Source organism: Amblyomma mixtum, chromosome 2, assembly GCF_055824585.1.
Source record: "Amblyomma mixtum isolate Tamu chromosome 2, ASM5582458v1, whole genome shotgun sequence".
Lineage (NCBI taxonomy): Eukaryota > Metazoa > Arthropoda > Arachnida > Ixodida > Ixodidae > Amblyomma > Amblyomma mixtum.
Genome location: NC_143013.1, coordinates 223252412 through 223311537, shown reverse-complemented (window position 1 = coordinate 223311537; position 59126 = coordinate 223252412). Strand labels below are relative to the sequence as shown.

Below are 59126 nucleotides of genomic sequence, written 5' to 3'. Positions count from 1 at the left end.
CCAAACTCGTGTCGTTGTGACCGAAAAGGACTCTGTGATTCCTGTTCGTAAGTGAATTCTGGTGCAGCCTACACTCACGGATCCGTGCGCAAGAAAAATGCAATTACGCACTCCAGCTCTCGTCCAAAAAACGACCGATAGTGTCGACACTTCTATTTCATTTGTCTACTCTTTCTACCATGTAGAAGCTCCGTTTTTATGATAAGTAGCGTCTATGTTGTTAGAATGCGGTAATCTATAGATACCGACCAACTTAAGTCTGTACTCGCAGTCCCTTCAACAGTCGTCTATTGAAGAAGCGAATAGCGCCACAGTAAGTAGTAATGATGACCACATTCTGTACTAATGGTCGTGTTACTGAAGTTCACAGACGATGGAACGCGGACTGGAGACATTGGTTAAAGAGCTGAAATATCCCCCCCCCCCCCCCTCAAGTTCTAAAGAAGACTTTATTCGGCGGTATAATCTGCACATCGATGAATATACAGAAGGAGGTCCCAGAGCAAGAAAGTTCTATCAGGACCTTTAAATATACAGTTAAATATTCTGTTTAGCTCGGGCTGGTTCTTGTTATCGGATGAGCACAAAGATGCCTCTACGAAGTGGTGGAGAAGTTATATCACACCGCTTCTACAAATGCCAAGTTCCAAAAACAGAAGTATTTCTTTTTTTTAATCCCCAACGCCATGTAACCTTCGTGGAGCGAGCAGCGAAAAACACGCACCTTAATTAAAGAATCTCAGCGATTCGCTGGACACTTTGTGATTCTCTCCGACCGTTCTTAGATTGCTTTTTCGCGCTTCTGTGACACTAAAATCTTTTCCGGTATGTATTAGGTTAGAAGAGAGAAATTAGAGCTCATAAGTGCAAACAGTGCCAAGGAAGCCCCAAAGCGTGTCCTAAAAGCTGCAACCACCAGCCGCAAATCCCGCAGGTTCATTTTCGACAATGATTGAGCCTTCAGTCAAGGCTGTTATGAAGGGCATCACTGCGGGCACGGAAAAATGTGTATTTTCCATCAGGAGTATTCCTATTTAGGCACGGCACTCAAACAAATGGCTACAACATGCTGGCAGCCCACAGGTTTCCTGACGTCAGAGTACAGACCGTGCTGTGAGCAATCAAAGAATGATGAGCGTTTTTTTTTTTTTTGCACCCGGTATGAAAGGCTCTAGACTTAAGGAAGCGAGTCATGTCATTGCTGTTGCCACGCGCTTTAGTCTACATTTTTATCTTACACGGTTTCGCTCTTCAGTCTCCAGTCCCAATTCCCGAGTGCGCTACTGCGAGCCTGCCTCTATTAGCAAATGCACTGGGCACTAAAACCACCCAGGCATAAATTCTAGAGGGCGATGCAATGCAAAAATCTACAACGCTGTCTTCAATTACGCAGTGCGCCCACCACAAACCGCAGATAGATGGCGACACGCACCGAACTTAGTACTGTATAAGAGTGCCAACATACACCCCAAATTTGATACTTCTCGCCTGAACCAGCGCGTCAGAAACTATGCATCTGCCCTACCGGTATGCGGCGCTGAACGTAGAGAAATGTTCGTCGGTAGAAGTAAATCGTGAACTCGAGACCATTTTTACCCGCGATACTAAAACGAAGCACTTGATAGAATTTTATCGCTGCTTCTGCGATACCTGCTTGACAACAGCATGTTTCCGAGCCGTATTGAACATCTCCATCTAGAAAATGCTAAACCCTCTTGGGTGCACCGGCCATGGAATCGAAACTGGCGGTTTGAGCCGACGCGCTCTTTAGCGCGCAGATATTTGATGGGCGTTGCAGATGCCCCCGCCTTCCCATCGGAAACAGAAATTTAAGCGGACGCTGTTCTACGCCATTTTTTCCCTTAGACAAGGGCCGAGGTGCAAATGACGTGGGAGCCACGTATTCAAGAACTCGCGGTGCAGACGACAGCGTTCGCGGGCCGTTTCGAGCGGCAGAAAGGCAGCACTACTTACCCTGGCCGGCGAGGCCCGGGCGGCGCGGATGGAATCGTCACGCTCGCGATCGAGGCCATAGGTGCCGTCGTCATGGTGACGCGTCGCTTGGAACACGACGCTCTCGCCCGAGCGCCGCCACTCGGCATCGATTCATGTAGGCACTAGCTTTAAATAACAAACTTCAATCGCGAGCAGTTGGTGCGTGTAATTGTTGCTTGCTTTCTCGTCTAGATTAAAGAGATGAGAATAATTTCCCGCTTTTAATTAATCGTAGCAGAGCTGCTAGCAGCATATAGGCGGAAAGTCTATATACGAAGTGCAGACGTAGAGCAGACAAAGAAAAAGAAGTACTAGCCGGCTTATGCATATGCATGTTGTTGCCATTATCTAGAGGAAAACAACAACAACAACAACAACAGCATGCGATGGTCTTCCTGAGGACATCATAATCATCATGTTCTTCCATTGATTGGTTGGTTGGTTTTATGGGGTTTAACGTCCCAAAACGACTAAGGCTATGAGAGACGCCGTAGTGGAGGGTCGACCACCTGGGGTTCTTTAACGTGCACTGACATCGCACAGTACACGGGCCTCTGTAATTTCTTCTCCAAAGAAATTCAACCGCAGCGGCCGGGATCGAACCCACGTCTTTCGGGTCAGCAGCCGAGCACCATAACCACTGAGCCACATGGAGGTGATATTATAATACATGTTTGGCATTAGCAGCAAGCTTCTGTACATAGTACGCGAAATCTATTTGTTATACAGAACATTCTGACGCCCAGAATTACCAAAACCAAAAAGAGAACACATTGATTAATTTGCTATTCATATTTTAATAAAATATCTTCCAGCGCTATTGCTACCATCTGACCTCCAAATCCCTGTTTTGGCAGCGCACTGAAGCTCAAGCTCAAAGAGCGTTTTTGTAGGTAGCTTGGAACCACAAATATGGTCTGATGTGTCAACCAACGTGGCGAGCAAGGCAACGCCGGATGCCCCGTTTCGCCACGGAGCTACACGGAAACGAACACCAGTGAGAGTAATAATTACCGTTAAGCACCAGAAATTGAGCTAAACCGACTCGGAAAGAGTGGAGTTAAAATTTTTAACCTCCTTAGTTAGCCAGAATTACTAAAACGCTTCATATGAGTCAGCCCACAATTCAGTAAACTGCCTTACAAGGGTAGGCTTCCAGGACTTGTTCCTACTGTTTTTCTTCCAAAATCTCCAGCTTTCGCAGTTACGCGAATGCACCCCTCAACATTGCCTCTACTTCCTCTGTGCATACGCTACTTCTGAACATTTTAACCGTACCCTGGGAAGAAGTCTGCAACTCCAAGAAAAGAAAATTGGAGGAGCTACTTAAGCTCCGCCTTGAGGGCATGACGCGATAGCCTGGTGGCTTAACTCTCATATATGCAGACGGTTATTCTCTACTTTCAATTCACAGATCCCTGGAAGTCCTCGTACTCCTCCTAGTGCCGTGGTACATCTGTCAGGGCACGTGCTCCCAGCGGTGGGCCTTCTGCGGTCCAGGTTGCTCCTCCAGAGTGACCAATCATTAATTCACCTGACGCCTGCCACGGTGGGCAGTTTTCACGGGCAGCGGCGGCAGCCAGTAGCGTCCCGGAATAGGGACTGCCACTCAGGTCAACGACCATCCACACCTCCCTTTACCAATTCAATACAGTGCTACAATAAATGTTTTCTCCTCCTCCTCACTACCAGTGGGCAGGTTAGGACGGCGCCGCAAGGTCGCGCGACTCAGGTGGCCCACCTGCCTCCCATGTTGCTCTCTGGGCACCAGCTGCCAAAGGCATGCTCGTGATTTTTCGCTCATAACGCCGACACCGAATTCACTGCACAGCGGGACCTTCAACGTTATCCCATTAAAAGAGCCATGCCCAGCCAGCACTGGAGGCCGATCCACAGAACTACGCCACTCCTGCCACCTCCTCCAACCCACCACAACACCCGCCTCGAAGCAACCTACCAGAGCTCCTTCTTTCTCTGTGCCTTCTCCAACCGCCTGCATATTAATGGTCCGACGCATCTCTATTCGCAGGTGGGCGGCGCCTAGCCTAACAATGCGCGTATTGATCGCACATATTCGCCCTACACAGGCTCTTTCTGTTACTGCACTTCTTTCCCCGAATCCACAGAGAACACCACGCCTCCTGTTCCTTGGAAAGCTGAACAGCATCACCTACACCCGCACTTGATGGCCCACATAATCTGTTTATTGTATTTCATTCATTTGTTTCTTCCAGTGGAAGCAATAGCCGCAGGAAAAAAAGTCTAAACCATTTACAATGTGTCTCGCCTGTTACTCAGTTTAGCAAACATCTCAGGCTTTAGGCGGCTGCAATTTGATGCCTTCTTTGCTAGTGTTCAGCGTTCAGGAACTAAACAAATGGTCTTCGCCATCGAATTTATGATTGCCATGAATGTTATAGGTGTAAGTTGCCGAAAGTTTGTATGCAAATTATCGTATAAAGCGTTCCTGGGAGAAATCATAGAAAATCTTAAAGCCATCTACAGAATAAGCGATTCGATGGTTAAGATATGCATGCAGGAACACCAACAAATTACTGTCGTCAAAATGGACGGCACCAAAGAACAGGGCTGGAGTGACTTGCGGGATTTAAAAAGTGCTTTGGGTTTTTTAACGCTCTCGCGGCCCGAAGCAATCATCACATTTTTCCATAAGAATGAGAAATTATCCCCGAAACCGCTGCCATAACATAACGCCTGCGTTCACATTGTCGCGCATTTTAAGTGATTTTTTGCACTAAAACAATTTCCTTTTAGCAACGGAAAACTGCGTTGCAACGCCATCTACAGGCGGCATCTGGGATTGAGACAGCCAATGCGTGACCTTTATTATCAGCAGGCATGTCGCTTGGCTGGTTTCAATGTTTCATGCTTTAGCCCGCCAAAGTGCTGCAGTTTTCCGTAGCTCCGGCTCCCGCCGCTTGGAGTATACCCCTTTTGTCCCCAACAGTATGTTGATACTGCCCATTCCAACTGGAACCAAGTACTCCCTTTCGTCACGTCCGCATCTAAGACAGCTACGAATACAACGATGGAGTTTTCTCCTTTCTTTCGTTTATATGGCCGGGAGCCTACATCCATCATGGACACCATTCTTCCCTTTCGCCCTCAACATTCCTGTGCTCAGACGGACAACAGGACAGCAGCACGATTGCGCCAGTGATCAAAAGCAGGAGGCCCTCGAGAAGCATTGCCTCGGCTTGTGAGTGCTTCCCGCGTACGCTTCAAGTTATGATATTATCGTACGCATTTCATGCCTGCAACGCAAACATAGACGTGTTTTTTTTTGTTGTTGTTGTTGTTTTCACGTTTGGTCGCCGCTGTCTCAATTCAACCCTTTCCCTTTACTTTCCTCCTGGAGCACAGCTTCAAGGCAAGCGGCACATGTCAATCAGGCGCAAGGTTTACTTTCCGCTTGATTTGCGCTGTTCAGTAAAATGCCTCCTCTTTCCTCGCTGTTTCGAATCCATTGAGTTCTGCTTATATGTCGTCGCTAATTTTCGTTTATTCCTCCTCTTCCTTTCTTTGCTGCAGGATGACCAAGCATATTTTCAAATTAACCACCTCTCCTTGATCTTTACATTTCCTCTCTCCTGCCTCCAGGCCCCCAATAACTAAGTGCCCCATCTGCCTCTCACAACAGTTTTCAACTACATGTCCCTAGTGAAAACGAGAAAATCGTACACTATCTAGGTTCTTTTCTTTTCATTCAAGGCGAGTTTAAATTGAAGCACAACTTCCCTTAGCTATATGTCGGTGTTTGGACGGGGCAGCCTACAAGTCTAGTGCTGAAAAAAATGGATTCAATAATAATCTCGCCACTCGATTGAAATTCGGGTCGTGAAGAACGAAAAGGACTCCGTGATTACCGTTTAGAAGTGAGTGGCGGTATAGCACATCGTCACGGATCCGCAGATTAAAACCTGCTACATGTCACTGTTTGTTAATGAAAGCCATCTGTTGTGGCGGCATCTGTACATCACTTTATGAATCTATTCTACATTACTGGAACTCCATTTTCATTGAAATAAGCTTCTCTTTTGATCTCAAGGCGACAATATGTCGTTGCAGGTCAACTTCAATAAAGTTCTCAGCGTCCCTTTATGGGCACGCCGCAAATTAAACTCAGTAAATAATCACTGATTCGCATAATACATGGCGTAAGCAATATTTTATTTTCTGGGTGCGTTCCATTTCACGTTTCAACAGGTCTAGCTGTAGCGAGAGTTTTCGACAACTTTTTCCGGCCATGTAGCGACACGAACGAGGAAGCGGAAACTAGCAGATTGCCTGGCCTGAAGCATCTGCTCAGCCACGACGTACAGTCTTTGTCAAAAGTAACCAGGCTGCACGGTTTACTTCTCAGTAGTATAGTAAAGCTATTATGCAAGCCCTCGAGCTCTAAATCTCTCTATGGTAAGGGGAACCCCTGTCCTTACTTTCAAAGAAGTTCTTGGTCTTTAGGGAAGACGCGAGGGGTCTTTTATTCGAATGAGAAGCAAACCATGCAGCCTGGTTACTTTTGACAAAGACTGTACATTAGTCATTCCTGGCTCAGAACCTTCACGATGCATTGTTGCTTGCCCGGAAACTGTGAACTTTCCTGTGTGGATAATGATGTAATGGTATATGGCATGTGGCATTTAAAATCCCAAAGCCGCACATGCGCTGCGAGGAAGGCTGTAGTGGAAGGCTCCGTATCTATTTAGACAACCTGGTGTTCTTGACCATGAACTCACATTGCACACCACAAAAGAAGTTCTGTATTTCGCCTCCATCGACATACGGACGGCGCGCCCTGGATCGAATCCTCAACCTTGGTATCAGCAGGCGAGCGCTGAAGCTACTGTACCACCGTGGCAGGGCGACGAGAGGTAGATTGTCAAGGCATATCAAATCTCGTATTGAAGAGGAAACCCTCAATAAAATTTACGGAGGGCACTTAAGACTGCTTATGTGATTTGAATGCGAAAGCACCGTGTCATCGTGAGCTCTGTTGCGAGGTTCATTAAAGATTAATTCCTTTCTAATGACACACCTACTCATTAGCATGCACTCGTAAGGAAACGCATGCACTATAGGTTCACCTTTATTAGAAAAAGGGCATTTTTTTGCCACCTGTCAACTGCCGCCTCTATTATGTTCCTGAAACAATTGGTCATTGCTACACCAATTGTAAGGACTCAATTCTTTTCTAGGATGTCTTGCAACGGAGATTGAAAAAGCGAATTTTTTTTACTTCTCATAGCATTGGATACTCCATCGAAGTGCAATAAGTTGATGAACTTTTTCAAATGTTTTTTTTTCTGAATGAAAAACACAGCTAATTGAAAACTAAAGTGGTGGACCAGCACTGTGAATCAGTTTTTCAACAAAATCTCATTTCTGCCAAATTATTGTTGGACTAAGGGAAGTGTATGGACAGCCCAACTTCAAACCGGAGTGGCACCCTCACTTGGTGATGTGAAGCCTTACCTCCCTTGTAGTTCTCTGTTGCTCCTTCTGTTTGAGATGTTTTTCCTGGCGTTTCCTAAAACCTTTATACATCGTTCATGCAAATAGAATGTGTTTGCAGTGCAATAAATAATATTATGTTTTAAACAATGCGGTTTCGTGGCCTATTGGTTGCGTGCTCGCCTCGTAATCTCAACGTCCTTGGTTACACTGCCCACGTCATCGGAAGAAATTAAATTTTTCGTCACTATCTTATGGCCTACTTCTGGTGCCATGCGAGACATGTGATTCACCGAGTAATTTCGTGTTATGGGCGGCGACAGACGCCAATCGGGGGCTTTTGTGCAAATGGGACATACAATACTTTCGCATTAATAAGGAGTTACTTCACTGTATTAAAAACAGGCAGCATCACGAAGGCGCCGCGCAGAAGAGGAAGCGTCGTCAAAGAGGACGGACACTTTGGCTTTCATGGAAGGAAACCTTCACAGAATCATGTGTGATGTGATTGCTGACGCGACCACTTCAAAATGTTGAGTGTGGAGACTCAAAAAGAAGATGAAATGCACTCGTACTCTTGCAACTGCACCGAAAATTAGAAGGCAGAGGCTTTCAACGTCGGCTTGAGCTAATAAACGGGATCTGGAGGCTGTTTTGGACCTTTGAAGCAAACTTTTACCAAAATTCCACCTCAATGTTGGTAACTTCCATTACTGAACCGATCTGTAAGTACCGAGTCGGAACACCACTACCAGTTGTCATTTGCCGTCTGGCGCGGAATGGGATCTTTGATGTAAGAATACCTGAACACGTATTTTCTATTAACCATACACTCCCAGCGCTTAGGTGCTTGAATGACATCTGGCGACGTTGAGTCAAACGTTTTCGTTGCAATACCCTTCTTGCGCTCCTACAGACCGCCGGCTTTCGCATAATGGGATCCTGGCTCTTAGCAGCAGACCAGTGTAGCTTGTTTTGATGGAGCCCTGAAGGACCAATGGGTCAAGCGGCATAGAAAGCAGCAGGATAAACTGCAAGGCCACCTGATTTTAGTCCCTTGAACTTTTGTAGGGTGGCGTGATGGACCAAGTACACCACATAACCACGTTCCCGTCAAAAGCCAGCGCGGAATTGTGGCTCTAGGCAGCGATATACCTGTTAGCGGCAACAGAAAGGCTGCAGCGAACGTACAGAAAAGGTGCCATGGCTGGATTGTCACAAGTGTAGACTTGTTCGAGCACAGCATTAAGGCTAAGATCACTGTGAATTAAAAATTACGTCGAACTCTTCCCTGTCAAAGACACCTGTGAAGGGCTCTTTCAAGACGCGAACAAGGCCGTTGACCACGAACAAATTGCTGCCCACAACAGCATCGAGAAGCGATTAAACATCGTTCCAGCGTTTCAGTGAGTATTACTGCTGCGCGTTACTGTCACGCGAAGGCAATAACGCTGGCTGTGTTCGAAACGGTCACCTGCCAGCGCAATGTTGCACTGCTTAACCAAGGGGCCACTGCGCCTGTAGCGGTGTGAGGTTTCCTTGCGATCGATGAATGTGATGTGCGATTGTGCGTAGTTGCGTATTCAGAATTAGAACACATTGCGCAGTGAAATATTGTAAGCTCGAAAATTGGAAAGGAATCCGAACTGAAGTAGATTGGCCAGTGAAAGAAGAATATTATCGCAATTCTTCAGTACCGATCCAATTGATCGGCCCTGCTTTTTTCTAAAGGGATACTGAAGCAAGATTTTAAAATTGAACAAAAACCTGAAAATATATTCTCGGAATGTGATTACACCGAAATCTAGTCGTCACTTCGCATATTTTTTGGCGCATGGTTTTATTTTCGATGTTTTATGAGCGCGCGCCAAGCCCTCCCGGTCGGCGCGAGGTGAAGAGCGTGACGTCATGACACCCTCGTCCGACAGGCAACAGGTCGCGTCCCTCGAAGTGTGATGCCGCACTGCAGTTTGGGTAGAGGCTCCCAATCTCCGACGCTGCAACGCAAAGCTGGCAAAACCCGCCGGTAGCGATGGCAATCGTGCTCCTGCGGGGCGACCGGGCGACCGGAACGGTGGGCGACCGGTTGTTATGACGTCTAGTCACAGCTTCCACAGGCCGCCGCCAGGTGCAACGATACGACAATAAATCGCGAAAAAAAAACGTGCTATCCACCTTTTTCGCTAAAATGCGTATCGCATTTATCAATTTTAGCAGTCAAGCTCTGTTTACCTGTAAAAGAGCAGCTCCAAAAGTTTTATTTGGTATCCCTAGAACGTCGCTGCAGCAAACTCCGTACAAAAAACTTTTTTCAATGTTAAAAAGCGCCGCCACCACTGTCGTACCCGGCCGTAGCCAGAATCCTGGTTTCCTTCACTTTACGTAACAATATTTCTCCGGTGGGCCCACAGGCTATCAAGGTGTTCTTGCCTAGACAATGGTCACACTTGAGATCCCGCTATGTGCGCACGATCATGCGATCTAGGTGGAGCAGCGTCATTCGAGCAGAGTGCTTCTTTGAAGTAGGAGCTCTCAACAGCCTAACATTGGTGACCTGGCTAACGAGCCGCTTCTTCATTTCGGCGGACAGAAGTAAAAAGTTTGGAGCTCTCTTTTTTGCAGTATTTAGAGTGGAATAGCGATGCTGGAGGGGTCAAGGCAAAACGTTCACTGAAGTTTGTCGATGCACCTTCTAAAGCGGCTATACTGCCTCTCGTAAAGCACGACTAGAGTCGACGAGAATATATATCAGGGATGCCCGCCATATACATTCTGCTGCTGCCCTAGATTTAGCAGCAACTCTCGAACACATGTTTCCTCACCTTGACTCTCTGCGCCCAACTGTGTCGGCCCCAGCTCTCCACCTGCCCCACTTCCGCCTAAGGTCGGCGCGCATTTGCCACCACAGAAAACTGCTGCAGTATAATGGCTGCTTCTTCATTTGCTTCCATTTCGGCTCTTGAGGCATGCTGGCTTAATAACTGTGAGAAAATGTAGGAACGAAGCCGCCATTATATATCCTTTTTTTTTGTTTTTAGCCAGTACGAGACTGTGATGTGACTGTCATAGTTTGGCTTTTCAAACCAAAACTGAAACTGCAAGAGTGATAATTTTCAGCAATAAAATGTTTATGGGTAGTAGGTGAATAACCCGCAGTGACTCATGTATGCTAGTGCCATGCATAATCATGTATACCCATGTGTACTTCGTAGACCCATGCATACTAGTGTCGTTCGCACCACTGCAAATTAAAAATATGAACCGGATGTTTGATGTATGCACTACTTTAAGCTCTATGTCGGTTAAGTGTTATCGCCCACATGGCTAGTGGAAGCAAACACGAACAGAGGATGAGCTAGCGGTGGCACAGTAGGCGTTTTATAGTTCACGTGACCTCGGTTCGTGTTTTTTTTTTTTTGCATTCTGTGGTTCTTAAAAAACCCGTCTTGCCTCTTGTGAGGTGTACTGTGTTGGCTATCTTATCAAACAAGGCGGAACCTAAAATAGCGGCGGGCTTTTTGGCACAAAAGAAAAGGCTACCAAGCAAAGGAACGCAAAAACAGAGGACTTGTGCTGAATATGAACTGAGTTTTTTTTTCGCATTTGCAGGCGTCTTCATAATGATATTTAGGCCCGTGTACTGCACGATGTGAGCGCACGTTAAAAAACTCCAGATGGTCGAAATTTCCGGAGTCCTTCACTACAGCGTCTCTCATAGCCTGAGTCGCTTTAGGAAGTTAAACCCCATAAACCAAACCGTAGTGCCGGATGGCCATGTGGGATTTAATGCAAGGTGCAAAGCAAGCACCCGCTCTATGTAATGTAATATAACCACAACTGCGGCACCACAACTTATTGCGGGGGAGTTGTACAGCAGAGAAAATTACGTCTTGCGGTCGAGAAACGTAACAAAAGGACATGCATTGCAAGTGTTAGAAATAATTTGCATTTTGCATTTTTATTTGGATAGAAAAGCGTGTGTACATCACAGGTAATAATTGCTTGATCACCTTCCCATGAGGTTGAGAGTTTGAAGGAATCTCGTCTGGCCGCCAGGGTACATGAAGAAACAAGAGACACCGACCAGCAAAAAGATTGTTGTTGACGTCCCGGCTTCCAGCACGTTAGCCGTGTACACAATAGATTGTGAACACGGCTTCTGTGCTGGAAGCCGAAACTTCAACAACAATCTTTTCGCTGGTCGGCGTCGCCTTTGTTTCCAAATTAGCTTCCCATCAGAAAAAGCCTCCCGAAGAGGTGCCGTTGCGCCCCTTGCTCGAACATCTGGTCTTTCAAACGCAGATAGCCAAACCTTGAACGCTGACATGATCGTGTAGTGTGGTATGTCGTGCTTAGCGTGTCAAAACTGCGCATGGCTATGAAAGATGCAGTAGTGTAACATTCAGAATGAATTAAGACGACTTGAGGTTCTTTAAGGTGCATTGTATGAACTGGGTCCAGCGCGCCCGTGATTGGATCCCGCGTGCTTGGGCCTGGCAGCGAAATTCCATCTAATACGAAGAGTAGTTTCGGGAACAAGAAGCAGCAGGATGTTCTGAGCCAACTGCGTCGGTCTAGAGCTCGCTCTAGAAAAACATAGATGATTTTTTATTTTTTCTTTGCTCACAAAACACAAAGCATACTTTCATGGATGTGCATGAAAAGTCGTGGTCGCCATTTTTCTACTCATAACTGAGTTCACACAGCTCAGACGCAATGCAGTGCACTATAAATAACTATAGCTATGCACGCTCTGTCGCAAAGTAAAGTATGGGTAACAATGGTTTAACGCCTGTGCGGCTCAGTGGACACCAAGGTTTAGCGCAAGCGCCTAAGAGTATATCATAATCATCATCAGCAGCCTGACTATGCCCGCTGCAGGACAAAGGCCTCTCCCATAGCTCGCAAATTAGGCCTGTCCTGCATGTGCCAGGCGCGACCACCTTTTCCCCCCCACGCTTATCAGTCTCATCCGCCCTCTCTTACGCTTGCCTTCTCTTGGAATCCAGTACGTAACCCTTAGCGACCAGCGGTTTTCTTGCCTTCGCATTACATGCCCTGCCCAAGCCCATTTCTTTCTCTTGATTTCGACTAGGATGTCATTGACCCGCGTTTGTTTCCTGACCCACTTTGCTCCTTTCCTGTATGTTAACGTTAAGCCTATCATATTTGTCCTCATAGCTCACTGCGCTGTCCTCAATTTAAGCTGAACCCTTTCCGTTAGCCTCAACGTTTCTGCCCCGTATCCTTGACAAATAGTTCCATGCCATGCGCTGTACTCCAAACAAGTTTAATTACGGCCGTGCCGAATGAACGCAATCCAAACTGCTGCGCCTCACAGCTGTGAGCCACAGTTGTGACGCTGATCGCAGCTGGCCTTGCAGCGAGACTTTGCCGCTGTATCAGCAAGTGCAGATATAGGCTCAGATATTTTGTGTTTTACTTTTCGCTTCCTGACAACGAGCGTTGAATAAACGGAGTGCCTGAACTGTTGCCAGGGCACGGTGCTGTTCCTCTTCCTTGATTCCCTTTCGGTGGGCCACATAGAATAATCAAAAAAGGTAGATGGTGTCTCACGGAATGGGAGCCTTCGTTGTTAATGATGATGATGATGATGTCCTCAGGCTTAATGGCACATACGCCCGGCGGGGGATTGGCCAGAGTGTATAGTCGGAGCTTTCAGCTTCATTTTCACTCACACTGTGCTGTATAGCCTCTTAAGGAATTCTTTTCAAAGTGTGCTATCGATGTTGTTATCGATGTTCATCACACCGAAACCTACCGGTCATGTGTCCTCCTCTAAGGGTCGCGCACGGCGGTCGCACATAAACAGAAGCTTTTTCAAAGCAACACTAAGCCGTTCTAATAACGTCGTCTATCATAATATACATCTCTATAACTGCACACTTCGGTTCACGCTGTGGAGGTCCAGCTATATCTCTTCTTACCAAACATAATGCTGTTTTGTCTAAGTTGGCGCTTTCATTAAAGGTGAAATACTTTTAGCTCGCATTGTCGGCCAACTTGAGCGAACATCGTCCCGAAAACACAGCGAATCCAAAAATTAAACTCAAATTTTCGAATCGTAACCTACCGACGTAGACTCCATTGATTGTAATACATTTCATTCGCCGGAAAGAGTTTGGTAAGAGGTCGCGTTAAGTGGTCGAGAGTACGCAGCCCTCGACGACTTTGTCAGCCCACTCCACCGCCAAAACTTGCGTTCTGGGGTTAGAGCTAGCCAGCACGGTCTCCGTCTCGGCGCCCGGAGTGAGGTTCGAACAAGCGCCGAAACAAATAGAGCAGTTAGAAGGCTAGTGGACTTAGTTAGTTGGTCCATAGTTGATGGTGGTTGCAGCAGAATTGGTAGAACGAGGTCAAAGAAAGGAGCGAACAAACAGACGAGGACGAAGCTGCACTGTCAGGCCAATGCCCCCATGTGGTTATATGTCATGTTTTAAGAGGAAGAAGAAGAAGAAGAAGCTCCATTTTTAGTGCTAGATCACTTTCCGCTATGCACCCTGGCCAATGCCCCGCCGTGGGTGTGTGCCATTAAGCCTGAGGACATCATCATCATCATCACTAATCAGGCGGTTCAGAGCCCAACAAAACTGTCTAGTGTGCGACTGTGCAGCAGGCTCGCATAGCGCGAGCGTTCCGTCCCGCGGCACTGTCCGCTCATCGTCCTCTTCTACGTAGCCCAAATCCATGCTTTCGCACTGATTCGAGTGTAGTGAACATCCACTGTATTTTTTTATTGAAAATTCCGCTCTTTTTATTTCTTCAACAATATCTCTTCCTTTTATCTTGCTAGGGTTTTTCGCTTTTTTGGTTCTCGTGTTGCGCGAAACCTGAGAAAGATAAAAGAAAGACATTTTGGCGGCGAATTGAAAAGCCTGGGATTTTCAATAAAAAATTCAATTTACAGTCCGTTTGTTCGTTCCCTTATTTGGCCTCGTTTCAAAAATTCTGCTGCAACCACCGCGAAGTCAAATAGAGCAACTTCGATTTCCGACTCCTCCAGGCGGTCTGCTATCACTGCAGCCTGTTGCGCTGTGTTGTAATTAGTATAGAGCACCCGCTAGCAACCAGACTGCCGCCGTCATCACGTTCCGTCCGTTCGTTCTGGCTTTCCAAATACGGCCGTGCAATGCAGCCTGATTTGTCATGAGATAGACACTCTCCTGCGTCCCCAACGCATGCTTAATGCAACCGCATACGTTGGTGAAAAGGTGGATAAGGCGTCCGAACACGTCGCTAAGGCCGAACTTGAGCAGTCGAGAGCAACGACGAATCGACCAACGGAAGCAGAAGGGGCGCTAAACACGCTGCCCGGCACGAACAAGTCAGCGGCTGACGCTGTGACCCGTAAAGCACCAAACATGGCGGTGGACGCTGATCTGCCGAGCACGGTGTCCATCTGGAAGTGAAACGGCTGATAACGGCGGATCCTCAGACCGCGAATGTTATCAGTGACCGTGGGGGCAGCTAAAACTGAAGAACGGTGGGCAACGGGCCTGGCCTTATGGACCTGACGGTTGCCGCACCCGAGTGCGGCTACCGTCGTCATCTATGAGCGGTCCTATATGATGTGCCATGCTTTTACTGTAATTCATATTACACCCACTGAGAGTGGGTGCTTACACCCACTCTGAATGACGGCATAGACTGAAAATATCTGATCGAAATTGTTTGCTCAGTTTCGGGCTCGACGAGATTCATCGCCTTATCCCGACTCGTTCATTCCTCCTACTATCATTGAACAGAAGTTTGCCACCGGATGTCGCTACTTACACAGACATAGAAAAAATTCGAAGAACTCATTCGCTGTGGTGGAAATGTGTTGTGATTATTTTAATTTTCTGTTTTCTTTCCTTTGTTTTCGGACTTGTGCTCTAATTATTGTTTTTGTCATTTCTCTCGTTCTTCTTAAAATGTAACACGTTAACAAAAATTGTATCGTACATGCGCAGACGGTAATGATGCCATCAAATTGGATTGATGCGTAGGAAATGTGCTAGCATGCTTCTTTTACTCGCCAGTTTCATTTCTCATTGCCTTTCAGTCCCAAGCTTAATCCAGTTTTAATTCTATTCCAATTCCGACTACTCAACTTCGCAACAATACAAAATGTGTCACATCCATAGATTGCAGCGAGTCCTCATACCCCTACCGGCCTCATACCCCTACATACCCCTACCGGCAGCGGTTGAGCGATGCGCCACTGCACTGGCAGGTGGCTGTTACAAACGCAGCCGCCGGTGTGGATCGTGAGACCAAGGTTACTCTTCCCGAGCAATGTGATAAGGAATACCTCCCGCAAGTCTTTTTTTCCCACCGACAGTTCATCGGAAGCCAGTATGTTTTGCATGTATGGTGCTGTTTTTAGTCACTGCTTTCTAGACATTTCAATTTTTTTAATCATTTTTTGTCTGGCGTCTCCCTTCTCTCACCTACCACCGGAAAAGGGAAGGGAGAGAAGGGGGGTGTTTACAGGTGGCAGGTGGGCAAAGGCAAATTACCCTAAGCGCCGCCGAGCAGGTGGAGGCTTCACACAAATACAAACGCCAACGCTGCCAGCCAGTTTTCGTCTCCATGGCCTTTTTAACATTATCGCATTAAAAGATCACAAAACAAAGTACGGAGTTAGAAAGCGATACTTTATTACGGGATCTGTAGTTTGAAAATAAGTCAGGTGGTGTGCATCAGCTTATGTGCCTCTTATCGCTCCGTCTGGCATCGATGCACGCCATCACCAAAAGCACGAACGCCGCCATGAGGTCTATAGCTCCGCACAGGCGGTACAGGTTGTCGTATGATCCTCCGGTGTCACGGAAGATACCTGCGCCAAAACAATAAGCAACATAATTCAGTGTTTACTAGAAGCAGGACTGAAGTCAACATCCCGCAAATTCCCCTTACCGTCCTTTCAATGCACATGACGGAACTTTGGTGCACTTCCGTTGTGGCATAAGAATAGCCCTGAGTGCAGAGCTGAGAACAATGCTTCGTTAAGTAGAGCGAGCTTCGGCACCGATTCTATCAATAGGCCTTCAACAGGCAAGCCACAGCGTCTCGGCCCGGCAATGATATGCATTTAAATGTGGTCCAGATAAATTAAGAAGGCAACTGCAGCGGCCTTGGAACAATGCGCCGCCCATTTTCAACACGAGGCGTGGCCATTCTTCAGCTATTCATAGCCGTTGTCAAAGAACATTGAGAGAAAGCCGTCTGAAGCAATGTTTGCACACCTCGTGGGCTGGTTGGTTCTTTAACCTAATACGGGTGCCCTTGCTGGTGTCATCAATTATGCTGTTGACATAAAATGGGACGCATGTATGTACACGCGGCACTTTATAGGTGGTGTTAATGATCGCAGTGCACAAACACGTCTTATTGAAGACTAGGCATTAGCCCACCACGGCTTCCCTAATGTCGACATCTTTGGATGGATGACAACTCGAGTCATCCGCCCTGAACAGTTTTTGTAATCAAAGCTGTCTGCCTGCTCTCTATGACATTGCCGCTTTGCGAAGATACGCAGCATTGAAAGAGTTTTATGGAAATGGTAGGGGAAATTTACAAGAAGAAAATAGTAATGAGAGTGTCACCAGCACAGCTGTGTCGTATCCTGCGCCTGTCTCTTTGATAACAACACCGGATGTGCGCACTGACCACGACTTACACTCACGCAGGAATGAAACGCGAACACGCATATGCTCGACTTTTTTACTTTGCACCAGTACATTCCTTTACAACCAGTCTGTGAATATACAGGGTGTCCAGGATAACTTTAGCCAAGGGTTAAAAACAAGATATTTCAGGTAGGCCAGGGAAACCACTTACATACAGCTATCAGCCGGCTTGCACATCTAGGAAATTTTTTCGTTTTGCAATTAATTAATTAGCAATTCAAATAATTTTGTAAATGCGTAAATATTGACTTAAGACGGCGGATGTGAATATAAAAGTTGGAGAGCACCTTCAGAAATCCCCATTCTATTTATTTGCAATAAAGTAAGCTTCACATGTATCGTTTTTCCGAGCTCCAAAGAAAGCCCGCGAAATACAAAAAAAAAATCCCGTGACTAGCGCATTCGCGCGCCGCGATTGTGTTGCTTTCAATCCTGGCTTCAGTGAACGAAACCAGCTGCTGGTATGGCGCGATGACCCCACTGCTCCGGCCGGCCGATATATCGAACGTGATCGCGACGCCCACGCGAGCCAGTCTCACCCGAGCTAGTCTGCAAGCGTGACGGTGCAAGTCGCGCCACAACCACCGTTGGCATATTGGGGTGCATGAGCAGTTAAGTCGTCACGCCATACCAGCCGCTGATTTCGTTCAGTCAAGCAAGGATTGAGAGCAGCACAATCGTGGCGCGAGAATGAGCTAGTCACGAGATTTTTTCATATTTCGCGGGCTTTCTTTGGAGCTCGGAAAAACGATACACCTGAGGCTTTCTTTTATCGCAAATAAATAGAATGGGAGTTTCTGAAGGTGCTCTTCAACTTTGCTGTTCGCATTTGCTGTCTAAAGTCAACCTTTATGCGTTTAGAAAAATTATCTGAATTGCAAGTTAATTAATTGCAAAACAAAAATTCCTACGATGTGCAAGCCGGTTGGTATGTGTATTTAAGTGGTTTCCCTGGCCTACCTCAAATGTTTTATCTTTTAACTCTTGGCTAGAGTAGGCCTGGACACCCTGTATTATACTCGTCGAAATGGCATGCGCCCCAAGGAGGCCCTGGCTAGAAGACGCATTGGGTACCTCCATACCACTTCATTTAATAGAGTGGGGATACCAATTGTACGATTGAAAGACGCCATTCTGAATTAAGGATTGCGCCGACCCCTACAATGGGCAGAAATGTGCTAAAGATTGGTTTATGGTTTGGTATATGTAGTTTATCGTCCCAAAGAAACTCAGGCTATCAGGGACGCCGTAGTGGAGGACTGCGGATTATTTCGACCACCCGGGATTCTTTAGTGTGCTCTCACATCGCACAGTACACGGGCCTCTAGCATTTCGCCTCAGTCGAAAACCGACCGCCGAAGCCGAGATCCAACCCGCGTCTTTCGGGTCAGCGGCCGAGCACCATAACCACTGAGGAATTCGGGGCGGCTTGAAAGGTGCTAAGTTTATTCTGAAATAAAATCAGGACAACTATAGACCCCAGTCACCCAAATGATCAGGTAAGCTTTAGTAAAGTACACTCGACAACAGACCATATTCACGCTATCAGTCAGGTGATAAAGAAATGCGCACAATATAGCCTACCCCTATATATGGCGCTCATTGATTACGAGAAAGCATTTGGCTAAGTGGGAAGCTCAGCAGTCATGCACGCATTGCGGAAAAAAGGGTGTAGAAGAATCTTATGCGACAATACTGGAAGATAGCTATAACGACTGCACAGCCACCAATTAAACAGAATGTAAAGATAATTATGCAATCCCCTTGAGTACGCTCCCATCGGCAAGCACTAAGAGATGAACACTGTAGTAAGGTGAACAGTCAGGATACAGTTGGTTCTTTTTTCTCATCGAAATGTTCGTGTGTTTCGAGGGTCGCCGGCTGAGCGAGGTACAAGGCGCGCTGCGACTGCGAAAACGGATTCTTCCGCGAACGCACAGCACAGTTTCTGCACATGGAACCTACGCTGTCTGGGTGGCGCTGCAATTTCGTCGCTACTAAAGGGGACCACATTTTGAATTTTGAGAAACGTGCGCCCTATTGAGGGATCTTCGTTTCTTTTTTTTTTTGCTTTTGCTCCATACATGGTCTCATCCCGCAGACGCACGTTATGTGCTGCATCAATAGACAGCGGACGCTCGTACCCCCGGATACAATATGCCCGTGGAGTGGCGTCGATGAAGCGCTGCAGTCGACATGGAAAACTCCAGAGCAGGTTGCCTGAACAGCAGAACGCGTACGTCGTGAGAGGACGATGAGGCGGCCCTTGCGCGGAGGGCACGCGCCGCCGCGCCGCCGACTTGCGGAGGAGGACGAAGCACGGGGCGCACGTTCCTCGGCGTTCATTTGCACCAGCGTGGCTGCGGGAGAGGCGACGAATTCGGCAACCGACCACCAAGGAAAGCGGCCGACTGCATGACGTCCTGGGCAAACACCCAATGGCCCGAGAAGTCCTCCGGCCTCGCATCATTCAACGGCTCGTCAGAAGAGGAAGGCGGTCTCATAAATGCCATCGCGACCCAGCTCGAGTTTTACTTCTCGGACCAGAGCATCCTTCGACGCGTTCCTGCTCAAGCACTTGCGGCGCAACCGCGAGGGCTTCGTGAGCATCGAGCTGGTGGCATCGTACCGCAAGGTGACGAGCCTGACCAAGGACTGGCAAGTGGTCCGCGGTGCGCTGCGCTCGTCCACTCAGCTCGAGGTGAGCGCGGACGGTATACCAAGGTGCGTCGCCGCCACCCAGTGCCAGAGAAGGACGAGTCTGCGACCTCCCGCAGCGTGGTCGCCTACCCGCTGGCGGACCGAGCGAGCGCCGAGGGCGTCGTTGAGATGTTCGACCCGGAGGTCGGCGCCTGCTCGGCGGCCATCGTGGAGTTCGAGAGCCAAGAGGCGGCCCTCAAGGCGGAGCGCGAGGCCGAACTGCCGCTGCGCGTGCTGCCCATCAGCGGTGGCGGACTACGCCACGTCACACAGCCTCGGCCGGCCGCCGCACGCGTGGGCACGTGACCGACGGGGAGCTGCAGTCAAATTCCTGCTTGGTGCGCAGCCGTACAGCAGGAAGAAGAAATATTAAACGTCATTCTCTCTTGGAGCGCCCTATGTGTTGTCAGTGTCCGTTTATTCATCCCACCGTGGATTTGGTCCGTGCATGACCTCGCGCCTTGGCCTCGATATTTTCGGCGCACCTGAAGAACCTGTGGCACAGCGACGCAATGTCGCGGACGCGTGCAGACAGTTGCAGCAGCGCTCCAGTGAGGGAAACCTGCCGGCACCTATACTGAACCTTCAGGTGCGGTGACCTTCATGCGACCCACGGCACCGTGCTACAGGTCAGGCTAGCACTGCCTCAAGAGCCGCCTGACGCGGTTGAGTTAGTAACAGCAGAACAAAGTGGCGCATTTAGCGTTTATCGTCGTCTTCCTCTTTCTGCGCCAATTCTCGCTCACTGAGAAGATTCTTTCCCGGCGGCGTGGCGTTGGAAGCGCTAGCGTAAGAGCGTACAGGCTGCTACGTATACTCCGACTCTCGAGCGATGGCAATACGACTTCACTGGCCGGCGGGCCAAGCGCGAACACTACTGCGCGCGTCGTCGTTTTCTGTCTCAGTGCTCCAGAACGCTGATTGACCGTCTTCTTCTTCTTCTTCTTCTTCTTCTTCACCATATGAAAATGGCACATACCCACGCGGGGGGATTGGCCAAGGACGGTGGTGATTGCCAAGGAAAAAAAAAACGGGAAAAAAAAGCTAAGTGAAATAGTATAATGTTTGAAATTAGAAAATAGGTATGAATTGTGAAAAATCTTTAATAAATAAACAAATTAGGTACTTGCCACTGATTCTTCTTTTGGGTCTTCTTCCTCCTGCATGAGTGCTATATCCACCCTTGCATTACTATGCTGCCTATATACGGGGTGCCCAGGCTAACTATTTCCAAGGGTTAAAAAATAAGACATTTGAGGTAGGCCAGAGAAACCACTTACGTACAGCTACCAGCCGACTTGCGCATCTAGGCAATTTTTTGTATTGCTATTAATTAGGTAGTAATTGAGATCAATTTTTCTAAATGCGTAAATATTGATTTTAGACGGCGGACGTGAATAGAAAAGTTAGAGGGCACCTTCAGAAACCCCCAATCTATTTATTTACAATAAGGAAAGCCTCACGTGTATCGTTCTTCCGAGCTCCAAAGTAAGCGCGCGAAATACAAAAAAAATCACGTGACTAGAGCATTCGCGCGCCACGACTGTGCTGCTCTCAGTCCTAGCTTGAGTGAACGACATCAGCTGCTGGCAAGGCGCGACGACCCCACTGCTCCGGCAGGCCGATATGGCGACGGTGGTCGCGACGCCCACGCGAGCCAGTCTGCAAGCGTGACAGCACAAGTTGCGCCGCAACCACTGTCGACATATCGGCCTGCCGGAGCAGTGGGGTCGTCGCGCCTTGACAGCAGCTGATGTCGTTCACTCAAGCCAGGAAGGATTGAGAGCAGCACAATCGTGGCGCGCGACTGATTGATTGATTGATTGATTGATTGATTGATTGATTGATTGATTGATTTATTGATTGATTGATTGATTGATTGACTGACTGATTGAGTGAGTGAGTGAGTGAGTGAGTGAGTGAGTGAGTGAGTGAGTGAGTGAGTGAGTGAGTGAGTGAGTGAGTGAGTGAGTGAGTGAGTGAGTGAGTGAGTGAGTGAGTGAGTGAGTGAGTGAGTGAGTGAGTGAGTGAGTGATTGTAAAACATTATATTCGCCGGAAAGAGATTGTTAAGAGTTCGCGTTAAGTGGTCGAGAGTACATAGGCCTCGACGACTTTGTCAGCCCACTCCACCGCCAAAACTTGCGTTCTGGGGTCAGAGCTAGCCAGCACGATCTCCCACCGCTCGATAGAAGGACCTGTCACCCAGATCACCCTAGATCACCTAGGAGCTAGATCACCCGGAGGTGGCTCTATTTTGCAGTTCCACAGAATGTGATCGTAGGTGGCACGTTGGCCGCAGTGTTTACGGTTCGGGTTGTAAATATCTGGATAAATGTGCGCGAAGAGTGATAGGGTGCGTATCGATCTCATCTGTAGACGACGCCACGTAACCTCTTGTTCTTTAGTAAGCCTTTTGTCTGGAGGAGGGAAACTTCTCCTGTATAGTTTAAAATGATTGGTGAGATCATGATATGTGATCATGGAGTCCTTCGTGAAATTCAGGGAGCCAGACTCATCCACTGCCCGGTCGACGAAACCTCGGGCTTTATTGTGGGCTGCCTCATTCCCCGGATTCCCCGAATGGGCCGGGACCTATATCAGTTCGGAATAATTTGGTGAGAATTTAGTTGCGTTAAGGATTTAAAGACAGGTGTTTGTAATTCGGCCTTTTGCGATGGCGCGCGAATGCGCTAGTCACGCGATTTTTTTGTATTTCGCGCCCTTTCTTTGGAGCTCGGTAAAACGATACACGTGAGGCTTTCTTTATCGCAAATAAACTGAATTGGGGTTTCTGAATGTGTTCTCCAACTTTGCTATTCATATTTGCTGTCTAAAGTCAACATTTACGCGTTTAGAACAATTATCTTAATTTCTAAATAATTAATTGCAAAACAAAAATTATTATGATGTGCAAGCTGGTTGGTAGGTGTACGTAAGTGGTTTCCTTTCCTACCTCAAATGTTTTATCTTTTAACCCTTGGCTAAGGTAGGCCGAGTCACTCTGTATTATACTCGTTCAAATGGCATGCGCCCCAAGGAGGCGCTGGCCCGAAGACGCCTTGGGTGCCTCGATACTGCTTCCTTTAATAGAGCGGAGATACCAAATGTAAGGCTGGAAGACGCCATTTTGAATCAAGGACTGCGCCGACGCCTAAAATGGGCAGATATGTGTTAAAGTTTGTATTATCGTTTGGTCTATGGGGTTTAACTTCTCAAATCGAATCAGTCTATGAGGGACGCCGTAGTGGAGGACTCCGGGTTATTTCAATCACCTGGGGTTCTCTAACGTGCACTGACATCGCACAGTACACGGGTCTCTAGCATTTCGTCTTAGTCGAAATGCGAAATGCCAAAGAAGGGATCTAACCCACGTCTTTCGGGTCAGCAGCACAGTACCATAACCACTGAGGAATTCGCGGCGGCTTGAAAGGTGCTAAAGCTTATTCTGAAATAAAATCAGGACAACTATAGACCTCAATCACCAAATGATCAGGTAAGCTTTAGTAAAGGACACTCGAAAATAGACCATAATTCGCGCTACAAGTCAGGTAATAGAGAAATGCGCAGAATATAACCTACCCCTATATATGGCGCTCATTGATTACGAGAAAGCATATGGCTAAGTGGAAAGCTCAGCAGTCATGCACGCGTTGTGGAAAAAGGGTGTAGAAGAGTCTTATGCGAAAATACTGGAAGATATCTATAACGAGTGCACAGCCACAAATTAAACAGAATGTAAAGATAATTATGCAATCTCCTTGAGTACGCTCCCATCGGCAAGCACTAAGAGATGAACTCTGTAGTAAGGTGAACAGTCAGCATACAGTTGGTTCTTTTTTCTCATCGAAATGTTCGTGTGTTTCGAGGGTCGCCGGCTGAACGAGGTACAAGGCGCGCTGCGACTGCGAAAACTGATTTTTCCGCGAACGCACAGCACAGTTTCGCCGCATTTCACCGGCGCTGCCTGGGTGGCGCTGCAATTTCGTCGCTACTAAAGGGGACCACATTTTGAATCTTGAGAAACGCGCGCCCTATCGAGTGGTTTTCGATTTTTTTTTTTTTTTTGCTTTTGCTCCATACATGGACTCATCCCGTAGACGCACGTTGCGTGCTGCATCACCAGACAGCGGACGCTCGTACCCCCGGACACAACATGCCCGTGCAGTGGTATAGAGAAAGCACTGCAGTCGACATAGAAAACTCCGGCGCAGGTCGCCTGAACAGCAGAGCCCGTACAGCTTGAGAGGAGGATGAGGCGGGCCTTGCGCGGAGGGCACGTGCCGCCACGCCGCCGCCTTGCGGAGGAGGACGAATCACGGGGCGCACGTTCCTCGGCGTTCATTTGCACTAGCGTGGCTACGGGAGAGGCGACGAATTCGGCAACCGACCACCAAGGAAAGCGGCCGACTGCATGACGTCCTGGGCAAACACCCAATGGCCCGAGAAGGACTCCGGGCTAGCATCATTCAACAGCTCGTCAGGAGAGGAAGGCGAGCTCATACATGCCATCGTGACCCAGTTCGAGTTCTACTTCTCGGACCAGAGCATCCTTCGACGCGTTCCTGCTCAAGCACTTGCGGCGCAACCGCGAGGGCTTCGTGAGCATCGAGCTGGTGGCATCGTACCGCAAGGTGAGGAGCCTGACCAAGGACTGGAAAGTGGTCCGCGGCGCGCTGCGCTCGTCCACTCAGCTCGAGGTGAGCGCGGACGGTATCAAGGTGCGTCGCCGCCACCCAGTGCCAGAGAACGACGACACTGCGCCCTCCCTCACCGTGGTCGCCTACCCGCTGGCGGACCGAGTGAGCGCCGAGGGCGTCGTTCAGATGTTCGACCCGGAGTTCGGCGCCTGCTCGGCGGCCATCGTGGAGTTCGAGAGCCAGGAGGCGGCCCTCAAGGCTGAGCGCGAGGCCGAACTGCCGCTGCGCGTGCTGCCCATCAGCGGTGGCGGACTACGCCGCGTCACACAGCCTCGACCGGCCGCCGCACGCATGGACACGTGACTGACGGGGAGCTGCAGTCAAATTCCTGCTTGGTGCGCAGCCGTAAAGCAGGAAAAAGAAATATTAAACGTCATTCTCTCTTGAAGCGCTCTATGTGTTGTCAGTGTCCGTTTATTCATACCACCGTGGATTTGATCCCTGCATGACCACGCGTCTTGGCCTCGATATTTTAGATGCACCTGAAGAACCAGTTGCACAGCGACACAATGTCGCGGACGCGTGCAGGCAGTTGCAGCAACGCTCCAGTGAGGGAAACCGGCCGGCACCTATATTGTACCTTCAGGTGCGGTGACCTTCACGCGGCACCGTGCTACAGGTCTGGTAAGCACTGCTTCAAGAGCCGCCTGACACGGTTGCGTTAATAACACTGCAGTGCAGAACGAAGTGGCGCATTTAGCGTTTATCGTCATCGGCTTCCTCTTTCTGCGCCAATTCTCGCTCACTGAGAGGGTACTTTCTCGGCGGCGTGGTATTATAAGCGCTCGCGCTCTCCGACGCACGAGCGATGGCAATACGACTTCACTGGCCGTAGGGCCGAGCGCGAGCACTACTGCGCCCCTCGTCGTTTCCTGTCTCGGTGGTCCAGAGCGGTGGTTGACCGTCTCCACTGATTATTCTTTTGCGTCTTCTTCCACCTGCATGACTGCTATATCCAGTCTAGCATTTTTATGCTGCCTATATACAGGGTGTCCAGGCTAACTTTAGCCAAGGGTTAAAAAATCAAACATTTGAGGTACGCCAGGGAAACCATTTACATTCACCTACCAACCGGCTTGCGGATCATAGGCAATTTTTTTGTACTGCAATTAATTATGAATTATGATAATTTTCTAAATGCGTAAATATCGACTTTAGACGGCAGATGTGGATAGCAAAGTTGGAGAGCACCTTCAGAAACCCCCCTTCCATCTATTTGCGACAAAGAAAGCCTCATGTCTATCGTTTTTCTCAGCTCCAAATAAAGACCGCGAAATACAAAAAAAAACGGCGTGACTAGCGCATTCGCGCGCCACGATTGTGCTGCTCCGAATCCTGGCTTGAGGAAACGAAATCAGCAGCTGGTATGGCGCGACGACCCCACTGCTCTGGCAGGGCCGATATGTCGACGGTGGTCGCGACGCGCACGCGAGCCAGTCTGCAAGCATGACGGTGCAAGCCGCGTCGCGACCACCGTCGACATATCGGCCCTGCCGGCGCAGTGGGGTCGTCGCGCCATACCAGCTGCTGATTTCGTTTCCTCAAGCCAGTATTGAGAGCAGCACAATCGTGGCGCGCGAATGCGCTAGTCACGTGGTTTTTTTTTTTTATTTCGCGGTCTTAATTTGGAGCTGAGAAAAACGATACACGTGAGGCTTTCTTTGTCGCAAATAAATGGAATGGGGGTTTCTGAAGGTTGTCTCCAACTTTGCTATTCACATTTGCTGTCTAAAGTCAATATTTACGCGTTTAGAAAATTATCTTAATTGCTAATTAATTAATTGCAAAACAAAAAATTGCCTCTGATGCGCAAGCCGGCTGGTACGTGTAGGTACGTGGTTTTCCGGCCTACCTCAAATATTTTATCTTTCAACCCTTGGCTAGAGTTAGCCTGGACACCCTGTATTTAGTGCAGTAGACACTGCACTCAAAAACAAGAACCAGGCTAGTTGTGGACCGCACGTGACACTACAGAGGTAAACCTTTTTTTTTTCGTTTACAGGCCCTGTTCAAGTTTTTTTGGCCAACTGTACCTTATAGGCGCCTGAAACACAGAAAAAGTACACGCGGTGCCCGCCGTTTACGTATGCATCTTGTTCACAGCAGCAAAAATGGGTGCTATGAGAAAAGTGTACTCCATGCGACTTTCTTCTTGGAAATAAATGAGCAGTTGCCGCAAATTCTCATAAGGTTACGAAGGGCCTAGACATTAAGCGTAACGAGGCTATGACGTAAGAAATATTTTTAATTTTATTACTGCAACGTCTATCTTAGTAGCTAACAAGCACGTTCTGTGGGTATACATGTAACAACCATTAAGTGCGTACTAATACACTTGGATATGCGTTGTGTTGTGTTTTGCGACGCATAAGCATCTAACTCAGGCACCAAACTCAAGGTATATAGAAAAATCGTTTCGTGCAGAATTTTATAAAAACGAAAAAATACAATGGTAATGTATAGGGCCTACAAAGTTAGTTCGTGCTACCTCGTGATGACATGTGAAAGAAATTTTGGTTTGGTTTGGTTTATTGGGGTTTAACGTCCGAAAGCAACTCAGGCTATGAGAGACGCCGTAGTGATGGGCTCCGGAAATTTCGACCACCTGGGGGTTTTTACGTGCACTGACATCGCACAGTACACGGGCCTCTAGAATTTCTCCTCCATAAAAATTCAGCCACCGCGGCCGGGATCGAACCCGCGTCTTTCGGGTCAGCAGCCGAGCGCCGTAACCACTGAGCCACCGCGGAGGGGGAAAGAAAATTTTAGAAATGGATAATAGTGCAACATTTAAAGTAGGTCGAGTAACCTCCGCGACCATCCTTGGCTGGGCAAGGAACGGCAGCGACCGACGGCCGCCGTTTGACATCAGGAAGACGCACTAGGCGCAGCGCTTTGGAAGCAACGTTCTCAAACGCTACATGCACGACACAAGGACCTGAATGATACCCGCAATTTTTTTTGTTATTCGACGAGTGTGCCACGAAGCATCAGTTTAAAAAAATCGGAAGGTCCTTGTCATGCTCGACAAACGCGCGTTGCACCACGTGCTACCTTTCCCTACTGCGGTTACCACGCTGTTCTGCCACCGAAAGCTACCAGCAAGACCAACCAATTTACATCGGGATGATGCACGTGCTCAAGGTGTCCTGTGGGTAGCGCGGGACCAGCGCGTACTGGTACCAAGTGACCGACCAATTTCCGTGACGTCCCAATTCGAGTTGCTTCACCAAAGTTAAGTGCAGGGTCCAGTTTTTATGCGAAGCATACTACTTTAGCTACCACTTCAGCCCTTCACCGTGGTTATGCGCCTCCAAATCACGTGATACATGACGTCACACCACGTGACACGATGACGTCACGACAGTAGAGAAACTGGGGCCCACCTCGCGCCGTCGCTGTGGTTGTGCGCCTCCAAATCACGTGATACATGACGTCACACCACGTGACACGATGACGTCACGACAGTGGAGAAACAGGGGCCCACCTCGCGCCGTCGCTGTGGTTGTGCGCCTCCAAATCACGTGATACATGACGTCACACCACGTGACACGATGACGTCACGACAGTGGAGAAACGGGGGCCCACTTCGCGCCGTCGCTGTGGTTGTGCGCCTCCAAATTACGCGACACGATGATGCTTCGCATTCTCCAGGCTTAACCAAGTTAAGCCTCAGCCATTTTTTAAAGTATGATGGTGCCGCAGACCCATATCCAACGGATCCATAATCTAAGAGCGTACTACCGCGCAGTACACGTACTATCAGCGTCAACTGAAACGCGAACAAGCCAATTGAAACACGAACAGCACAACTCGGAGATATTCTAGGGAGGCAAAAAACATGAGCAGTTGATTTTCCCATCAAAGCCGAAAAGACCGCTCTTCTGAAATTTTAATAGCCCACGCCTGTATTTCATCTCCAGCTTCTAATATGCTTGATTTTTTGTGCTCGCGTTTCAGGTCTTTTGTTCGCATTTCATTTGACGCTGATAGTACATCCTGTTTGACCCATAATGTTTTCGCGAGAGTACTTTGAGTGTATTCAGGGATCGGGAAGCTTTCTCTTTGTAGGTGTTTATGTGTAGCAGGAATGTTAGTTTTTTGCCAGATCTTGCGCCGAAAAATTTGTTCTTGTTTTATTAGAAGTATAATGTTATTTAAGTGCATGGTGGGATCACTCAGTGAGCCTCTTTTAATCAGGGTGTGTTGCTGAGCTAGTTAGATTTTATTTTTTTTCCCAAGCATCATGGAATCACAGCGCTTGCTGACGAGGGCACAGAGAGGACACACACACACAAGTTAGAAATGAAAAGGAACTCTATTTGCGGGTAAAACTTAAATTCATTTTTGTCTGCTTAAATCGCAAGTTTATTCAATTTGAGTTGTATCTGTGTATCACGTATTGAAGAGCTGGAGGATGTGCATGCAGTTTGAAGGTCATTAACACATGGAGAATACATAATGTACTTTGAAATTATTTTAGCTGCGTACTTCATTTTTGCGACAAAAAGTGTATTACTTAAAATACATCCCTGCGGTACCCTATTTTTCTCAACGAAGTTCCTTGAAAGAGTAGAACCCAGGCCTGCATGAAATGAACGGTTGAAGTTCAGCATCCTACCGCGGATACATATGTCTGCTAGGTCGTGTAGGATCCCGAATCTCCATGTAGTGTCACGGGCTTTTGTCACATTAAAAAGGACCACACAGCAGTGTTGTCTGCGCATAAATACTTCTCTGACTGTACTTTTAAGGCGGAAAAGGTGGTAAGTTGTAGAACAGGGCTTTCTATTCCGTACTGGAGGAAGTCAATAAGTTCTCGAGATCAACCGAGTTTTCACAACGCCTTCAAAAGATTTAGCGAGATAACTCGTAAGGGCTATGGGCCTGTAACTTCTAGGGGAGGTTGGCAGTTTTCCAGGTTTCAAGAGTGATACAATAACGGCCTTTTTAAAGACCTCTGGTAAATTTCCTGGCATCTACATTTTGTTAAAGAATTTAAAAGTGCCTCGACAGCAACTTCGGAGAGATGAGCTAGCATTTCATAACGTATTTCGTCAGCACCTCGTGCAGTCTGTTTACTGGCGGACAGTACTTCGCAGATTTCAAGTGAAAGTATTCTAAGGATCTTTATGCTGCCACTTGCCGGAAGTCTATTTTTCAAATGTGTTTTTGCATTTAAAAAATGATCCTGTGTGCCGCGAGAAACTAGAGGCTTGCTCCACTAGTATGTCTGTCAATTCGGTAATACTTGTTTGTGTATCAGGTGCTGTCAGGAAGGGGGAAAAGGGGGAGAAGTGGACGAGAAGAAGTTGCCATTAAGTTCACTAACTTCCTCCTACATTTATTTTTTTTTATGTGACTGAACTGTTCACTGATGAGACGTCGTTCTGCCAAGAGGCATTGCGACGGATACGACATGCATTTTCTCTTGGCTTTTTAAAGTTTATAAGCTTCTCATGCGTTTGGTATCAACAAAAATTCCTCACGCTTTATTTTGTTTCTATTTTCCTTCTCTACATTCTTCGGTGCACCAAACTTTTTGGCCTTGTCATGCCAGTTCTGAGGACTGAGTAATAGCTATGCGGGTTGCAGCAATGACACAACTTGTGAAAATTCAATTTAGTTCGCGAAGATTACCTGAAAACATTTTATCGAGTTTGGCCTTTTCTCGAAACAGTGACCAGTCATTTAGGTGCATCTTCCAACGGCATGGTTTACTTAAAATTATTGATGGTAGTGTTTATTAGTTTATTATCACTGGAAGGTGATCGCTTCCGCACGGGTTTTAAGAATATCCCATTTTGAAATCAGTAAAAACAGAGGGTGACCAGAAAGACAGAAATCAATTTTTCCAACCTTGGACAGCAATATGTGGGTTTATCTGTATTCAGCAGGCAGACATTATTGCACAGAATAAAATCTAAAATAGATCTCTAGCATCACTTTCTGAACTTTCCCAAAAACTAGATTGGGCATTAAAATCCTCAACTACCAGATATGGCTCTCGTAGCTGTTCTTAAAGTGCTTCGAATCATGAAGTGTTATGTCTAGGTGCGGCTCAAGATATATAGAACATAAGTGATTGTTTCAAAATTAAGAATGGTGACTGCAACAGCTTCGTAGTTAGTTTTAAGTTTGATAATTTGATTTCACGAATTGCAGTGCCACCCGGAATGACGATAGCAACACCTCTAGAGAACCTGCTTGTTTGCTCTCGGTCACGGCGAAAGACTTTCTACTCACCCACAATGGAAGGCTCGCAGAATGTGAGTGGCAGTGACAACAAAGCCACGAGTCCCCAGCAGACTGGAACACTGCGCACCCCCAAGTAGTCGGCACCGAGGACCGGCTTGATGGTAGCCAGGTAGCCTTGCTGGACGCCGGTGGCCACTGTCACGACAGCGATGGCAGGGAAACTACGCAGGTGCGGCATCAGCATGAAGCATACGGACAGGAGCACGAAACTGACGGCGGCAACGACACAGCGACCATGGGGTACTTTGTCCGATAAAACGGGAACTACGAGTCGCCCGAAGAACCCGCCCGCGCAGAGGCACGTCACGAGCAATGCAGCAGAGTCCTTCCGCACTTCCTTGTCCCCTGCGTAGTCCACTATTGTGGAAGCGAACAGGGGAAGCGTGAATTCGGCGACAACAAAGGGCACCAGTAAGGCGTAGAATATTGGTGCCCTCAAAATATAGGCTACTTGCAGAAGCACGCCTCTGGTGTCCCCTTGGTCATCTTGATCGTTTGGTGACTGCGGATGTGGTCCTGGTGGCCGTGAAGCAACGTGGGGGATCTCTAAATCGTCCTTCTTAGTGTTCGACCGCGTTATCGTGTACAGCGAGTTAGTGTGTTGGTCTACGGGCAGCCGTTGCGTCTCTCCCGCTTCATTTGGCCGTCGGATAGGAGCACGCACTGTAAGATTGATTGCAGGTTTCGTTGGTTCTTCATCCTTACGTACGGGTTTCCTGCAGAAGCCGCGAAGAGGCAATTCGATGGGTCTCGGGTTTTGTAGGAGGACAGCCAGCGGTAGGATGTTAAGAGTAATTCCACCAAGCACAAGGAACATGCCTTCGAGTCCATATTTTTCCTCTAAAGCTGATAATAACAAAGGACCGACGATCCCAGAAGTGGAAACTCCAAGAAATTTCAGGCCCATGGCGGCGCTCCTGTACTTATTGAAGTAGGACACCATGTAAACAGATGTGGTGATCATCAGAGTGCCTTCAGATATCCCTGCAAACAGAAACACCGATAACTTTACTTTACTTATTAATTTGAATTCTCCGTTCAAATTAAAAGTTGTAATGTCCCCTAAACTTATCTTCTTGAAACAAGGGTGCGCCTTAAGGCTGTTTATTGTACTCCTTAAACCATAAACACATTACGCGACGCAAGTCTGCGACTGCAAGTTTAAACAATGCGATATAGATACGCAACTTAACAGTGTCAAACTACAACGAACCAACCACCATTCAGCACTACTTGGCCTAGATATTACCGAAATGCTGCTCGCACAAACTATTTATTGTATGCGGCTAATACATAATAATACAATAATAATACAAGTCCGCTTTCGTAAACAATCACCGTCACGTGGATTGCAGCAAACATGCGAAAGAGTCTTTGTTGCTGATGCTACCAAAGCACAAAAAAAAACACAATGGTCAGGTTGCGTACACTTGTTACTGCAGCTTAGTGCACTGGGACCACGTGTACTGGAGCCGGAGGTGAAAGAGTAACTTTTTATCGATACAGAAAGCGATGCAAGCTTTGTTGATTCGAAGCGATGAGCCGCATGCACTGATTGTTGCGTAATCTATTCGACCTCCTGACCTGTTATGAAGTGACGAAACCACAGCTATGGCTCAGTCGGCTCCGAAGCCTCGCTTCTATGTGAGTGTTACCACTATTAAGGCCGCCTCTATTCCATGACCCCCTATTACCACCATATTACAGGACTATATATAGGTACAGTCTTTGTCAAAAGTAACCAGGCTGCATGGTTTGCTTCTAGCGCATACAGTGGAGCCGTTACAGCTTCCCTGAAGCAGAAATGGTCGTTAAAGGCAAGTACTGGGGGTCTTCTTACCTCCCAATACCTTTTTATCTTTAGGAAAGCCCCAAGGGCTCCACTGTACAAGCTAGAAGCAAACCATGCAGCCTGGTTACTTTTGACAAAGACGGTACGTATAATGGAAGCTTGCAGTCATCGAAACCAAGAAAAAATGGGGATTTTTTTCTATTCTTTCTTATATTTTGTAGCGTTCATCAATGGAAATGTATAATGTAAATATTTTATAGCTAAAATATAAATAATTGGAGAGTAGAAGCGAAAGCAACTCATGCCGCTAAAACGGTTCGAACCCACGACCTTCGAATTTCTCGTACGGTACTCTACCAACGGAACTACTGCGGCCGCCGTTCAATATTCTGATTTCGGGGTTATTTATGTTTCGTATAACAAAATGGTCACCATAGACACTTTTGGCCATAGAGATGGACGTAGTATGTCCTTTATTAAAACCGCGAATGTCCCGAAGAACGTGATCGAACTGCGAGGGCAGATTCTGTTCGAGAAGCCTGATATGCTACCAAAAGCTTCAAGACTGCCAGAACCGAGACCCTCGCTAAGCTGTTGAGCAGCAAGAGTAGCTAAATGTAGGGCTCGTAATGGCATTGATATGAAGTAAACAGATATTTCTCTATGCTTTCCTTGGTTTCCGTGTCTATATATGCTACCTCGATATGTAGCATGGGGACCGGGGTCCAGGAGCTCTCAAGGAGCTTCAGTGCCCTGGCAGGTTAATTTGACCCGCTATGGTCCTGAGCAGACAAGAGTGGGGAATTGAGGTACTCGTTATGACGGAGGTCCCCATGCCTCGCGGTCTTCCTAATGGAACGAGAAACCTTCATGAAGCTAAGGCAATGCCTTTGCGACATTGAAGTGGCTAACGGGCTCGTTCGGTATTTTCAATATTTTTTCTATATTTTATAGCCTTTCTGGGCTTTATGAAATGTCCTCACACAGCGATTGGACAAAGGTGTGAGCTCCATGAAGCCAGTGATTGTCGCTTGGACGGGCTTTAGCGTGTTCCGCACCGTGAGAGCGTCAGCCCGGGGGCCACTAACGACATATGTGGCTCTTGTCTCATTTCGATCGCAGAGTCAATGAACCTCCGGACAAATTACTACGTAATAATAAATAAATTGGCGAAAACTTAAATTTACCTGCTCTCCATCGAAGGGGACCAGGTTGACCGAAGGAGGTTTATTGAAAATGCGTAATCCTATTTGTTATTAACCATGGGTATGCCGCAAAAACGCTTCTTGAATGAGAGAATGATTCCGTTTAGCTTATGAACCCAGAGCGGCTGATCACAATGGGCGAAAAAAAATGTCTTACAATGCGAAAAAAGAATGTTCTTTCCTCATGCACAATCTCGGCCACGGTCGCCATATCTAGATATGGAGTTTTTTATACCAATGGCGCACACTGAATGATCCAGCAGAGATCGCGACGGCGGCAGCGACAGTTGTAGCCATAGAGATTCTAAAAATTGCCAGTGAGGAAAAGTGGCGTTGCAATAGTTCCTCCACCATGAAGAGGCGCAGATAAGTAGAGAAGATATTGTTTCGTATTTTCCTGGATACTGCTGGCCAAAAAACATGCTCTCAGTCTTAACAGTGCTACTAATCTCGATGAACGCCTAGAAATGCTCTGAAACTTTCTATGGCAGCCTTATTTTCTTACCAGCCTTTGAAAAATGAAAAAACGCACGACTAATGTATTGTATTCAGCGCACAGAGGAGAACATATTGAGGCGTAGCGACCGAGTCCGAGGCAGCATCCACGTTTTCGGCTCAACACTAGTCAAGCTAGCAGCGAAATCACATGTTCTTGGTATTCCCGCTATGAATGAAGTGCTCTTGAAGAAACTCGCATATACGGTGGCACCCCTTTTTCTCATAGGTATTTTTTTTTAAACTCTAGGGCTGCACCAGCACAGATTGCAAAAAGATAACTGGGAAGGGTGCTCCCAGATACTTCAGGTGCTCTGCTTCTTATTTCTATGGGCGATTTGAAACTCGGATCGCGCGGTGTCAAGAGATCCGGGCACTCTACCTTTTTAGAACCTCTTCAGCCGCGGAACCAAGGTAGTTAGTAAAGATGTAGCAAATTTTTTTTAAAGGAAAAACGTTGGCTGTATGAAATGAACAGGTGAACTAGATTTGGCTGCGTGAAAAAGACAGATTCCTAAACTTAGAAAGCGCATTAGTAAAAGGTATGGCCATCAGTCGAAAAAGAATGTGAAATGCGCATCCTATGAAAACAGGCGTTCCTTCTAGTCAAATGAAAGGCTCCGGGACAGCAATACCTGTCCCCATTTTCTAGAGACGTTTAGTTAAAAACATCATAACGGCATTGTAAATACACCCCTCTGTCAACCTTACGTATTTCGTTAGTTGGACTGCGAAATTATTGCGTTACTTACGCTAAGAGTTTTTTCTACGATCCTCACGGTGCTCATGAATACTCACCATAGAAAAATCCGAACGTAAGCATTATCCACTGGATGCTCGGAACGAACGCGGACGCCATGAGAGCAGCGGGACACAGGACTGCTCCAGTCATGATCATGCAGTTGATGGAGACTTTCTGCTGAATGGCTCCGATTACGAAACCTGCAACAAGACAAGGAGCACCACACTGTCTTCTCAGCCGAACTTTTGTGTAACTTACCATCACCGTCATCTGGTGAATTGCTTAAACGAGTGCAAAGGGATCTCCTAGCCTTGCACGTTAAGCTTACACAGCAATGACCGGCGCGTGGAAGATATAGTAGCGAGAATAGGTCAAACCAGGCATCGTAGAACGTGGCTGGTCGCCTGATGCTCATAAGATTCTTAACGAGTTTTTGAAACGTGTCGTGGGTTCCCTGCTTCTTAGATAAAATATTCATTGCATCGTTACGTGACAACACTGCTCTAAGTGAGTGGCTGTTGACAAGAGTTGTACCAGTTTTTAATCTTTAATTGTGGTCCCATATCTATCACATGTTCAGCATGTGAAATATTAGAGCGTATAATATACAAATATCTTACAGAATACACCACTCGATAATAACACAACTTTTCGAAATTACTTATCCATTTCTTATACCGATAAACTCAAAAGGACAAAGAGATTCCACTGGGATAGATTTGTCCAAGACAGAGTGTATCACGTTAAACTTTTAGACAAAGTGCGTAAGTTGGGTGTCGATGTACAAATTGTTTACTTCATTCGGGCTTATCTAATTAAGAGAGAGCAGTTTTTGCTAACAGATGAAGAATGCTAATCAAATTCATAACTATTATCCGGGGTTCCGCAAGGGTCGTTATGGGTCCTATATTATTCGTTTTGCATATTAATAATATTCCTAAGAGCAAACACCCTCTCGTTGAAGCACGATTATTTGCTGGGGATATTCTGTTATTTTATTGCATGAAAAGCATGCAAGGCCAGGTCCTGTTGAAAGATTTTTGTTAAAGGTATGTAAGAGTGGTCTGTAAAGTGCGACATGCAAATCAATTATGAAAAGTCAACTTCTATGATTTTGTTAAACAGGAAGACATCATTAGTGCTCCCTTACAATATCAATAGCATTTAAATACACTTCCGAGTAAATTAAAATATATAGGCGTTACCATTTCTAATCCGTTCAGCTCGAGTGATTATGTACAAATGTTTGTTTAACAGCTGCACAAAATTTCTGTTTACTAAGGCGAAAACAAAAATATGCACTGTCAGATGCCAAGCTTAAAGCATATAAATCAATAGTAAGGCCAACTCCAGAATACGCAAGCATAATTTGGGATCCAAATCAGAAATATCTCGTAGGTAAACTTGAATGCGTTTAGAGATTAGGAGTGAGATTTTTAATTTCGTCTCACCAAAGAACGCACTCAGTAAATAAACTTCTCTCACGAGCAGAGTTGCCAACATTGGCCATGCGTAGAAAAATTGGTAGGCTTAAGTATTTTATGAGCTCTATAACAACAATTTCAATATGAATTCCAGCATGTACTTGTGGCCTACCGGAGGACTTTCACCTCTTACTAATCATCCATTGGCGATTATATCCTGTGCGTCAAGAAGTGACGCCTATAAATTTTCGTTTCTGCCTAAAAATTTATATAATGGAATAAGCTTGATCGGCAGTGTTTTATAAAACTAGTTCACAAGAAACTTTTCAAAAAGGGTTGGAACTGCGTTGTGCTCATTAAATGCACCCTGCTCACCGTATAGCAGCTCGTAAGGGCTAACAGTTGGAAATAAATAAAGTTCTGTGAAAAGGTGCCCAGTACCCAACGCTGCCGTTGAGGACTATGAAGGCTCCGCCATTTCACTTCCACAACGCTGCCACGCATCGCTCCAAAAATGTCTCGCGTACGCCCAGAAATTATGGCCAGGCGCAGTTTTCTCGTGAAAAGTTGTTTAAGAACGTAATTTTTTCGCATATCGTAAGGTTGCTGCATAACAATCATTGTACACGCAGGTTCCTCCTCGGGGCGCTTGTATTTTTATTCTGTTCCATACCCAACAATTCGGGACAAAACCATTTTTCAACGAGACAGCTTATATGAACGAAATTTTTTCATATAGTCTAAGATTTTAATAGCAATATATCCTCATGTTTATGCTATCGTCAGAAGCGTTCCCCATTGGATTTCTAGAAGCGGGAGTCTTTAAATGTTCGATGCAATCTATATAAACCATTTAAAAGAAAGATTTTGCTGCATATCAGCAGAGTGGACCATTACCTTCAACATTTCTGTAAAAGTATCCTATAATTTTCCAATTTTCGAAAATTTTGTCCGAAATTGTTGGACTGGTTCTTTTATAGCAATTTTAACTGCTCTGTGCGAGAGCAGGACGAACTTTAAAAGCGAGATTTTACTACGCATCTGAAGATTAGATCATTTTCGTCAATAATAATAATAATACAATTTTATTTACGGTTTCGTGTACACATTTTACTCTTCGCCATTTAAGTACAATTCTGCTTGAGTGCTACCCAGGCAGCCAGTGGTCCAGGGTAACGTATACGTTCATAACGGTATCTACAATACTCCGCAGTTACTTTGAAACTGATGTTCAAGAAATCTAGGCTTGATACAGTGAGACATTTGCAGAAATTTACTAAGACTTCCAGCGGTTTTACTAGAGCGTGATAGCGGTCACTGAATCAGGGTAGAAGGACAAAATGCTCTGACAGCTTTTTTTTTTACTTATACGATCGTACAAGTACAGGCTGCCGCTTCACCATGGTACCAACTACTTCTTTATTTAAAGGAAAATTGAATCGCGCCACTCACTACATGCTACAGAGGACAACACTTTAGCGTCACGAAAAAAACAAATAAATTCACATTGCTTGGCTGCGTTTGTATTAAATCTACCAAAACAACAGCGTGGTAGCCATATGCGTTCGTCGTGGCAGATACTTCTTATCCTTCTGCATTCTCGAAGCCTTAAATTAGAGAAAGTTGAATACCGTCTATATTAATGAACAACTCTATAGACTACTTCCCGTTCAGTACCTCAAGCCCAATAGATTCAAGTATGCACTTCTTTTACCTTCCGTTCCATGCAAACTCAGGCGAATGATACCGAAACAGTGCAGATGCCAACGCTGAAACTGAAGCTAAAACTTCCCCAACTTTTAGCCCCACTGGAATGCTGCAAAAAAAGAGTTTTCCCTCCGCAGCACCTGGAGTGGGATTGTCAGCGTCGAGGAAAAAAATTACCTCATAATGTCATGTCGACTACGCTAAAAGCATAGTTTGAGGAGGCCACTGATTATCGCCTGCGAGTAGTCATTACTCCATTTAAGCCTTTCTATATCTTCTCAGGAAGTTTACCCAAGACAATTCCACTTCTACAGAACCCAAGCCCAAGTTATGCGGGTACATTATTTGCCTTATTTTCGTAATGTGTAACACGTTTATGATACTTCAAAAGGACACTTACACACACGCTTAGCGCGCTTTCTAGAGCACGCAAAGTACACTAAGACCACGCAAACCTGGTTTCAGGGCAGACAACTTGATATGCAGTGTCCATGCCGGCTTCGAATTCATATTCTTCGTGCGTACAGTTCCTCAGGCAGTAAGTAACGAGCCCTAATCCCACTCGGCATTAATAAAGCGACATGGTCGTACATCGGGCTCTGTTGGCAAGGATACAAAGTCTGGACTTTCAAATATATGTCCATCCTAGGGTCTCTGTTTTTATGAATAACAGAGGGTTGTTAATCGCAAACGGTGTCTTTTGTCCCTTTCGACCCTCGTCATCCTGACGTTTTTACCTACCTCTAGGCTGATGATACTGATATTTTCTTTCTGTAAGGGGCAGCCATCCGCCTTCAGCTTGCTGCGAGCGCATTCATGAGGCTCTGAAATACAGCTGTGCGAACTATTTTAGAAACTGCGTTCTGCCTTCTTCTCTCTTTTTCTCGCGGTAAAGAGATCTTTCACCCTAAAAATTTATTTTTACCGCGCCAACATGAACCCATTTCCAGAGTTTAAAGCATAAAAACTGGGCAAGCGCCCAAACATAAAAGATAGACAAACAAGATTTTTAGCTTCAGTTTATTCAAGCTATGCCCCCTTACTTCATATCCAACAATGCGCATGCGTCACTTCGAACGAGGCATCGCTTCAATAAGTTTGATGTCTGCGTGCGCTAGTCTTGTCTGCCTGTCTTTATGTCTCGTTCGTTCCGCAGTTTTTATCTTTCAGACACGCGAAACAAACCTCTCATCGTACTCTACAGTTCCTTAGTTTTGAGTGTGGGATGCCATGAGACCAATATATTTAATTTGTTGCTTAGTCCAGTGGCTATGCAGCGCTGACCGAGCAGGCATCAATAAGACATCCGGAGACACACTCTCCGCGTCACTTAACCTAATTATGTCACGCCCAAATCACCATCTCGATATGTGTTGTTCTCCAGCAGCTAACGATCTTCTTTCGTTGTTTCTTTCAAAACAGCAAGCACTATAATTGTCGCTGGAGCTTTCCATGCTCGTAGTAACCAAAGTGCTCCACAGGCTTTAAAGCGCGCATGTTCTACCTGCTTTCACGGTTTCAATTCCTGGCCATGGAAACATTCCTCAATCTCTATAAACCTTCTTTGCATGGATATGTTACTTTTTCCTTGGCAGCTCTTTCAGTGTTTGGTGTTCATTGGCCTCGCTCTCATACCCCGTAAGTTACCTGCAAGCACTACTTGTCATATCACGTTTCTAAATATAGGTCGTCCTTCCGCCACGCAGCTCTGAACTTGCAGTCAGATAACATTTATGGCACCTTCCACAATCACAAAAAGGTCAAACGTTTCTGCAGGGATGACGCAGAGGTAGAGCATCCCCCTCGTCTGCCGCAAGGCCTGTCATTGCACTCAAGTGACCCTAGAGTTGCCCACCGGTTAAAAGCTCCGTGCCAATAGAACGATAAAACCAATGCGCGGCTACAGCCCGATCTCTAGTGAGAACTTTGAGGTACAGGTGGTCCTGAAAAGGCTCCACTGACTGCCCGGTAAGAAAGCCCTCATTCTCAGAGCAGGACTTGGCTGCCTTGGTGTAGTATTCGGCCATCCCTTCTTAAATTGATTGATTGGAAAGTCCATTATTTTGAGAGCAAGGCACAAGGCCACTGTGGGGGCCTCTTAAATGATATCTGCTCTGATGACTGTAATATGTTTCTTCCTGGAAAAGCTCTGTGAACTCTTTGACCCTAGGCAAGCTCGAAGTGCTTCAAGCTGAGGGAATGGACGCGGAATGATACCTTTGTATTAAATTAGTCCAAAACAAAGCTCGTCATAAGGTAACAGGCAATCATTGGAAATTCCTTACAGGGTCGTCATTGCTCGGTATGTACTCAATAGAGAGAGACCTGTGAAAGAGATGGCGTTGTTTTTACCATGCACATGTTATCGAACTCACATGTCGGCCATATTTGATCAAAAGCGCGAAAGGTAGCAGGTGCACTGAATAGGCATCGCCATTTATTTCCCCTGTAAAGTATAAGGCAGTTTGGGCTGGTTGGTTCACTGGTTAACAGGAGGCGAGACAGTGCAACGAATAAAGATAACGGAAGCAAGACCAACGAACGCGATCAAGGACAACAGAAGGAAAGACAACGTGAAAGGGCTTGTCAAGTGTGCGTGTTGCTTTCCTTCTGTCGACCTTGCTGGTTGCGCAGTGCATTCTGTATTCTGGTATGGGGAGGCTACTTCACAAAGTCTCAGCAAACTTATCCCGCTAGAGAAGGAAGCACTTCGGGTATAGAAAATGCTCCATTTAATGTGTATACTCACGTTGTTTTCCACAAAAACAAATAGCTCCAGGGGAAGCTATAGATTCCTTCCTAGGACTCGAAAATTACGCTAACAAGGCAGCATTACGAGAACACATAAAGGAACGAACAAACAGACGAGGACGAAGCTGCGATGTGAACTGAACACCTTGGTGGAAATCCCGCGCTTGTTATTTCGTCGGCAGTATCCCTGCCTTTCATCTTGCAGGTGCTTCGCACAAAAAATCGACCTCTTATGTTCACAACGAGGTTGACGATGTGCTTGCACACTGTTCTACTTTTTTACGAATCCCCCATGCTTCGACGAGCTCCCTAGTTAGCTTATCGCCTTTCTATTTCAGGACTTGCACTTTTGGTGTACACGTGGGTACATGGCTTCGTTTGCCTTTTTTCTCAGTTTGCATCTTTAACAGTGCAAGGCTAGATGCTGCCAGATGTACCTGATAGGGGTGATGTTTGGTCTCTTGCCCCACCGCTTAGGCATCTTCATATATGGTCTTTACATTGTTTTCCACGGAACAGGGGGATACTATGCACCACTCCTTGAACGCATTCGCTGTATCTTGTCTCGTGTGAGGTCTTGAATTGTGTTTTGTTTTCTTTTTCCTGTTGACTCGGGCACACTTGCTTTTCACCTTGTTAGGTTCTGAGCATACTATTCGGATGCCGTTCCTCTTGCCGACCTTCATAATGTTGTGAGTCAGTCCATGCATGTATGGAATTTTTTGAAGATTATATTTTGCATCTACTTATTCAGGTCCTGTTTATCTTCCTTGGTCTCCATCCCTCTTCTGGAGGATGTCTTCGGTTATGCTGCGAAAAAAACGACAAGGAGACCGAGCATTTTCTAGCCTACTTAACTGCCGCTAAAAACTTTGATCCATCTGTTGCTGACGCGATTTTATCAGCGCTGAAAGTAACGCTGTACTCTGTATTGCCCTTTTTACGGTCTATCAAAAGACCGCAAAACGGGCGATAGGGAAGGCAAGAGGAACGGCGTCCAGATAGTATGCTCATCACCAAACAAGGCAAAAAGCATGTATGCCCGAGTCAACAGGCAGAAGAAAAAAATCGTACTGCCAGATCACACATCAGAGAAGATAAAGCGGATGTGTTCAAGGAGTAGTGTACTGTATCATCCTGTCCTATGGAAAGAAATATGTAGACCAAACAGAAAGATGCCTAAACGATAGGGCAACTGAACAGAAAAGACAAAAAGGAATAAATGCGCTCGGGTACCCCCGAATTGTATCATTACTATATTGCAAATCCCATTATTAACATTGTGTTATCAGACACAGCAGAGTGTAAAGCATAGAGTGCTTGTTCGCGATACGCCGCCTGTACAAGACCAACCAATTGGTTTACCAATTGGTTTCTCTGGCCTGTATCAGACAGTCTATGGCTTGTTCCACTCATCTGCCAAAAATATCTCCACTGACGACACTAGCAGAGCGGAAGGTAATAAAGATTTCATTACGCCCTGGGACTATGAGTTCGCCTGCGTGCCAGTACGCTTAGCCCATAGCACATGTGAGCCAGTAAGCATCGCCATCGAATGTCCTTTAACGGTTGTCAATTGCCCATTAAACGTCATTCTCGCCAGTGCTCTTGCCGTTTCCTCATCCGCCGTCACAGGTTTGCAGATGACTGCCCCTTGCGTGTTTGCACAGATCACAAGCGGGGGCTTGTGGATGGCCTGTTGTTGTATCGTAGTAATGATAATTAGCAATGAAACAGTACACGTAGCATACATCTGTATGCTGATACTTCGTCGTCTTCTCTACTCCCGTGCGCGCGAGTGCGTGCAGCGCACCTGCCACACTTCATCTTTATCACATTTCCGCCGCACTTAAAAAAAACAAAATGTCTAGCGGATGTTATAGTCTTTCAACCATGCGGGCCGCTTCTTTTTGCGAGTACTTCGGCGAGGCGGCGCAGGAAGTGAAGCCGCAGTTGCCGCTGTGGATGTACTACACGAGGGTTGAGGAGCGGCTGCCGATTCCGGAGCTGGCGAAACCAGGTGCGATGAAGGGCCCGGGCAGCTAACTTGAGCGGCTGGCATCGGATGAATTGAAGGCGCGTCCGAAGAAGAACCCTGGACCACGGTTCCGGACTGTGGACTGGGCGGCGGCATTCTGTTGCCGTCGATAGGCGGCGAAATATCAGCGAAAAGGGCCGCTGGAGCTGGGGAGGACAGTTGCTGCTGAACTACTTCTGGGCGAACCGCAGAAAACTTGGACGAGTGCCACACTCGCCCATCATCCAGCAGATAAGATGCAGGTCCACGCTGCTCCACAATCTTCCGAGGCTCCGAAAACCGAGCTGACAGTTTGCCTCGCACAGTTGGTTTGCGAACACGCACGTACTGACCAATCTGAAAATCACAACACTTGGCGCCACTCCGCTGGTCCGCATAAAGCTTGTACTGCGCTTGCTTCTCCTCAAGCCTCTGCCGCAAAAGCTTGAGCGCTTTTGTCGGATCCATTGAGAAGGACTGATCCGGCAGTCCTACGACGTTGAGTCTTGTGCGGGGCAACCGGCCATGAAGTAGGACAGCTGGTGCAATTCCAGTCGTAGCATGGGGCGTACAGCGGTAGACACCGAGGTAGTCCACAATAGCTGTACGTAGGTCGTGTCGCTCGCAGAGAGCCAGCTGAATATAGGACTTAAGCACTCGATTGAATCGTTCAACGAGTCCATTAGCTTGGGGATGGTACACTGAAGAGTAGCAATGGCGTATCCCCCGTTCGCGGAGGAAAGTTTGCATGGCCATCGATGAGAATTGAGGTCCGTGGTCAGAAACAATCTCTTGAGGGTAACCCTCACGAGCAAAGAGGCCAAGCAGGAATTCTTGAACGGTTTGAGTTGTGATGGCATCCGCGAAGAAAACCTCTGGCCACTTACTATAATAGTCCATTAGAGTAATCGCGAAGCGGCAGCCACTGGGAGCTTGGTCGAAAGGCCCCACGATATCAATGGCAACCTTATCCCAAGGTTTTTCTGGGAAGGCGACAGGTTGCAGAGGAGCTGCCACCGGACGAGCCGATTTGTCACAGGACTGGCAGACGACGCATGTCCGTACCATTTCTTCGACGTGCTCGTCCATTCGCGGCCACCAGTAGAGCTCTCGCAGTCGACTTTTCGTGCGGCTTATTCCGGGGTGTGACTCGTGCGCGATGTCCATGAGGCGTCGTCGCAAACTTTCGGGAACGACGAGCCTGTCACCTCGGTACAAGACGCCCTGCACGACGGACCGCTCCGAGCGCAGGAGATAATATGGTCTGAGGTTCTCCGGTGGGGGTTTCTTGTCCGGCCATGTCGCAGATGTAAACTGAATGGCTTGAGCAACTGCCGCGTCGCTGATGGTTGCCTCTTCTACCTCCTGTAGAGTCACGGCTGGCGATAGCACTCCTGTCTATTTAAGACCAGTCATGGTACAAACCCCCAGGGGGCGCTGCCTGATATGTGTGGGTGGTGCCGTCACTGAGCTCGTCTAAGCCAGCTCAAACAGCATCTAATTCTTCTCACTAAGCTGCACTCTGAGCTGGCTGCGAGCTGCCAGCTTGTCTTGCCGCTCGCCGTGATACCCGATGCCAATTATTTCTGCGACCAGAATCATGTAAACAGGCGTGAGTCTGCAAGCAATCGAGCTCTTTGTTAACCACAGTAAGTGTGGTGGTCATTGAGTGTTCAAACTGCACTAAACAAGCTGTGTCATACATGAAAGACAGTTGAACAGAAAAGCCACAGTTTGAACTCCACTGTTTAAGCCATTCATACATGTATGTAATTCACGAGATACGAGCACCTGCAAGAAGAACTTCATAGTAAAATAAGATTAAATGCAATGCAAAATGAACCTCCAGGTGCTTCAGAAGTCACTCGAGCAGCGCTTTGATAGGCGCAGCTTGGCAAGGGTAGTTGGGCACTCGACTTTGTTGCACAGTTCTCCACAGTTATTGTTTTTCCAGGGCTCCACTCCGATGTCGTCAAGCAGTCATTCAAAGTACAGACATTGCCGCTTATCATTGCAGAAATCATTGTAGAAAACTGACAGATCCTGAGCTAGCGATTTCTTATTCCGACGTGCTAAGGAATCTTGTAATCATTTTAGCTGACGAACCCCTGACGGCGCCGAACTCCTCATAAGGTGGAAACAGCGTTGTACTCCGGTATTCTCTGCGTCTTTGATACTCTTACTCCTACTTCGCTGGTGCTTCTTTGGTGCAGTCTCAATAGCATCACGCTCTCACTGTCCCCCTGTGGCACAAATATATATTGGCGTGCGGAACGAAGCGACGCTTGGGTGTGACAGCCCAGATACAAAGGGTCGCTTAAGTAACGTCATGGATAATACTGGACTTCATCAACCTAACTACACTTATCCCTATCTTAGGCTTATCCCTTATCCCTATAGGCTTATTCCTATCTCTCAAGTAACCATTTCCTCTGCCAGCTGCGGCCACCTTTTCCTCGAATACTTCCTGATTTCACCCCCCCTCCCCCCCCCCCCCCCCCCCGACTTTCTGTAGTCTCCTGCTATGCTTGCCTTCTCTTGGAATCCAGTCCGCTAACCTTGCCGACCATCGGCTATCTTGCATTCGCATTAGATTCCCTGCCCAAACCCGTGCTTTCTTCTTGATTTCGACTGCAGACGTCACTAACTGACGTTTGTTCCATGGCGGTTCATTTCCTTTTGCTAGCCTTCACGTTTTTTTTTTTTTTCCGCACAGGTAGGTACCGGTAATATACAGCGTTGACATGCTTTCCTTTCCAGGTATACTGGTAAACTGCCATTCATGATCTGTGAGTACCTACCAAATGCACTCCGCCCCGTTCTTACTCTCCTAGTTACTTTACCCTAGTTGTCCGGAGCTGCGGTCACTACGTGCCCCAAATGGATGTATTCCATTACCAATCCCAACGATTCGCCGTCCGTTGTATCCTAATGTTCTTTTCCGAGACTGCTGAACAATACTTTGATTTTCTTCTAATTAACTTTTACTCACCTTTCCGCTTTGCCTATCGACGCCTTCGATATTGTTTTAAAATTCATTCCCTGAGTAACCTGGCAAATTCAAAAACATTAGCTAGGGAATGTCATCACAGAATCGCAGATCACCAAGACATTCTCTATCAGCCTTCATCGCCAACTCCTCGCAATCAAACCCTCTCAATACCGGCCTTTAAATGCAGTGAATAGTTTCTGAAAGTTTCCATAAGGTGAGTCTAACATAATTCCATATATTTCCATATAAATTATATGGACGCAGTATGGAGTGTTTGGAGCCTGTATAAAATTTATGGAAACAGCACATAGAATCCTACGGACTTCGCATGACGTCGTGCACATTATATAAATGATATATAAAACCACACTGAAAGCTTACGGACGCCATTTAGACAATGTATGGATGCCCATATATCTTTCCATATCATATGGACTCCGTATTACCGTGATTCCATACGAGCGACTCGTATGGAACGTTTCAGTAGGGCTGGAGAGAACCTGTCTTCCTGCGCGACATACATCCTGTTTGTTATTTTATAACGTTCACAGTAGAGGACAACGTTCGCAGTCCACCCGCTATATATAGTTTCCAGTACCCTTACACACACCTCATGTACACCCTTATTCCGTAATGCCTGCATGACTGTTGAGGTTTCGACTGAGTCAAATCCTTTCTAGCAATCTCTGAAGTCTAAATTATGAATATATATAGCATAACAGTATATATGGGTTCGTCATGATTTGCGCATATCTTTTTCACCTGATTTACATTGTCAGTACAGTCTATTGTCGAGCAGCCTTTATGCAGCTAGTCTGGTCCTTTAGATGACCGGATTCTGAGGTTTCTCTGATGTTAATAGCGATCCCCTTAGTAAATACCTTGTAGGCAGCGGACAGTAAACTGATCGGTCTGTAACGTTTGCAGTACTTGAAACCTCCTTTCTTATGGATTGAGAATGTCAGCGTTCTTCCAAGGGTTTATAGTACGTTCGTGGTCATGAGGCACTACATATAGAGCGAGGCCATTTTTTTCGAGCAAAATCTCCGCACCGCCCTTCTGTTATGATACATTCCAGCGGCTAAAAAGACACGGACGAAGGTAGACGAGACAGGACGAACGCCGGACTTCAACTTCAAGTTGAAGTCCGGCGTTCGTCCTGTCTCGTCTACCTTCGTCCGTGTCTTTTTAGCCGCTGGAATGTATCATAATAGTACTACCAACCAACTAGCCCAACTTTCTACGCTTAATGGCACCGCCCTTCAACAGGTCTGCATTTCCCTGAACTTCACCAGCGGTCTTCCCTCTTTTAATTGCTTGTAATGCTTTCTTCACTTCCTCCTTAGTTACCGGAGGGAAGAACGATTCCTATACATCACTTCCTCCGTCAGTATTGTCCTGATTATTTGGATTACTGCAGTGATCTGTGCAGAAATCCTAAGCCACTTTAAATATCTTATACATATCGGTAATGAAATTTTCCTTTTTGTCTCTTAGCGGGTACATCTCATTTTTGCCTATGCCTATAAAAGTCTTGAACTTTTTCGTGCAGTGCAACCATCCTCGACTTACTTCCAGACGCCTATAACTTGCGCTCTAGGTAGCGTGTTAGATAGTTAGTTATAATTATATGGAGTTTTATGGCCCATAAGCAACTGTGGCTATCATGCGCCAAACACAAGATTAGATGATGCTATATTAAGTCGGTAACCGCGACATTTTTGGCTGACGGAGGAAAAGGAAGGGAAACCGAGTTTTGCGGTGGCTGAAACACGAGTTCCTTTACAACGTTTTCTGTACCCATCATCGTGTTTGAAGCATAATAGCCTTAGTTGCGTATGTATCATAAACCTCAACACTGTTCACCCTCCTGAAAGCCGCAATCGTTGAAACTGTTGTCACATGACGCTCAAGGTATGTTCATATTCCACCGTTGGTAATGCTGTTGTCGGCAGCACCACATTACGGGCGCTTTGAACTGACGATTCTTCGAGCAGGAATAACAGAATCTAAACAGAAATAAAAAGTTTAGACTGCAAATGACGCATTCTAAACTTGCTGTTATTGGCATCCTTTTTTCGTTCTTTGTCAATTTGTGCTTCTGCATGAGCGAGTTCTTGTGTGGTGATTGCAGTAATTCGCGGCCATCTTTTTTTTTCTCTCGTACATGTTTCTTGCTGCATTCGCACTAATCTAAATAACTCCTCCGTCCTGTCACTTTACATTTCTATTTAGGCAAATTGCATAAGTGCCCGTGTGCTGTGCGGCGTCAGTGCACATTAAAGAATGCCAGATTGAGGAAATTGATCCACAACCCTCCAGTACTGCTTCTTGCATAGCCATATAAAGCTTCAGAACCTCCAAACCCATATTGCATATCTGACCATGCCATGCAACATCATACCAGTCATTGCCTGTAACAGCGTACGCACTAATGTCTGTCCTTACGTTTGTGTAATGACGCATAAAGTCAAATCAAGTCAGATCAAGGCGCCTTACCCATGAGGTTGCTCATCACCGTGCTTATGGTCCGGGGCCACGAGGCCGCTTCCCGGTTGACGCCGAACTTATCCATGAAGAGCACGTAAAAGAGCCCGCTGTTGGTCTCGGGCATGGTGAACAGGCAGTTGGCGCAAGCCGCAATGATGGGCACCGTCCAGCAGCGGTCCGTGGGAACAGCCTTACGACGCGAGCCGCCGCCAGTCGACGGCGAAGATGCAGGCATGTTTCGTTACGGCTCCCTCCGAGCAACATACGCTACGGGCCACACGCAGTCTCGAAATTGCTTTACATTCAGCCTGCAGCAACAAGTCTCCAGTGGGAATAGTGTGCGCGTAGCGCAGCTCACAGCACCTGGTTGCAGCGTTCGCCAACTGTTCGTTCACCTCGCCACAGGTATTCATGCGCCAAAGCCGTCCGAACCTCACAGTGCACCTGGCGCTAGCGGGTGTGCGCGAGGCCGGGACTCGGCTCATTGACGCCTCCTGGCGATGCTCGCACGCAGCGCTCCACTATCACGTCCACGGGAAGTACGCGCTCGGAGACCGCGCCGTCAACTCTTCTATTTTTTTCAGCCTGCGGCTCGGAGGCACAATACGGCACTTTACAGCCGCCGGAAGGCCGTGAAAGCAGCTAGCGTACGCTCATGTCCGTGGCCCACTAGCACTCCAAAGCGATAGAGAGCTGCGCGCGTACAAACTTGCTTCCGCGATTGCTTTATGAGCGGCATTGTGACGTAAGCGTTCGTCGTATGTCGAAACAGAAAAATGGTGGATTTTCCACTCTTTTCCCGCAGGAAATGTTGCCCAAGTGAGCCAAAGGCATGAGGCAACGTAAAGCTGCAGAGCTTATTTTCTCCGTTTTGTATAAATTTCGTGTTCCTTTCTTGTATTTGACTTGTACCGCGTTCTTGTACCGATATTACGGTTTTTTTCATCTGTATATACCTTTTTTTCGATTTGCCCCCCTCACCCAATGCTCTTCGGGGCCTGTGAGGTACTAATAAATAAATAAATAAATAAATAAATAAATAAATATGCCCATGATGTTCCTTTTACATGGGAGAGCTGGGCCGTTCCACCACAGGCATGGGCGTCCGGAAGGGGGGGGGGGGGGGGGGGGGGGGCAAAGGGGGGCAGTTGCCCTCCCCCCCCCCTGGAATGACGGATATTATTTATGCACTAGTTCCTTTTCGGTGCTAACCTACCGCCGCCCCCATCCCCAAACATCGGGGTCCCCCCCCCCCCCCCCCCCCCCCCGGAAAAAGTTCTGCGGACGCCCTTGACCACAGGACTTCCGCCCTGTTCTCTGGCCTCGCCTAGCACGACACGTCGCCTATGTTCGGCGCACTGAAGCTGCCGGGCCGCTTTCCCGGGGCACAGAAATGTTTGTCACCGTGGGTTAACCGCGCAATAGCGTTCAGTCGCTAGCACAGCACCTAACCTTCCGGCTGTCTCTCCTGGCTCGTCGAGCAGCTTTTTAAAGAGATATTTTTGTCCTAGAAGGTTCTAAGAATCTTATATAAAAGGCAGTGAACAGAAAGGGAAATTTCTGCTTTGTTATTTCTTGGTGTAAAAAATAATTTTGTTAGCAATTTTAGCAAGAGCACACACGAACTTCGTTGCCGGAAGTTCAAAAACGCCGTTCTTACCTACTGCGCCACGAGAACATCACAGAAACGCCCATTTTCAATGCACACCTGGATAAGATAACATTCTTCATAGTTTGATAACATTCTCCTTAGAGTAGTTGACTGGAGCGCGCTGGGACTCTCACTCAGAAAAGGTCCCCTAAACAGCCACTGTAAGAAACAAAACATACAAGTATGGAACTGAGGTAACCACTATGACATCTTTTTGGACATTTCCATTACTCATAACGCCCTTGCACCCTCAGTAAGGGATGTTAGCGCCGTCTGAAATCGCCTGTCGAATATGCGAAGGGTGTTACAGGCCGAGGATATTCCTTAGGGTGTTACTGGTCAAGAAAATTGGTGTGTTACGTTCCATGGATGAACTGGGTTTGGCGGCACGTTTCTGGTATAAACGGCCAAGGACGATCCTCCTATTCCCGTCCCGTGCTTCGCGCTAATTTATAGCCATGCAAAACCAACTAGCCCAACTTCATGCTCTGACGAGCCTCGAAAAAGACGACGCAAAGAAAAAATTATCCCCTCCTCCTCGCCATTGAGAGAGAGCTTCGCGTAATACGGGCAGTGTGTACTTCAGAATTGCAGAACCAAAACTGCCGGACAGTAAAACCAAAAGTTGAGTCATCTATCAGTCCGTATATACCGGGTGTTTCAGGGAATATTTCCAGTAATTCTTCAAATATAGGATTTCTGGGGAGAAAATATGGCTTTCGCGACATGGTATTGCCAGGGTTGGAGGACACCAGAAAACCGGTGAATCATTTTAACTAGTAAGCTGGCGAACTAATTTCCAATAACTAACCTTTTAACTATAGAGTCAGGCGCCTTGTTGCAATTAGAGGTTTGTAGCCAGTCGTTAGTAATAGCCGTATCAGTTTTTAGGATTTCGGAAACGTGATTACCGTCGGCACTGGGGTCTAACAACAAATTTTGGCTACATCGTGCCAAAGTACATGCGCATTCGAAGAGCATGCCGGCAAAGCAACCCCTCCAGTGCACGTAACCAGTCTAAATAGCCAAATTTTGTCGCGCCAAAGCACCGAGGGTAATCGTGTTTTCAAAATTCTGAAAACTGGTATGGCGGTTACTAACGACCGGCTACAAATCTCTAATCGCGGCCTGGCTAATATTTAGAAAGTTAATTATTGGAAATTAGTTAACCTGCTTACTAGTTAAACTGATATACCGGTTTTCTGGTGTCCGCCAACACTGGCAATACGACGTCGCGAAAGCGATATTTTTACCTCAGAAATCCTATTTTTGAAGAATTACTTAGTCTTCCCTGAAACACCCGGTATATGTGGACCGATAGATGACTCATACTTTTGATTTCAGTGTCCGGCACAGTTTTTCTTCTGCAGTTCTGAGGTACGCACTGTCCGTATTACGCGAAGCTATCTCTCGATGGCGAGGAGGAGGGGATATTTTTTTTTTTTGGCGTCGTCTGTTTTCGTCCAAAGGGAGAAGTCCAAATTCCTTTACACTTAAGGAAGGCGTTTGTCAGCGCTACAGGAAATGTAAAGAGAAAAAACAGAAAAATAAAATATTAATACTGCTGTCGAACACTGCACTTGTGCCGCCCGACGAGAAATGGAATTTAAGTCGTAACGGCGGCGTTTTTTGTGGTGTTTTGAGGGAGAGAGGAGAAGGGTTGAGGTACTGCTACATATGATGCAAGTTTCCGGTTAATTTCCGTTGTATAAAGGAAATGCCTAGTTCAAACATTGTATAAAATAAAAGTGTCCAAACTTTCGGTCGGTTGGTGAGTAATAGCTAGAAAAGAAGCTACAGCGAGTGAAACAGCGGTCGTGTCAGCAAGAGGGGCAAGCAAAGAATGTGTCGACGTCGAAACGAGCTGGCACATCTTCTATCTTCAGCGTCCGTACAAGATTTGCCGGCCATAGTTGCGGCACCACTAATTTTCTTTTGTCCTCTACATTCGGGTTGGAATTTGCGTCTGCTGTACAGCTTGGCCGTAATGAAACGTCAACACACATATGCCCCACTCTTCTACTTTGCAGCGATATACATTCTTAGCAACTGGTTTATAAATATTACCACCGACAAGCGGCCGACGTACACTGGGAGGTTTACTGAGGCGTGCTAGAACGCGCAGGGCAGCAGGGAGCTGGAGAAAAATAAAATGAAAACTGCTACCGCTTAGCAAGCCCAAGACTAGCGAAGTGCCAGATAACAGAGTGATATGTACAGCCTTCGTCAAAAGTATAGAGCCCAGGGATTTTGCTTCCCAGCCACAGCGTTCTAAATCTTTTGAAGGTAAGAAGATTTCTGGTCCTGCATGCCCCCTCCAATCAGCAGGACTTCCACGAATGATAGAAGAGCCCCGCTGCATGGCTGAGAATCAAACCCTATGGGCTCTGCTTCGCTGTGCATGGGTGTAGACTCTTTACTCTGAAACTAGAAAGTCAGGCTAGTTGTACGCTCTAGCTGAAAGTACAGAGTTAAAGTATTCATTCGAGAACATTAGAAGCCCTTGGGACCAAAATGCGCCGTCGTTCATAAAATTTGCCTATGGGCCGGAGGGGAGGGACGTCACAAGAGAGGGGCATTCCCTAGACTGTCACAAAGAGACGCGACCAGATCGGAGCATCTCCAGGCTGGATGGAAGTGCCGTGGAAGTGACCTCTCGTCCCGTGAAGGCGTCATCTGAGCTCCAAATTTTAGGCTTGCAGCCCACTGAACTCTTCTTGTATGTTGTGCCTTAGGCCAATGCATCTGTGTGTTTCGCGAAGTGTGCTTCGCTCACCTCAACTGCTCCATGAAATGCTTCGAGCCGGGATGCAAGAACCGCAGATAAGAATGCCGTCCAGCACTTACAAATAATTTTTAGATAGTGTATAAACTGTCTATAGACTTCTGTCTATAAAGTCTATAGGCTGTCTATAGACAAATCCTAAAGAAAAGTATATGGGCAATACGAATGTTATAGACAGTCTATAGGCAATCTATAGATTTATGGCCATACACTTTTAGTAGACTTTTTTTCTATACATAGTCTATATACTATGAATAGACGAAAATAAATACCCATAGGAAGGCAATAGAGTCTATAAGAAGTCTATATACTGTCTACAGACCACATTTATAAGGGAGGATTTCCGTTCTATCGGCTAGTATACTTGGCTCATTGAGTCCGCCTTCCTTACAAACGCGTTGACGAAAAGATTACCTGCGGTTTTCTCAAGTGCGCCTAAAAACACTGAGGGCAATGGAAAATTAACGCACGAAGCAGCTGAGGTGCCACGAAAAGTCGCGGCACGCATTTCACCTGAGTGCCAGAGCGAGCGCATTAACTAAAAAACACTATGAACCTGCTGGCAGTCTGGTAACTGTGAGGCCCGAATTCCCGGGATTCAGTGCGCAAAAGCGCCTTCGTAGAGAGAAGGTGGCGGCGTCCATGGCGGCGTGACCGGGCGACCTAATAGGTCTAGCAGTGTATGCTGACAATCTCGCGCCATACAGAACATCCAGAAAGGAGTACCCAACACTACATAAATCCCTCAACAAGTTAGAAGAGAACACCCTTAGGAGACTACAAACCAACACATACCCAACACCAGCTAAGTTACACCAGTGGTAGGTACCCTACACTAAACTCTCCGCAGTGCCCACACTGTGGAGAGGTAGCTAACCTCTACCACATGGTGTGGGCATGCCAATTTAATCCCTTAGTTGACCCCATTCCCAACACCTCGGAGGAGCAGTGGGAGGCTATTCTGCTCAGCGATGATCCTGACTGCCAGCACTGGCTGGTGGGGAGGGCCAGCGCAGCAGCAGCAGCCAGTGGACTACCGGACTAGGCGGCCCACCCACATGTTCTGAGAATATTGAACAAATAAAGATGTTTTCAATCAATCAATCTCGATGCATTCTGCGTCCAGTGGGCGCTGCAGACACCGCATTGCTGCAACGATTGCAAAGAGCATGTTGGCATGCGTTCTTTGTGTTCCGTTGGCTTCAGCGTGGTCGGGTTGCGTTAACTTCCTTGCTCACTACGCATTGCTCAAGTAACGTATTTGTAGATGGCTACCCATCAGCTCTTTAAAAGTTCTGTTTAACAACTACAGTCAACGAGTGTCCAATCGCCAAGATCATCCCAACGCTATCCGAACCATATCGCCGGTCCTACCAGGCCTGTGCCTACACTGACTGCGACGGCGAAAACGCACTCGTATCTGCGAGCGCGATCAACGGCTATATTCCTGAAAACGACAGCGAAGTTATAGGCAACATGAAAACTTACTGGCGGACTAAAGGCGCGGCCACGAAGTCGAAGAACACTACCACGACGGTAAAGTTGTTTTGTTTGGATGTAAATAAGCATGCGAAATCTTTTTGTTACAAAGCTTCGTGTCCCGCTCTTGAAAATCGCCGTGTTGTGTGCTTTCATGCTTTTGGCGCCGTCGTTAGACTTTAAAAGGCCTGCACCAAAAGGTGAAGGCATGTTTGTGCCAGTTTTCTGCGTCACGTACTGTCCCAGTGCTCTGATCCAAAAGACTTCTGCTCATGTTGAGACGAATAGAGAGGATCACTGTTTGCAGGACACTATAAACAGACCTCGACGTCCGATAAATCACTGAAACAGTGAAACGCCTCAGCTTCTAGCTCTGGCGCATGTGAAAAACGAAAGACAACGTGTTGCGATCAATTTTCCCTCAGGTTTTCCTCGTGACAATTGCGAATTCTGCGTTTTCTGTTGTTGTTTTTTTGTGTGCAAACTTTCAACAGTTCCTCATTTATACACGGAAACTAAACAATGTTTCTGAGGAGAAATGACAAATTTAGCACCATCTAAACGAAATGCTTATCTCAGACCACTGAAGGTATGTGTTCGATGCATCTTCCAATCTGGAGAAGAGGGAAAGCCTTTTTTTATTAAGAAACGGTGCTTGCCCCAACAAAACAACGGCTTTTAATATCGATTCATGTCGGGCTTACCTATGGTGCTCTTTGGCTGAGACAAAATTCATGCCCGTTGGAATTTCTAGTAGTGGCGGTTGAGGCTAAGCAACAGGGGCGCTATCCCAAATATCCCCCCCCCCCCTCTCCAGTCTTTCTTCCGACCATGAGAACGTAGTGGTCTGACATACAAGCGCGAGTGTCACTGGAGCCAGTCGGCGGCTCTGGGTGGGACGTTTCGGCTTGATAGTTTACATTTCGTCAGAGCCTCTTATTCATCGGTACCGTGGAGTGATTATTGGAGACGATGACAGAAAGGATGGGGACACAGCGCGTACAAATCTCTGTGGATGAGATCACCGCCGTCGCGCCGAGCTGGAGGATCGAGATTAAAAGAGAGTAAGGGTAAGAGTCAAGTGAGTGCAAAAAGGAGACAAGGAAAAGGCGAGGCGAAGATATACCGCCTGAAAGACAGCTAGGCTGAAATGGTAGGTGTGGACAATGCCTTAGGTAAAGATATTAATTCGACAGCATTAAAGTTTTTGGCACACCAAGGCCCTTCCGGCATAAGGTGTCACGAAATGCGCTGATTGATCGAGAGAGGTCGCGTGGCCTTGTGACGTCATCTCCACCTGCCTTGATGGGCCAGCCTGATTGATGGACAACCTGCCACTCGTATTGTGAACAACCTAGTGTCTAGACAGTAATATAGATAAAGAATTGAAATCAAAAATCAGGGAAAAAATGTGATATACGCAAATGTAGGCACCACCACAGCATAGCGGATGCCTAACTGCAGCAAGAGCTGACAAAAACATGTGTAGAAGTCACAACAGAAACTGCGACAAATGTGAAATCTAATGACCTCGCATTAGTATTAAGGGTACTTAGCGTCCCCATACTTTTAGTGCGAAACCACTTCTAGATTTGTCTGAGATGGGAGGCTGTGGGTTGAAACAACCCAACTGCCGGTGGCAAATGCTGCCCAGGTTGGCACCTGATTCGGGGGCCGTGGGCTCTCGACGTGGCGGAAATTCACGTCTTGCTACACTTATAGATTCATTCTTGTCGAAAGCCGAGGGGTGAGTAAAGCCTGGTAACGTGACTCAATTTGCAGCGGCTGTAAAAACAGCTCTGAGAGATTTGTGAATAGTCCTGAATATTGGGGGTGTGATTATGGCTTACCCTGACATTGTCCATGCCCAAGTATGTCATGGACCCCCCGAAAGTTAGTGACCTTGGCAGAAATCGACGAAAATTGAATGTTGGGTTCCTGAGAGGTAGTATGGCAAGTCTCCAATGTGGTACGTGCCAAAACATGGCACGGGCCACCCAAATTTTGCCCTTGGAATAACTTTGGACGAATTTGACGACCAGTTAATCTGGATGTGCTTGAGGGGAAGACAGACATGGCCTCTAAAAATAGGGTCGGCCGACCTGGGACATCGTCATAATGGGTTCCCCCCCCTTCCCCCACTCCACCAAAAAAAAATAAAAAATTTGAGTTGCCCACCGTGCTTTCACACAACATTTCCTGCTCAGTAAATGTTAAATCGTCGGCAATTTTTTTAACCTTCTGGTGCCGTTCCGCCCAGGACGAAACCTACAAGGCACAGTGGCACGAATGTGACGGCGGAAGAACGAACGAAAACAGGGGAACCCACAGGAGTGTGAAGTGGTGCCGGCAGGAGCTGGGGCATCCGACGAGTCACCCTGGTTGACACATCTATGCTGCTGCCACCCTCAACCTGCGCATCAGTCTCTGCGCACCTCGCAGCTAAAAAGGTCAACTGCTGCCACCCCCCCCCCCCCCCACGCCGCCTCCCCCCCCCCCCCGCCGCAAGAACCGATCGAGGCATCCATTGCACCACTGCAGAAGAGCGTGCCGAAGATCTGAGAAGGAGCTACAGAAAAATTATTCAACCAGTGAGCGATCATAAAAGAAACGACACTCGCGCGTGTGCAAAAAAACAGGCATAGCACATAAAGGGAGAAGAACTGAGGATTGGGCGAGTTCTACAGTTTCTACAATGGAGCACATAAAGGAGCAGGAGCATGGGGTCAACGCAATAAGTACCGCACAACACACGAAGCATTCCAGAGAGCTATGAACGGGCTCATGGACACGCGATAAACTCTCCGAGAGCAGAAAGCTGACTCACAAGGCGCGCAATAAAATACAGCTCAGTTAACAATTCAGCCAGCGATAAGGAGGCACAAAGGCGACTTGAGAAAATTCCAGCGAAGCGACAAGCTGGCACAGGTGACGCAAGAGGAAAATAGCATGGAGAGATAATCCGAAGAGGATGTGAGGGCCGTAAAGGCACGGAAAGAAAGTCTCGGCAGAGTATGCTGTTGCTGTTGTTGAAAACTTTTAATGTCCAACAGATAAGGACCACACCGCCTGGGCCGCTCTGTCTCACCCCCCTTTACGGGGGAGGGGACTTAAGAGCGGCCCAGCCGCAAGGGATGGTCGCCGTCGATGCTGGCCGGGTTGGTTTCGCCGGCGGCCTCTTCTGCCAGTTGGACGGCGGTGAGTTGGAGCTCAGGGTCGGAGCTCCGCAACAAGGTTTCCCATGCTTCCCTACTGCTAATGTTTTGCGCCTTGCCTGAGGAGTAAGGGCACTCCAAAATAATATGGTCGAGGGTTCCTCTCGCCCCACACTTTTTACATTTATCGTCCTCGCAGTCCGATCGGATATGTTTATTTAGTACTGGGTTTGGGTATACTCCAGTCTGCAGGCGTCTCCACGCCGTCGCCTGACTCCTATTTAACGCCGTGTTTGGTGGGGGAAAACACCTCCGGCATTGCCTGTAGTGTTCTGTAATCTCTTGATACGAGATTAATCGCCCTTCTCTATCATGTTCGGCCTGAGCCTACCCTTCCTGTACAGCTCAGAGGTAGAGATCTCGAGCTGCACTGCGGGCCGCCTCGTTACCGCTGACAGATTCGTGCGCCGGCGTCCATATGATGTTGATCGTCCTATCAATCGCTCCTTGTGTTAAAATTTTGTTGGTGGGGGGGTTTACCCTCCCTCTACTGAAATTTTGGATTGCAGTTTTACTGTCGCTAACAATGTATCAGCTTTGGTGCCAGCGCAAGCGATCGCTATCGCGGCTTCCTCCGCTATCTCGGTTTCTTCCCTAGTATGGTGGCCGCCGTGATGAGAGTGCCCCCCCCCCCCCCCATCTACCACCGCTACGGTCATATATCGACTGTGTCTGTCCCCTGCCGCATCTACGTAGGCGACTTCATTTCGGGGTTTGCCCCGATAAATTTTTTTCTATCGCTTCCGCCCTTTTCTGTCGCCTTTCCTTATTAATCTCAGGGTGCATGTTCTTGGGTAGGGGAGGGATTCGTAGGTGCGCCCTGACTTACCTGTCAATGTCGACCCCATCCTTTTGCCCCCTGTCTGTGGCCATTCCAATATTACTGAGCGTAGCTCTTCCCACTCGCGTCGTGCTGAGTCTTTCAAGTTGTGAGGTTTTAACCGCTTCTGTGATTTCTGCAATCGTATTGTGCAGTCCTAGGGCCAGTAGCTTCTCTGTCGATGTACATGTTGGGAGCCCTAGAGCCTTTTTTACGCATTTCCTGAGGAGCGCGTCTATCTTTGCTCCTCTCATCTGCCTTTAGGTTCAAATATGGCGTGGCGTAGCTCACTCTACTAATGATGAAGACCTGTACCAATCTCACGATGTTTTTTTCCTTGAGGTCGCCTCCCTTACGTGAGACCCTCCTGATGAGATTTAATGTCTGGGTCGCGTGGTTTTCTAACTTGTGAATTCTGATCGTGTTTCTCCCATTTGTTTGTAAGTGGAGTCCCAATATTCGTATTGTGTCTACTTTTGGTATCTCCCTTCCATCCACGTACACCTGTGGGTCAGAGGGAGGTTCCTGAGTGCCTTGTCATTATACACGAAGATTTCTGATTTTTCAGGTGAACATTTAAGTCCTCTGTCCTCCGCGTACTTAGAGGCGACGCCTGCTGCCGCCTGCAGCGTTTGATTGATCTCTTCGTCGCTCCCTCTGTTGATCCAGAGGTTGATGTAGTCCGCGTATAGGCTGTAATTTAAGTTGTAGTTCCCAGTTTTTCGTAATTCCTTCGGGAGCC

General features: G+C 47.1%; 1 protein-coding gene and 2 pseudogenes across 2 annotated transcripts; 2 read left to right on the top strand and 1 right to left on the bottom strand.

Annotated features, from left to right (window-relative positions):
- Positions 1–16153: 16153 nt before the first annotated feature.
- LOC149362728 (monocarboxylate transporter 9-like) lies at positions 16154–49026 on the bottom strand. Of its 2 annotated transcripts, XM_089569797.1 has the most exons (5): positions 48444–49026; positions 35110–35253; positions 31034–31803; positions 30808–30980; positions 16166–16309 (listed from the first exon to the last, which is right to left on the bottom strand). In XM_089569797.1, the coding sequence occupies exons 1-5, from the start codon at positions 48667–48669 to the stop codon at positions 16297–16299; spliced, it is 1326 nt and encodes a 441-aa protein (XP_089425923.1). In that variant the 5' UTR covers positions 48670–49026; the 3' UTR covers positions 16166–16296. The 2 variants fall into 2 exon arrangements, with proteins under 2 accessions (XP_089425922.1, XP_089425923.1); XM_089569796.1 differs by having other exon boundaries at positions 16154–16309; positions 30808–31803.
- On the top strand, positions 19578–20168 carry LOC149362730 (la-related protein 6-like; annotated as a pseudogene).
- LOC149362729 (la-related protein 6-like) lies at positions 24276–24864 on the top strand (annotated as a pseudogene).
- Positions 49027–59126: the final 10100 nt, after the last annotated feature.

Excerpts from the sequence above, each read along its gene's own strand:
- LOC149362728 (XM_089569796.1), bottom strand. The coding sequence starts at position 48,669 with ATGCCTGCATCTTCGCCGTCGACTGGCGGCGGCTCGCGTCGTAAGGCT. Across the intron at positions 35,254-48,443 it reads GGTGATGAGCAACCTCATGG|GTTTCGTAATCGGAGCCATT; the intron begins GTAAGGCGCCTT and ends GTCTTGTTGCAG. Across the intron at positions 31,804-35,109 it reads TACGTTCGGATTTTTCTATG|GGATATCTGAAGGCACTCTG; the intron begins GTGAGTATTCAT and ends TTCTGTTTGCAG.